General features: G+C 44.2%; 1 long non-coding RNA gene and 1 pseudogene across 1 annotated transcript; one reads left to right on the top strand and one right to left on the bottom strand.

Moving 5' to 3' along the window:
- Positions 1 to 39,901: 39,901 nt before the first annotated feature.
- LOC146171938 (uncharacterized) lies at positions 39,902 to 42,045 on the bottom strand (annotated as a pseudogene).
- A 10,328-nt stretch (positions 42,046 to 52,373) lies between these two features.
- LOC146171937 (uncharacterized) lies at positions 52,374 to 61,343 on the top strand. Its single transcript, XR_014702710.1, has 3 exons — positions 52,374 to 52,409; positions 53,147 to 53,254; positions 61,134 to 61,343. It is a non-coding gene; the product is annotated as an uncharacterized LOC146171937 (long non-coding RNA).
- Positions 61,344 to 72,089: the final 10,746 nt, after the last annotated feature.

Here is a 72,089-nt window from a genome sequence, read left to right as displayed (position 1 = left end):
AAAGCCTCATCGTTTTTCCAAGCTCTAAAGAAAGCCGCGAAATACACAAATTATGAGCCTGTATAGCGCTGAGACTGGGCTGTTGAGTCACGGCCGCAGCTAATTTCTGTCACTCAAACCATGCACGGTTGGGAGCACAACAATATCGTAGCGCATGAATGCGTCAGTCACGTGATTCTTTTTTTATTTCGCGGGCTTTCTATAGAGGTGGGAAAAACTATGCACGTGAGGTTTTCTTTATCGGGAATAAATGAAATAGGGGTTTCAGAAGGTCCTCTCCAACTTTGCAAATCACATTTATTTGAACGCAATACTTAGTAAATTAGAATTGCAAAATGAAGAATTGCCTACACCGTTTTTTTTATCGATATTTATTGTCTTAGGGCATCAGTAGGGTATGATATGAAGGATGAATAAATGATTAAATAAATGTGCCAGCTAGAGATCCAAGGATATACCATGACTACGTACGCGGAATTGAATTTAATTTAATCTGAGCTGTCTGCTTTATTGAGCCAGTGATAGTATTCGAGATCACGCAAACAGTCGAAGCTTTCTTCCCCCGAAGTCTTCCTTTTGTTCAGACCTGGTGAGCCAGGTGGCTGTCAGCAAGTGGTTTCTCTGGCCTATCTTAAATGGTTTATTTTTAACCCTTGGCTGAAGTTAGCTTGGACACGCGGTATAAAATATATCGGCTATCGTTTGGTGCCACAGGCTTAATAGCAAGAATCTGCACTGAGCACAACTCTCTGCAACATCAATATTGCCCACATCCAGCCTTGGCTTCACGGGTTTGACGGTAATATATGCCGGACAACCCGGCAAGAGTGTATAGGCACCGCATCAGGTGCCAGTGATGGCTTTTCACTCGGTATATCCTCACTTCTGCCGTTGATCATATATATGCGTAGTCACGCAGCAAGATGAGATGCGGCTTGAAATGATGCTCACACACTGCCAGTGTTTCTGTGAGAGGCTTTTCCTGCCTTCACAAGCTTCGTTTCCACTTTGTGCGATGTTTATTGTCCCTCGGAGCAGCAAACAAAGGTGACTGGAGCATCCGGATAGCCGCGCTTCGGCATCTCGGAGCAAAACAGTGCGAGTTGGTCTTTTTCCTGGCCATTTCGAACATCGCATGGTGCTTTTGAAGGGCTGAGATGTCTTAGTTGCTGTGATGGAAGGCAGAACTGAAAGTTCGAGGGCAAAATTGCAAGAATGTGCAGACTGCACGGCGCGCCAAGCCTTGACTTCCCTTTGCGGACGCGCACGCGGTCCTAGTAAACGTAACTGCAGCGCCACCAGCGGCGGTCAGTGGCGTCCGGCGTGCAAGAGGCGCCCATTTTCCTTCCGTTCGCGCCACTAGAAAGTATTCTAGTTCACTATTGGCCTCGAGATCGAGCAGAGTCGCCACCTTGCGGCTCAGCGGCAAAACCTACTCAGTGTGGATGCGTTTTCGCGTCGCGTGCCAGCCCGCAGGGATTTACGCGCGCGCATGCGGCGTGTACAGGAGTGTTTTTGTTTGTTTCGCAGTTCCTGTGAGCTTTTGCTTACTTATATGTCTCTTGCAAAATAAATATGAACAGTCTATAACCCCACGCTTCATTAAAAAAAAAAATGCTTGTCCGTATCGAGCATGTCATGCTTGGATAAGGACATCATCCATCGCGGTCTTCGGCGCTTGAGATCCTTTAACATGCAATGTCTCAAACGAAGTGGTACTGTCGTTACCGCTGTTATAGTGTTCTAGAAGATTATTCTAGAGCACTATACCGCCGTGTCAAAGCAAAACAGGTCGTTGCCGTCAATAAAAGTTAATGCAAGCGCTCAGAAATCGCATATATTCCCGTTTCTGTTTGGAATACCGCAGCTACTAAAACATATGCCACCGCAGACTGCTTCATATAGCAGAATGCAGTTTGAACAGATCACTCTATGCCTACTATGCCGTCTGCATGCATGATAGAGTTGTGTGAGTGCTTTTTTTTTTCTTTCTTTTTTTTTTTTTTTAAACCTCTGTCGCGGTGTCTCAAGGGCGCTCGACTGCTGATTTCGAGAACGGGGGATTCAATCACAACTGTTTCGAAAGGCGTTCCTCTGCTGTGGGATTTGACTGCACAATAAACAATCCTACGTGCTAAATGTGGTGTTAATAATGAAAAAAAAAAGACACCAAAACCAGCCTCTGCAATCATCCGTCATAGCTGATGCCGCTTTCATACGTTAAACCTGGGCCAATATGCATTTCTTTTTTTTTTTTTTTTGTTGAAGGCTTCTGTGCATCCGTAAAAGTTTTAGTGAGCACATTTTGCTTTAGAGAAATGCTCGAATGTTTGGGAAACATATTCCCTAAACCTAATTGTTACCCTAAATATTACATAATACACCTAGATCAATGTACTTTACTGGTAGCCTATTATAATCATTATAATCCCTTTTCGTGCTGTCTTCCGAGCAAACTCGTCATTTCTGACAAGGGGAGTAAAACAGCTTCATGCGAGCTTAAATATCAGTGTTTAGTCCGGGAATAAATACATTTTTATAGTCGCATGATAAGATGACCTCCATTTCTTTCGGAATAGTTTTATATCCGGCATCTGTTTTGGAAGCAACCCTAATATTTTACTTCGCATAAGATTTAGTCACTGCTAAATAATTAGTGATAAAGAAATTTTCAGCCTGTAAAATTGCTTCCCAGAACATGACAGTGCCCATGCGCAGTTTATAACGATGTCTTCGCAGCGAGTAATTCGTAGCTTGCACTTTAACGTTACTGAAAATTAATCGCTGATTATTGTAAATTCTGTCAAGTGTGTAAACGTACTCTCACACGGTGAAATTTATTCGCATTGCAAAACTAAATAATAACACTACTAATTTACCGTTATATATTAACATCACACACATCAGAAATCCCTTATACTTTCCTCGGTTTCAGGAAATCATTTACAGTTAGTGGCGCATGCATTAATACACTATCACATTCTATGGCAGTGGCCGTAAAAAGCATCTTGGCAAATTCAATCCACTCGGCGCTGTACACGTGAACAATCAGCTTTCCTGTGCGGTGAGGTTTCCTGTATAGTGTCGGCGTGATCTCATTTTTGGGGAATACTTGTGCGTGGTTGTCTGGGCCAGAGTTGATGTGCGCTCAGTCTAAAGCAACTCGCCATGCAGTGCGCTGCCAATGCTACATTTAACCTGCTTAATCCTCGAGTCAAGTACGATATAATGAACCAGGCTTTCTCGATTCAATCTAAAGTACTGCAGGTCAGAGCACGAACCTTGTATCTGCGTGGGCTTGACACTAAATTCGCCCGTCTCAATTTGCATGAGACACCCGCAAACTTAAAAGTCGATAAGAAAAACAAAGCTACCATTAGGCACGCCCAAGCATTAGGCGCGTGAGCGCGGCACAGCGCAAGAAACGTGCAAAGTAAATCTAGAAGACTGGTGGTTGCGTGCTTTGTTTTCCTAAAATCCGCTCTTCTTCTGCTGCATTGACGAAATTCTTGGATTTTTTCTGCAATATTGCAGAAATACTGCAGAAGACACGTTTTCATCGCCAACAAACCCGCCGTAAGCTCAGAAGCAGACCTACGCAGCGTGCGTTTCTGCGAGCGCCGCCGACTGCCGATCCACACTACCGGAGTGACGATGGCGCCACCTTTAGGTCGATCTCGCGGCGAATAGGCGATAGGCCGATAGCTGGTCGCCAGTGTCGCCGGCTCCATAATCGCTCGCAAGCCGGACTTGGCTGTGGCGATGGTGGCGGACGGGATTCTTGGCATCGTAGTTTGAATATCGTAGCCGAGTGGCCGTGTGTGGCCGTGTTCCTTTCCACTTTTTATAATACTCCTTGAGCTTCGCCCTCGCGTACTGCTGTTCGTCAAGCGGCAAGTAGTTACAGATAGCACCGTCTCCGACCTGTGGACTCTGCGACGCTAGTTCTGCAATGCGTGTCAGCCCGCCCTTGTCGATGGAACATGCCTGCAGTATGTCGCAAGTCAGCATTCTATGTACTTACTTGCATTTCCCGAAGTTTACACGAGTCACTGCCTTTGGATCATCCGGATGTAAGGTGTACTACAGCGCAAGTAGCGCAACACATGGGATACGAAAAACTCGTCTCCGATCGAGTGCGTAGTTGAATGGAATCTCGCTATCATTTTTATTGTTGTCCTCGACTTCGGCACCACTATTTAGTAGCAGTGGTAAACATTATTCACCTCGAAATACCAGTATAAAAAGGCCGGTTGGAGCCTGTAATTTGTACGAAATTGCCTCTCTATCCTCGATTTCAAGAGGTCTGTTAGTGTATCCGCAGGGCAATTGTTTTGCCATTTTCGTTGCCTTTATTGGATGTACAAACAGGAATTCGGTGTCCAATTGATGCAGGCAGCTTGGCACAGCTAATCTATTATGAAGCTCCGGTGCGGTAGCCAGCCCGGGACTAACCGGGAAATAGAACCTCAACAGGAAAGGCCAGCTATTCATCACAGCTCTCAAGCGACTCGCTGCGTGCCTACTGGGCTAGTCATGCAACCGTGGAACCCAGGTATATTTTAAAGTAAACTTCTGTACTTAGGAGTGCCGGGAGGTAGAACGCCAGCGCAAAGAAAAAATGCTCTCCACATCTCCCGACGCAGTCCTGCCTCTAGTTTTGCTCCTCAAGTTGAAGGCTCGAAGCGCAAGGTGTGAAGTTCCTGGTATTTTTGCACAGTATTTATCTTCCAGCTGCTATAGCTCTAGACAGTTCTTGTGTCGAATTCCTGTAGTTCTTTTTTTTTCTTTTTCAGAAAACATCATACGACGTCCTATTCGATTGATGTTATTTCTACTTGCCCTGTTGTGCTTATCATTGTAGACAAGCATGTAGAGTAGTGTGAAAACAATAAATAAACAGTGCTTCGTTCGTGATTCCACTTTTGTCCAGTCATTGCCCTTGCGACTAGTTGCAGCATGCACCAAAAACAAAGTTTGCCAAGTAATTATTTCCTCTGCCTTAGGGAAAAAAGGCCAGCTGTGAAAGCTGCAAAGATATGGACCGATATCCCTTCATATTGTTTCACACAATCATGCTAATGATGTGTTGCATCTTCAAAGATTTAAGCAGTCTGCTTGCCAGCGCAAGACAGAACATTGCGGACTGCATATTGGTTGTGTAGTGTCAAAATACACACATGCATCTCGATTTCAGGACATTCAATACCCTCGGGTGGTCACAAAATACTCCAATTGTCATGATAGCCAACCGCAGCTATGGGATAAAAAAGGTATATGAACATAAATCATTGCAAGAGTAATAAAACTGCATAAATTTGCACTGTTAAAAATATTAAACACTACACAGCGAAAGTAGTTTTGCTAGAACTATTGCTGTGACTGACATGGCAAACAGTGCTTGTTAGTGATGTGTTGAGCACAAGGCCTGCATGGCGATTTTAATCCTGTCAGTTAGGCGGAGTTATGTCCTGTCATACATGCAGGCCAAGGTAATATATGGTCTTTGGTTCCAACGCAGCAATTCTGAAAAAGTGACTGCCAGCACAGGGTCGTCCACTTCTAGCTATAACACGGTCACTGCTTTCAAAGCAACATTGCGCCCGACGTAGGCATATATGCGAGCACAGAAGGACCCGGGCGTGTTGCTTCACATGGCCTGCCACTAAGCTAAATTGCGTGGCCGAGTAGAACGCAGTGACGCTTTGAAAGGAGTGATCGTGTTATAGATAGAAGTGGACGAGGCTGTACACCGTCCTACTGCTGACTGTGTATATTCCTAAGTGATGTCCAAGTCTTGGGTAGACACCAATCGACGCAGCTCACAAAGCAACATTCCTGCCAAGGTGGTTGCCTACCATAAAAACCACATCCCATAGCTGCCATTACTGGCAGCCCAGAAGTAATGAAGTGCTGACGAAACACATTTGAGATGTTCAGTGAGTATACACAAGAGGGAGTTGTTAATATGGTTAATTAGTCATTCAGTGAAATTTACACTGTATTTATTTTGTTAAACAAATCTCCTTTTGTGAAGTAAAACAAGCTCCAAGTAGCCACAGGCAAAAGTGGGCAAATGGCAATAGATATTGAAATACTTATTGTGAATTGTGTTTTATTGTCGGATTCCTTTGAAGAGACACTAAGGATGGAAAGCAGTTTTCCTGTATCGCTAAGATACAGTGTTCTAATCTTAAAGAGACCACACGAGTCGCTTTGGGACGTTAAACCCCACAAACCATTAAAGAGACCACTTAAAATGAAAGCAGAGGTTTTAAAAGGATGGAAAGACCAAGAAGCAGAACAAAGATGCTGCGATTACCGGCCAATTTTGCAAGTAAAATGCATGCTTCCACACAGAATTTTGGTGCAGATTACCGCAAGATATATTGTGCCATGAGCCACTCTAATGTGGCAGTGACACGTCCTTTTCAGCAAGGTCATCATGAATCGACTCATGGGAAGGCTTCCAATTTAACTTTTCTCACCAATAAATACTATATGCCACAATTGCTGCCAGACAACACAGCCATAATGAGAGAAATAATCAAATATTTACTGAGACCAATGACTCAATGGAGTTGTCCTCAGTGTCCCTTTAAAAGGGTGCACTGAAGCATTCAAGCAAAGTATGCACTGATGCATGTGAGAAAATATTCTGAGGTAACACAATCTTTGCTCTAACAGAAGACTGGAAATTTCACCACAAAGAGGGAAAACAGCTGCCTAGGTACACTGGTACAGCACATACAGCAATTGTAATAATTAGCAGACACGCATTGCAATTCACAGAATGTCACGAAATGTGTTCGCTATTTTAAATGTAATGGCATTAAATGTGCATGCATATTTTGCAGATTGCAGAGATTTATTTGTGGCTTCAATTATTTATTTCATATATACGGCCACACCTTCGGTCAACAAAAAAAAGGGCGTGTAGGGGTCGGATTAGATGTGCTAGGTTTCTCTCCAGGAGGAGCAAGGAGAGAATCATTCTCCTGTAACCAGTTGACGGTGGATTTATCCAAATGTGAAGGTCCGATGTTCGATGACCCAAAAGTTACCTAAACGGGCATCACTACCAGCCGCCGACCAGAGCATATGCAAGAGAGGTGGCCATGTGTAGCCTAAGCACGGACATCACACTTTGGGTATCACATCAAAAATATGTGTAAGCCCACTCAGCAACCAAAAATGACGGACATTGTTCATGCATACAACCCATGAATATGTCAGCGCAACTTAACAGTGTTGGCCGTTCATGTCATATCGTAATTATGGTGCAGTGAGGCTTACTGATGAATTAAACAGGCTCTGCTCATCACAAACCTCTCAGCAGCACCTTCCCACAATCAGTGTCCTGACCTTTCAATAAGACAGCTTTCTCCTCCTCACATTGCTAGAATGCATCAGAACGTTCTTGCTCACAGCATATAAATACGATCAATATGATAAAGCTCACCATGAATGTCATTACGGTTTCTCCCCCTCCCCCCTTATCATCTTCCTGTACTGTATGTACAGCTTTTTTGACCTATCCGCATCCAAGGGCGAGCAACTGTTGCTCGCCCAGAGCAAAGCGTCAGAGAGGGCACTAGAAACTTTCCTTTGGTGTATTGTAGGACGCAGCCTAGCTGACAGGTGGTGTTGGCGGTATTCTAGACACTGCCATTTGCAAAACTATCAGGACAAGCAGGAAAACACGGGGCCAAGATGAGAAGACACCAACAGTATAACAGACCACACTAGTAGGACCAGACATTCGATCACGACTAAAGACGGACACAAAGATAACAGGTGAAGGGGGGCTAATTGGTGGTTAGTACTTTAACGCATATTGCAACCGCACGAAGGACAAAGAAGAAAACAGACAATGCGGAGCGCGTGAGTAGGTATGTGCCATCAACTTAGAGAGGAGGAGGAGGAGGTAAACTTTATTTACAGAAGAGGTCGTAGGCGTGGGGTGGGGACGTTCCCGTCCCCGCGGTGGACTCCTCTTCTAGGCCGGACGCCAGGTGGCCGACCGACGATGTCGTTCGGCGACCTCTTCAGCCCGCTCCGTGACTCGGAGTTGAGCCTCCGGGTCGGAGCTGAGCAGCGCGGCCTCCCACTGAGATTGGGTAGAGAGCTGCAGACTCTGTGATGGCTTGTCTTGATTACATGAGTATAGGATGTGTGGTGTGTCTGCCTTTTGATGTCCACAGAGAGAACAGACAGGGCTGAACTGCTCTGGGAACCATATGTTGTACATATGTACGGATTAAAGAAAGTGCCTGTTTGACGCTGCCGCGAGGTGACTTGTTGTGTTTTACTTAGAGATCGATGTGGTTCTGGGAAGATTTGTCTTTCTTTCTTGAAGTGGGTAGTAATTTCTTTGTAGGTTGTCATCCGCGCCCTGGCCGACCTGAGCTCAGGGCAGCGCACCTCCCGGTTAACTACGAATCCTCGGGCAAATTGGTGCGCTGCCTCGTTCCCAGGATGGTCCGAATGGGCAGGGACCCAGATCAATGTGATAAGGCGGGTATGGGAGATTTTTTGTAAGATTTTGATGGCTGCGGAGTGGGCTCTTCCTTTTGCAAAATTTCGAATTGCTGTTTTAGAGTCGCTAAGGGTGTATTTGGCAGTGGTGGAGGTAATGGCTAAAGCTATGGCAGCCTCTTCGGCCTCCTCCGGAAATTTTGTTTTATTGATTGTCGCCGATGCGAGGGGAGAACCTCGATGATCGACAACTGCCAGGGAGAAGGCATCTCTGTCCGCATGTTCTGCCACGTCCACGTACGTGCGCCGTGTCTTTCTGTACTGAAAATCTTTCGTGTAATTTTTGTGCCCTAGCCCTTCTTCTGTCCGTATCGTATTCTGAATGCATGTTTTTAGGCAGAGGACGGACTATTAATTGCTCGCGCACATGTCTTGGAATCGGCAAACAACGACGACAACTGCAATTTTAAATTTCCGCGCCCCTTGCTGTACCATTTCTTTCGGTCCCTTGTCCTTCCGCGCAATAGCTCAAGGCCACAAAGACGAAACCAACAAACGACTACTATATGAACTCATAAACGTACAACTAGGTTGGGACTCGCATTGAGGCGTGTTATCGTCATTTTTAAATCGAAACGGAACAAATAATTACGCCCAGAAGAACCTGGCAGAGGAGGAAAATCACAAACTATCACAATGCATTTAAACAAATCGAGAAATAAAAATTAGAGCGTATTTTCAAAATACTAATCTAATTTCCAACGAACGCCGCGGCACGTTTCCGAACCTGCCCATGATTTCGCCAAAATGCAAAGAAAAAGATAACAGGCAAGAAAAAAGTTGCGATGATGATGATAGCCGGCTCGGAAGGAGGCTGCGACTGGCTCAGGGGCTCAGGCGCGGATTGCGAAAGGGATGCTGTGAGATCGTGAGTACAGACTTTTGCATGACAAGGTAATCGCCCAACGTCAATGTGGACATGGATCGCGATGCAGTGTTGTCGGGCTCCCATTGTGTTCTTGTCACCTGCAGCAGCAACTGTTGTCGTAGAGCCGCGACATTTCTGTGGGTGCAACAGGCAAGGCTCAGAACTATCAGTCACCTGTGCTTGAGCTGCGATAAAAATGGCAGGTACATGTTCACTTGGCTACATTAAAAGTAGTGACTAACGTTCTTCCTGAAGGAACGACTGTTCATGTCAGTTCTAAATCCGGGATCCTAAGACGTGTGTATCGCGGAAGCTGGCCACCTGCCGATAATGCTCAATGTATACATATGGCTGGACCTTGTTTGCAAGATTTCTAAAATTTTTTGTTAGTTGTAAAGTTCTGCATGAAATATATGTGTATAACCTTTCTTGTATTTAAAACAGCATTTCGTGCACCAAAATCATCTACTACAGGTCAGTGCTCCATAGATTCAAAATAACAATTCTCTCACCTTTTAGAACACTGCAGTGCCGTACATTTATGACCTGATTTATCTGCAGCTATGAAAATAACTGCTTTGAAAGCGCTCATGTTATCATATACCATTCGCGTAGGCCTGTGTCACTTTGATTTCACAGTTCCTTGTTGCACATTTTCTTGACGCCTCCTCCAGTTTAAAGCATCTGAAAAGTTAGTGGCGATGTATGTACCTAACCATCGCGACCCGCCAAAGCTTATTAAGACGAATAAATGACTGAACCTCATTTTCAGTGAGTAGGATAAGGGAAAAAATCTACGGCGGTTTTTTTTTTCTTCTGTACATGTCATTAACCATGCAAATCTGGGTAGGAAATGAGGAAATTGTTTTATTTTCTCTCAAATAGTCTGTCAGGTAAAAAAACAAAATAATGCACACCTTATTCTCCACTTACCAGAACCATTTTCCTCAACATTGTTTAGTCACAGTGGCTGTTGGCTACATAAAGAGCTGCTGATTTCCTTTCTGTTGTCTGGCCAGTAACTTAATGACAGCTTCTGTTCTGGTAGTCTTGATGCCATTAGCACTAAAGGAGGTTCTCACACTGCTTCGCTGTTTCATCACATTCCACATGACAGATACGGTAATGCTAGTAATTCTGCATCCGTTGCTGTAGTCAAGGGTGGCACTGATGAATACGCTCAGTGTTAAGATAGATGTCTCCATAGCTCAGTTGGACGATCCATGTCAGCACTTTGGACTTGGATGTAGGACAAACTGTTTCTCAGGCACGAATGCAGTCGGTACACAGGCATACTACCTTTGGCAGCATTGCATGTTGTGTATGAAATGGCATAGTGTGCAGAAGTCCAAAGCATTTTCTGTACAATGTAGCAAATGCTTCACGTTTGAAGGACAGTCTGCTGACTTTTTTTCAACTATATTTTCTTAGTGGCAGTTGAACTTTCCGCGTCCAGATAAAAAAAATTATGCCTAGCTTTAGGGGTAAGAAACACGGCAGGACATTTTAAAATGTAAATTTTCAAAATAGGAATCTTGCTCTGAATATCTTTGAAACTTGACAGTAAAAGATAATGTAACAGCCCGCTGCCTAGATAGCGGACAGTAACGAGCCCACCATTAAAATGAAGGTCAGTGATGCCCAACTTACAACATAAGGGGTATGTACAGCCCCCTTGTTTTTCTAAGTCAGCTCCTTAACAAATTTTTTTTTTTTTTTTGCACACTACTGAGAATTTTCCCCTTCATGGATCACTGCCTTGTCGTGGCGGAGGGGCTTGCGAAACTCGATGAAGTCGTGAGCTCTGCTGTGTAGGGCCACCCAAGATAGACAGGTCACGGCAGAGAGTTCTGACAAAATGTGATTCACTGGAGAAGGTAATGGCAACCCACTCCAGTATTTCCTGCCAAGAAAACCCTATGGCCAGTCACAATACCATTAATGATATGGCGCCGGAAGATGAGCCACCCAGGTTGGAAGGCGTCCCACATGTTACTGGGGATGAACAAAGGGCGATTCCTAGTAGCTCCAGGACGAATGAAGCGGCTGGGCTAAAGCCAAAAGGACGCTCAGTTGTGGATGTGTCGGGAAGCGACCGGAAAGTCCGATGTTGCAAGGAGATATATCACATAGCAGCATGGAATGTAAGATCTATGACGCAAGGTAAACTGGATGTCGTCAAGCGAGAAATGGACAGATTGAACATTGATATCTTGGGTATCAGCGAGCTCAAGTGGACCGGAATGGGAGAATTTAACTCCGGCAACCATTATGTCTTTTATTGTGGGCACGAATCCAAGAGAAGGAATGGGGTCGCTCTCATAGTAAACAGAAGAATGGGCAAAGCAGTGCTAGGGTACAACCCCAAAAACGACCGAATGATTTCACTTCGGATTCAAGGTCACCCTTTCAACATAGCAGTTATCCAAGTCTATGCGCCGACCACTACTGCTGAAGAAGCTGACGTTGAGAGATTTTATGTTGACCTACAATGCCTTTTAGACCGCACCCCATCATCAGGCGTCATTTTTATCATAAGAGACTGGAATGCTAAGGTCGGGAGTGAAGAAATATCCGGAATTATAGGCAAGTTCGGTCTTGGCGAGCCAAATGAAGCTGGACAGAGGCTAGTAGAGTTTTGTCAAGAAAACAACCTGACCATAGCGAATACTCATTTTCAACAGCACAAGAGGCGCCTGTACACATGGACTTCACCGGACGGTCTGTACAGGAATCAGATCGATTATATTCTTTGCCGGCAGAGATGGAGAAGCGCTATACAAGCAGTAAAAACAAGGCCTGGGGCCGATTGTGACACCGATCATCAGCTTCTTGTTGCCAAAATTAAGCTTCGATTGAGGAAAACGCAGAAAACTAGAAGGCCTTTCAGGTATGTTCTGGATCAAATTCCATTAGAATACGCTGTAGAAGTGAGGAATCGATTTCAAGAATTAGATCTAGAAGACAGAGAGCCCGAAGAAATGTGGACTGATGTTTGTGATATAATACAAGAAGTTGCTACTAAGGTAGTTCCAGAGCAAAAGAAATGCAAGAAAGCAAACTGGTTATCTGAAGAGGCTTTGCAAATAGCTGAGGAAAGGAGGATGGCAAAAGTTATGGGGGAAGGAGAAAGATACAAGGTTCTCAATGCGGATTTTCAGAAAATAGCAAGGAGAGATAAGAATGCCTTAATGCGGATTTTCAGAAAATAGCAAGGAGAGATAAGAATGCCTTCCTGAACATACAGTGCCAAGCAGTTGAGGACAACAGCCAATTAAGGAACACAAGAGCTCTGTATAAGAAAATCAAAGATATCAAAGGAAGTTTCTGTGCTAAGCTGGGCGTGATAAAGGACAAACGAGGCAAGGACCGGAATACACAGAAGAACTGTACAAGAAGGACCCGAATGTGCAAACCCAACATAAGACGGTTGTGATTACTGATCTCGAGCCGGGGATCCTGAAGAGTGAAGTTGAATGGGCCTTAGCCAGCCTTGCTAAGAAGAAAGCCAGCGGAAGTGATGGCATTCCAGCTGAGTTGCTTCAAAACCTCAACCATGACGCTGTTAACATTCTGCATACATTATGTCAGAAGATTTGGACAACCCTGCAGTGGCCACAGGATTGGAGGAGGTCAGTTTACATCCCCATTCCAAAGAAAGGCAGTGCCAAAGATTGTTCCAACTACCGCACGATCGCGCTTATTTCGCATACTAGCAAGGTGATGTTGAAAATCCTCCAAGGTAGGCTGCAGCAGTATGTGGATCGGGAGCTTCCGGACGTGCAAGCTGGGTTTCGCAAGGGCAGAGGAACTAGAGACCAAATTGCCAACCTCCGCTGGATCATGGAAAAAGCAAGAGAGTTCCAGAAACCCATCTACTTCTGCTTTATTGATTATGCGAAAGCGTTTGACTGCGTAGATCACAGCAGATTGTGGCAAGCTCTCCAAGAGATGGGAGTTCCAATTCACCTCATCTGTCTCCTCAGGAACCTGTATGAAGGACAAGAGGCCACAGTCAGAACTGGGCATGGTCTTACTGATTGGTTTCCGATTGAGAAAGGAGTGAGGCAAGGCTGCATACTGTCGCCCTGCCTATTTAACCTATATGCAGAGTGCATCATGAGGAAAGCCGGTCTGGACGAGTCTTCAGCTGGAGTGAAGATTGCTGGAAAACGTATCAACAACCTTAGATATGCGGATGATACCACTTTAATGGCAGAAAGTGAAGTGGAACTCAAGAGACTTCTGATGCGCGTACAAGAAGAGAGTGAGAAGTTTGGGCTTAAACTGAACATTAAAAAGACAAAGATCATGGCGTCTTGCCCTATCAAGTCCTGGAGCATCAATGGACAAGACGTGGAAGCTGTGACAGATTTTCTCTTCTTGGGCTCCAAGATTACCTCGGAAGGAGACTGCAGCCATGAAATTAGGAGACACCTGCTTCTGGGAAAGAGAGCAATGGTTAACCTTGACTGCCTAGTAAAGAGCAGAGACATTAGTCTGCCAACCAAGATCCGTATAACTCGTGCTATGGTCTTTCCAGTTATGATGTATGGATGCGAGAGTTGGACTGTGAAAAAGGCTGACCGCCGAAGAATTGACGCGTTTGAATTGTGGTGCTGGCAAAGACTCTTGAGAGTTCCTTGGACTGCCAGAAGATCAAATCAGTCGATATTGTCGACCATAACCCCTGACTGCTCATTGGAGGGTCAAATTCTAAAGTTAAAGCTCAGCTACTTTGGTCATCTGATGAGAAGAGAGGAGTCGCTGGAGAAAGATTTGATGTTGGGAAAGGTTGAGGGTCGTCGGAGAAGGGGTAGGCAGCGAACGCGATGGTTAGATGGCATTCTCGAGGCATTGCAGATGAAGCTATGTGATGTTAAGAAGATAGTGAGAGACCGGAAAGCGTGGCGTGACATGGTCCATAGGGTCACGAAGAGTCGGACACGACTGAACGCCTGAACTGAACTGAACTGAAATAAGAAGCTAACCATCAGACAAAATTACCAGCTGAAGAATACTATCAATTCTTCCTGCTTGTTCGGTGTACTCACACATCAAAACTGATTGTTTACCGTTCAGTGGAGTAACACACATGCCGGGAAACATTCATTGGCCATTGTTAGCAACTGCTGTTTTCTTTAAGTTCTATCCTTCTTATACCATCCATGTCACGCCCCCAAACATAGATATTTAAATGAAGTCACAATAAAACAACGTCTACCACCCATCACAAAAAAAAAAAAATGACAGGCGGCCGACACCAGAGCTCCGAGAACTTCTGCTCGCTAAAGAGGTGACATGCCCACTCCAGGTGGAATCAGACCTCCGTCCATACTTCGTGAATTCCCAGGTTTTGACACCTCTCCTCTCCTCTATGTTAGTGCGTGGGGGAGCCCCTGAAGGTGATTTAAATAAGACGAATAATGTTTCATTACAGCTATAGTTTAAAGCGCTCAGTTACTAATTTACAAATAGCTATTAGTTAAATAAGGCTGGTGATATCTATCACAGCTAAGAAAAATATTTTGCCCATAGCAATGCCGCCACCGTCCCCAGCTTAGAGAAAATATAAATTCCTGCAAAACAGATATTCTGTTCCTATTGTCATCACAGGGAAAGATCTACAGAAATATGCCAGTATTTTTACTCTTCTCCAGCAGCAAACTTCCCCTTGTTGTATGGCTAAGTACTATTAGAAATTTCATATGTTTAGTAAGAAAGCAGACAGAATTACAGAAAACACACCCACAGTTACATTTCTTGAGAAATTGTAATGAAAGGAATGCCTTCACTCAGTGCCTTGGCTAGGCTGTACACAGCTGAGAGATTTTGATGGGCAGTATGTAAAAAAAAAAAAAGAAGGAAAGTAGTAAACTTCGGAGGTTCACTGAAGTACAGATGCCTGTGGGACTAATGTGCAGCAACTCAATTTTTTGTCTAAGTTATCGATTAGATATAGAATAGCTTCTCAGCTTTTACATCCTTCATTTAAGTTTTGCACTGCTGCTTCCCTAAAGGGACACTGCAGACAGCTTCATCCTACTCATCTAAAAAGTCGTTATATGGGTTCTTCCAGGTAGGTTGATATTTTTTTTCCAGCAAGAGGTGCATTTATTACTCCGAAAACAATCAAAATGCAACATTTGATTTGCACCTGTGGTACGTCATGACCAAAACAACTACTTGTAGAGTAAAACCCATTCGCAGCACGAATAAAACAACGACAAGAAGGCAGTAAGCTTTGCTCTCACAGAAATGGCGTAGAACAGTCTGAAAAATTGCTGTGGCCTGTAGCACAGCATGGCTGCCCAAGAAGATAAGAGTTACGGACTCGGCCGATGGAAGCCCCCAGCGTTACCAACTACCCCCTTCCCCTCTGACCTACAAGGAATAAGGGAGTAATTACTCATAAGCATCCACCAAAGCACAGCGATAAGGCTGCAAAGGAAAGCTATGCAGCTTTATCAAAACCTCTTTGGTTGAAAAAGCTGCATATCTTTTCTTGTAGCAATAGGGCTGCCATCGGTTGGATGGCAATGAGTAATCACTTTTTATTGCAAGTCTGCTTAACCTTGGAGGGTTTCCCTAAGGCATATGAAATTAGCATTAGACGATTTTTTTTTTCAATGACCACGTGTTCAAATGTTTTGTGTCTGCATAGTCTTGCTTTGTGACTAAACTATGCACACGTGGAAGTTGATGAAGACAGTGATGCACAGCATGAGAAAGTGGCTGTATAATGCATGCGATGTCAAGGTGAAGCTATAGCTTAGTTGTTTAATGCAGCGCCCAGAAAATCTGACCTGTGTAGCTTGCCATGGGTTCAAATCACATTCGTAGCCGTGTGCCATTTCAGTTCAGTTCAGTCGTGTCCGACTCTTCGTGACCCTATGGACCATATCACGCCACGCTTTCCGGTGTGCCATTTATATGCTTTTTATTATACACCCATCACATGGTGCGTGGCTTCACACTTCGACGAGAAGAGAGTGGCTTTAGTGCCTCGGGGCTTCAGACCAGAAATTTGCTTGCAGGCAATTTTTATTTCTACGCATGCACCATACTGTTGTACATGCACAGACCACAAGGTCACAATTCAGAAAATATAATGTAGGCATCACAAATTTCTCCAGGAGAGCCTCCTTAATCCCTACGAGATGCAGCTCATGCTGCAAAACACACTTATAATCATTCAGTAGTGAACGGCTGTGTAGTCGTGCATTGGAGATCTGCCGGAGTAAACATTAAGTAATATCACCGCGGTTTACTTACAAAAGTGGCCATTGGTGGCTTAGCTGTATTTTAGTTTCCATACTTTTGTAATCTATAAAACTTCTACCATAGAAAAAGCCTGCGTTTCGTTATTCAGTTCAGTTTAGTCATGTCCGACTCTTCGTGACCTTATGGACCATGTCACGCCACACTTTCCCGTCTCTCACTATCTTCCTAACATCACATAACTTCATCTGCAATGCCTCGAGGATGCCATGTAACCATCGCGTTCGCTGCCTACCCCTTCTCCGGCGACCCTAAACCTTTCCCAACATCAAATCTTTCTCCAGCGACTCCTATCTTCTCATCAGATGACCAAAGTAGCTGAGCTTTAACTTTAAAATTTGACCCTCCAATGAGCAGTCAGGGTTTATGGTCGACAATATCGACTGATCTGGTCTTCTGGCAGTCCAAGGAACTCTCAAGAGTCTTCGCCAGCACCACAATTCAAACGCGTCAATTCTTCGGCGGTCAGCCTTGTTCACAGTCCAACTCTCGCATCCATACATCACAACTGGAAATACCATAGCACGAGTTATACGGATCTTGGTTGGCAGACTAATGTCTCTGCTCTTTACTAGGCGGTTAAGGCTAACCATTGCTCTCTTTCCCAGAAGCAGGCGTCTACTAATTTCATGGCTGCAGTCACCTTCCGAGGTAATCTTGGAGCCCAAGAAGAGAAGATCTGTCACAGCTTCCACTTCTTGTCCATTGATGCTCCAGGACTTGATAGGGCAAGACGCCATGATCTTTGTCTTTTTATAGTTTCGTTATTAGAACACAGTAATTTATTGGTATAGACCAAGTTCATTTTGCCCTCACTATTCCCTTAAGTTGTTCTCATTTGGATGTGGATAGGTCAAGAAAGCTGTGCATACAGTACAGGCAGATGATAAGGGGGGAGGGGAAGAAACCGTAATGACATTCATTGTGAGCTTTATCATATTGATCGTATTTATATGCTGTGATCAAGAACGTTCTGATGCATTTTAGCAATGCGAGGAGGAGAAAGCTGTCTTATTGAAAGGTCAGCACATTGATTGTGGGAAGGTGCTGCTGAAAGGTTTGTGATGACCAGAGCCTGTTTAATTCATCAGTAAGCCTCACTGCGCCATAATTACGATATGACATGAACGGCCAACACTGTTAAGTTGCGCTGACATATTCATGCGTTGTATGCATGAAAAATGTCCGTCATTTTTGGTTGCTGAGGGGGCTTACATATATTTTTGATGTGATACCCAAAATGTGAGCTCTTTAATATTTTACACATGACCACTTCTCTTGCATATGCTGTGGTCGACGGCTGGCAGAGATGCCCGTTAAGGTAACTTTTGGGTCGTCGAATATCGGACCTTCACATTTGGATGAATCCACCGTCAACTGGTTACAAGAGAATGATTCTCTCCTTGCTCCTCCAGGAGAGAAGCCTAGCACATCTAATCCGACCCCTTTCCTGGCACTTACACGCCCTTTTTTTTTGTTGACCAAAGGTGTGGCCGTATATATGAAATAAATAATTGAAGCAAGAAATAAATCTTGGCAATCTGCAAAATATGCTTGCACATTTGATGCCAGTACACTTAACCTAGCGATTACATTTCGTGACATTCTGTAAATTGCAATGCATGTCTGCTAATTATTACAATTGCTGTATGTGCTGTACCAGTGTACCTAGGCAGCTGTTTTCCCTCTTTGTGGTGAAGTTTCCAGTCTTCTGTTAGAGCAAAGATTGTGTTACCTCAGAATATTTTCTCACATGCATCAGTGCATACGTTGCTTGAATGCTTCAGTGCACCCTTTTAAAGGGACACGGAGGACAACTCCATTGAGGTCTCAGTAAATATTTGATTATTTCTCTCATTATGGTTGTGTTGTCTGGCAGCAATTGTGGCATATAGTATTTATTGGTGAGAAAAAATTTAAATTGGAAGCCTTCCCATGAGTCGATTCATGATGACCTTGCTGAAAAGGACGTGTCACTGCCACATTAGAGTGGCTCATGGCACAATATATCTTGCGGTAATCTGCACCAAAACTTCTGTGTGGAAGCATGCATTTTACTTGCAAAATTGGCCGGTAATCGCAGCATCTTTGTTCTGTTCTTGGTCTTTCCATCCTTTTAAAACCTCTGCTTTCATTTTAAGTGGTCTCTTCAATGGTTTGTGGGGTTTAACATCCCAAAGCGACTCGTGTGGTCTCTTTAAGATTAGAACACTGTATGTTAGCGATACAGGAAAACTGCTTTCCGTCCTTAATGTCTCTTCAAAGGAATCTGACAATAAAACACAATTCACAATAAGTATTTCAATATCTATTGCCATTTGCCCACTTTTGCCTGTGGCTACTTGGAGCTTGTTTTACTTCACAAAAGGAGCTTTGTTTAACAAAATAAATACAGTGTAAATTTCACTGAATGACTAATTAACCATATTAACAACTCCCTCTTGTGTAAACTCACTGAACATCTCAAATGTGTTTCGTCAGCACTTTACTTCTGGGCTGCCAGGAATGGCAGCTATGGGATGTGGTTTTTATGGCAGGCAACCACCTTGGCAGGAATGTTGCTTTGTGAGCTGCGTCGATTGGTGTCTACTCAAGACTTGGACATCACTTAGGAATATACACAGTCAGCAGTAGGACGGTGTACATCGGACCTGTGTTGGCAGTCATTTTTTTCAGAATTGCAGCGTTGGAACCAAGGACCATATGGCATTACCTTGGCCTGCATGTATGATAACACAACAAAAACAGGACATAACTCCGCCTAACTGACAGGATTAAAATTGCCATGCAGGCCTTGTGCTCAACACATCACTAAAGGCAACAAGCACTGTTTGCCATGTCAGTCACAGCAATGGTTCTAGCAAAACTACTTTCACTGTGTAGTGTTTAATATTTTTAACAGTGCAAATTTATACAGTTTTGGTACTCTTGCAATGATTTATGTCCATATACCTTTTTTATCCCATAGCTGCAGTTGGCTATCATGACATATGGAGTATTTTGTGACCACCCGAGGGTATTGTATGACCTGAAATCGAGATGCATATGTGTATTTTGACACTACACAACCAATATGCAGTCTGCAATAAATGTTTAGTCTTGCGCTGGCAAGCAGACTGCTTAAATCTTTAAAAATGGAACACATCATTGGCATAACTGTGTGAAACAGTATGAAGGGATACCAGTCCATATCTTTGCAGCTTTCACAGCTGGCCTGTTTTCCCTAAGGCAGAGGAAATAATTACTTGGCAAACTTTGTTTTTGGTGCATGCTGCAACTAGTCGCAAGGGCAATGACTGGACAAAGATGGAATCACGAACGCAGCACTGTTTATTTATTGTTTTGACACTAGTCTACATGCTTGTCTATAATGATAAGCACAACAGGGCAGGTAGAAATAACATCGATCGAATAGGACATCGTGGGATGTTTTCTGGGGGTGGGGGGGGGGAATAAAAAAAAAAATCTACAGGAATCCGACACAACAAGAACTGTCTAGAGCTAGAGCAGCTGGATGATAAATACTGTGCAAAAATACCAGGAATTTCACAGCTTGCGCTTCGAGCCTTTAACTTTAAGAGCAAAACTGGAGGCAGCACTGCGTCGGCAGATGTGGAGAGCATTTTTTCTTTGCGCGGGCGTTCTATCTCCCAGCACTCCTAACTACAGAAGTTTACTTTAAAATATACCTGGGTTCCACGGTTGCATGACTAGCCCAGTAGGCCGGCAGCGAGTCGCTTGAGAGCTGTGATGAATAGCTGGCCTTCCCAGTTGAGGTTATTTCCCGGTTAGTCCCGGGCTGGCTATCGCACCGGAGCTTCATAATAGATTAGCTGTGCCAAGCTGCCTGCATCAATTGGACACCGAATTTCTGTTTGTACATCCGATAAAGGCAACGAAAATGGCAAAACAATTGCCCTGCGGATACACTAACCGACCTCTTGCAATCCAGGATAGAGGAGGCAATTTCGTACAAATTACAGGCTCCAACCGGTCTTTTTATACTGGTATTTCGAGGTGATTAAAGTTTACCACTGCTACTAAATAGTGGTGTCGAAGTCGAGGACAACGATAAAAATGACAGCGAGATTCCATTCAACTACGCACTCGATCGGAGATGAGTTTTTCGCATCCCATGTGTTGCGTTGCTTGCGCTGTACACCTCAGTCCGATTGTATACGTAAGTACTTCCGGATGATCCAAAGGCAGTGACTCGTGTGAATTTCGGGAAATGCCAGTACATGGAATGCTGACCACGTCAATTACTTGCGACATACTGCAGGCATGTTCCACCGACAAGGGCGGGCTGATACGCATTGCAGAACTAGCGTCGCAGAGTCCACAGGTCGGAGACGGTGCTATCTGAAGAGAGCGCATGGGAATATCACAGCATGCCGCTTGACGAACAGCAGTACGTGAGGCCGAAGCTCAAGGAGTGTTATAACAAGTGAAAAGGAACACCTGGGAACACGGCCACACACGGCCACTCGGCTATGATATTCAAACTACGATGCCAAGAAACCCGTCCGCCATCATCGCCATAGAGAAAGAGATTGGTCTTTCCATAGCCTCCTCTATTTTTTCTAAAATAGAGGAGGCTATGGTCTTTCTCTATGAACATACTTCCATCGCCACTGTCAAGTCCGGCTTGCGAGCGATCACGAAGCCGGCGACCCATGGCGACACTGGCGACCAGCTATCGGCCTATCGCTAGAAACGGCGAAGAGAAGCGGCAGACATTTTACAAACAAAACATAAAACAAGATTTACGTCACGTCCGGCAAGTTATTCCTCCTCACTTCCTATGTCACTTCTTTCAGCTGGCGTATGCGCAGAAGCGACGGAGCATTCCAATAAAGATGGTCTCGTCACATTCCGCATGCTACGCGTAAAATCTTATCCTCTATGATATCAGCTAGCCGCGACTCTCGATGAGGTGCTACGAAGAGTGCATCCGTTCTAACATAGGTCACGGTCTTCACTCAGGATTGTGTATACGGCAAGCATCGCTGTCACGCACATAGTTGCAGGCGATGCTATTCCTAGCATTTACGCTTATTCACACTTGCGACTAGATGAGGTCGCGCGACTGGTTTCACACTTGCGACTGTCGCCTTCTCGAAAAACGAGTTGGGAGTAGGAAAGCTGCAGGGCGATGACAGCGAACGTCGGTAGCAGCCGCTTGCCAGACATTTCAGCTTTTTCAGGCGAGAACGCCGACGACGAATAGACGGTGTCAATATAAAATGTTGCGCCTGCGTGAAAAACCCATTTCTCAAAAGTTCATCGAAGTGTCTAAAGGTACGTACGACGTATCCATTCGATTCTCGTAAAGATACGGCGGACGTCGATATAGACCCTTTACAGCGCGAGCGCATGGGCGCTGCCATATTTGATCATGTGACCCTTCCGCCATCGCCGGCCTTTGGGCCTTCTGGTTTGACGGCTTCTGGCACGTTGGTAATCGGCTGCACGGTGCGGCGCACCCGCTATCGCTGGGGACAACGAGCTTATAGACAGCCAAAAAACTTCATGTGAATGCCCATAGTGTTTGTAGGTGCTAAACAATATTTAATTTAACCACGTAGTTCATTTATTGCGCCCTCCTAACTATCTGCATTGACTAGAACATGTCGGCAAACCAGCCAGCCGTCGGCTCGTTTTTTTTTTTTTTTTTTTTTTTTTTTTTTTATCCCTCTCTAGCGTTCTTTGTGGGAAACATGGTTTTCTGTAAAACTGAATAGATTGCAAGCTGATCATTTCCTCAAACGTATTTTCTTTAAATTTTCTTGCGCAAAAGGCGAACGCAACTTCAGACCGTGCTGGCTGAGACGCATTATGAATGTTCACGCATTGTACAGAATATTTACTGCTCAATATGGACGCGCGTGTAATGTCCAACAATTTATAAGATATAATGTTTGCCTCCTGTAAACGTCCTGGTTTCAAAAGACTATTACGCTGCTCGAAGGCCGCATCGGGCACTCAGCGGCGTTCACCTGCGCTTGGGCGAAAATGACTGTAAAATGCACCGAAATTCAGAACCCACAGTAGGTAGTCCCAGCAAGCAGGGATATAAAAAATCTTATTATGGTAAATTTCATAATTGACCCGTGAATTATCTTCATAAAATCAGCAGTTATTACATGTATTGCAGCAGTGCTTATCTAATTAAAGTTTGGTTTGGTTTTTAGGGTTTGCCACCCCCTAGGGGGATTTAACGTGTGCTGACATTGCACAGCAAATGGGCGCCTGCCTTTTCGCCTCCATCTAAAAACAGCCGCCGAGGTCGGGATTCTATCCGGCATCCTTGGTAACAGTGCATAATTAAAGTAAGCAGATTCAGTGACAGTTTTACCACCCGTGGGGTTCTTTATCGTGCACTGACATTGCACAACACGCGGGCGTCTAGCTTTTCGCCTCCATCGAAAAGCATGCAGCCGCCAAGCTAGGCCAGGATTCGATCGCGCATTCTTGGGAACAGTACTATAATTAAAGTAAGCAGATTCACTGACATGCCCACACTGACTTTGCCTCTCTGCACAATCAATTCTTATAAATGCGTAGACATTAATAGCCACGTCAAGGTACTTCCTAAAGCCCTGCGAAAATAATGTGGCAGCAATGCAAAGACGCATTATACAACTCCTCAGAAAACGCCAGGGTCGTTTTTGCATTCTCATGGCTACTGCCGGTGCTAAAATGAGCTGGTGTGTGAGGTATAGCCTTTCTCTACAACTCACAGGCGCTTTCTTTACCCAGAAAGAAACATGAACTTGTGATACACCTCCGAGAGGCCATTATGTGCACCTTGTGTAGAAAACAGTCTGTTCTTCCGCAGTAAACAACAGGGTCATTAGCTCTACTTCCTCGCACAATACTTATACAATAAAGATGGCATCTGCATCAAAGAAGCAGTGTTTAAAAGGCTGCCGGCATTCTTACACAAGACGCACAGCGCAGCAGTCCGCACTGCGCGTCGATGCGTTCCGAAGGCCAGCAATGACGGCCGTCCTAGTGGTGCCACCTACTAGGGAGGAGCGGAACTACTCTCTGTAAACGGTCTATACAGGCTCATGGCTATATGCACGTCGAACGCGGCCACATTCCGCTTGCTACGCGTGAATGGATCTCATCCTCTATGATATCAGCTAGCCGCGACTCTCGATGAGGTGCTACGAAGAGTGCATCCGTTCTAACATAGATCACGGTCTTCACTTAGGGTTGTGTACGGCAAACATCGCTGTCAAGCACATAGCTGCAGGCGATATGCTACGTACTGCACCAGCTCCACCAGCTGGCATCGAGATACGCACATTCACGAGCAGCTTTCGCTTCGCACTAAACTATCACCTCGATCTGCCCGTAATGCGAGCGAGCTATTCCTAGCATTTACGCTGTCTTAGGTGCTGCATCGACCTCCGAAGATCTAGCGCCGGCACAACACACACACCTCGCCGTGCAGCTGAACATTCGGCAGTCCAAAGTATTTATGTGAAATGGCATTATGCTCGTTCCTCACATGCAGACCGAGGAAACAGGATGCTTTTAGCTAAATTCTTCGTGTAAATTCTACCTCAGAGCCGTGGCAGAAGACATGCCGAATCTACTAGAGGCCTGCACATCGACTCGTCGAGGCGAAGACCTACTGCACCGCACCGCAAGAGTGCACAACCGGAAAGCCGGAAGCGTGAATGATCCGAATTCCCTGTGAACAGCAATTTTCTTTGGTATATAGGGGAAGACTAGACTAAAGTGCTTAGGCTGCATCTTTTTCTTGTCGTTGAAGTTTGTGTACATGTAGTTTAAACCCCCGCAAGCTCGTGGTTAGCGTGACCCGACTGAACGGCCGCGCAGCTTTGAAACGATCGGGATCGATATGCATGCATCGCCGGACTTAGGTACGCGGTAGAAAATGTGCGCTGCACATTTCGTTGAAGAAGCTGACTCTTGGAATTTTGCAGAGTGTGCCACGCAAGTGATCGTTGCCACAACCACGCATCCATGTTCCCACGGCTGGCCTACCCCGATGCGCATAAATGTTCAACCGTGGACGTATCAATGATCGAAGAGAGGACAGATTTTCACAATACTGGGCGCGAAATCGATAGCTACCAGTGCTCAGTGTTAGAGAAATTCTGCCTTGATCATGCGCAATTCAGTGTTTCAGGTGTGGTCAGTAGCTATATAAGTTTGAACAGTTCGCCTTTCAAGTCAGCGGCGCCAGCGATGGATCGGCGGAGCGATTTTCCACGCTACACCGCTGTCTTGCTAGAAAGCCTATCTAGGCGGCGTTTGACATTCAGCTGCTTTTTGTTGGCCCCGTAATTGAAAGCAACGCCTTCAGAAACGCGTTAAATGTTCAAAATGTATTATCTTCAACAGTTTCACTCCAGGCTGTCAAAGCAGGCGGACGTTGATAAAACAGTTGAGCACTCCAGTCTTTAAAAATCTGTACAATCACCTTCAGTTTGTAAAATTATTGGAATAGGTTACTTTCCGATCGCTGGGACATAGACCCTCATGACAGCGCTGTCACGTGAATAAGGACCACACCAGGCCGAAAGCTTGTCTCATATAACATAGCTAACCAAGGTATACCTTACAGCATTGTGTTGATTTTTATGGTGCCTAAGCGACTAATGCTGCCATGCACCAAGAACAAGGTTTAATGTATTTATTTTGTGTGTAATGACTAAAATGTTCTTTAGGATGTAGCTTGTTTAGGAAGATTTTAGGAAACCAAAAATGCAGGAAATTTGCACGTCTCTCCTAGGATCATGCTGGGATGGAAAGGGATCTGTTGCATATTGTACAAAATGTTTCCTCTTTTCTCGACTCTGGCGCACGTGTAAGATATGGTTTATTGTTAGTTCATCTCCACACTCCTTGCATATTGGTTTGTCCTCTTTCATAAGTATGAAGCTGTGTGTGAGGTTTGGGTATGTGTTTTGTGAAGATGACCTAAAATGTCCTCCATGTTGTGTTTTTGATTACTGCATGATTTCCATTCCTTAATGACAGGTTTGACAAGTATAGTTTGTAGTTTATTTCAATGTTTCAAAAATCCTGCCATGTCACTCTCACTTTTCTTTGTACAAGCTTCTTGGTATCTTCATGCAGCACATTCACCCTCTGTAATTTAGCATTGCGTCAAGGTAGCCTGGTTATTTCTTTTCATCACCTTTCAAGACTACTGTCCCGATTTCATAAAGTTTCTGACGACAGGAACTCCTTGGAAGTCATAGAAATAAATGAGATCCACAATCATGAGCTATCTAGGGTATGCATATACATGTCCATCGCTCAGTGGAATGGCGTCAGTACGCTGTTAGAACAGGTCTTGAGATAACAACAACCATTGTCTGAGGTGGTCCTTTAATGGGCATTGAAATGCTATGTAACTACAGGTACTGATAGAACTCTTGATCATGTTATGTGATGATGCGATCCTTGTATGAATATAGGTATACATTTCAGAATCTGCAGTGCACCACTTGACCATTTGCCACCAGTTTGTGTGAAAATGTATTTTTCATGCATGTTAACCAGTATTTAACAGATGACCCCTGTGCACAAGCCAAAAGTGCCACGAGCCAAATGTCACGAGGCCACACGACATGGCAGGAGCTGTTAAGCCAAGCTTACAAAGTTATATTTGAAATATTTCAGCTTCAACGTTTCAGCTCCAATTAAGAAAGGTTGAGGCTTACAGAGGTCTATGCCAGGTTGTCTATCACCTAACAGGGCAGCCTACGACCGTATGCTAATGAGTATATCTGAGATAACAGAAACATGAATTAAGAAATTAGTAATAATGTTTGTAGCAAAGGGCATGTAAATTAACGAGAATCCACAGTGAGATCTGCAGACAAGACCCATTAACGCTGGCACACCATACCCTTACAGGTGGAGATTAGGAGTCTCCTAATTTTTTGTCTGCTCAAAGCTTGTCATTTCCTTCGTTCTTCCAGATGAGGAAGATGTGAAAATGATAGCATCCAAAATGCCAGAGACCATCGTTAACAAGGATGCTGATCCCAACAGCACAAAAAGGAATTTCAGAAAATATGGGTGACTAGTAATGCTGGCAACAGTTGAAACTAAGTGGAAAGGCATGAAATTGAAATGCAACATATGCAGAGATATGTTGCGAGACGACCAGTCTGTGGTGTGCGACATCTGTCTCCGTTAGTTTCATCAAGTCATTGGCCAAAGCAGATGGGGCTTGTGGTTTTGTGATAAGTGCAGTGTAGTAGCATAGATGCAACCTTGCCCATTAATAATTCGAGTGGAGTAAGTGCATTGTTTTGTTTTGTTCATGGTTTCCATGAAAACATTATGAGAAATTTTTTCCTAGAGAATGTTTGCTGAAATGTGAATATAATGTGCAATAAAACTAGTGTTTTCTTGCTGTTTACTTTTCCTTGTATACATTAGTTCTGTGAAGAAAACCACAGGCTAGAAAGAAATGTAATGGCATGCATTTTGATACTTGGCCCCGTTGTGCTGGCTCAGTAGTTAGAGTGCTTGGCTGCTGAACCCAAAGATGCAGATTTGGTTCCAGCCACAGCAGGGGCATTCAATAGAGGCGAAACAATAGGCCGTCATGCACCGTGCGGTGTCAGTGCATGTAAAAGAACCCCAGATGGTCGAAATTATACCGGAACCCTCAACTATTGTGTTCCTCATAGCCGTAATTATTTTGGGATGCTAAACCAGATATATATCACATCATACTCTGAGTAAGATGCTATTCATGGTCAGTTAATCATACACTAAATGATCAATTTTTTTCTGCATGGTACAGCAGCTGTTGTACAATTTTACTTTAGCCTTTATGAAGAATATCACACTGGCTCCGCATGGCCTTCTGTTGACCCTTGATATGCGTCACAATCACACACCCGAGTATGTATTTGTCTAAAGGCATCTATGCATGCAAGGAGGGGACCGTTACTTTCCACTTGTCAGAACTGAAATGCATGATCCACATCATTTCTGTAATTCAACTGCTTGCTATTTGAACTGTCCAGCATAGATGCAAGTTTCAAAGAACTGCAATTAGCAAATTAATCTAAGCAGCAAACCATGCCAAGAACTGCTTCGGTTCCATCTTTAGCAACTGTTTGGGAACTGAAATTAGCCAAATGTTGCAAAACATAGATGAGAGGTTACAAAATCTAAGAAACAATGCAGCCTACCTGTGGCATGTAGGGTTTCACATCCTAAAGTGACATATGTAGCTATGAAGAATACCGTAGTGGAGAGCTCCAGACTAATTTGACTGCCCGGGCTTTGTACTTTGCATTGACATCTTGCAGAAAACAGAAGCATTTGCATTTCACCTGCACCAAAGTGCGACTGCCATCACTGGTATTAAACATCACGACCTTGGGGCAAGTAGCCTAACGTGCCACTAAGATGACGCAGCATGTACGTACATGCTATACATGTCAACCTTTCTAGCATTAAAGCTGTCACGTGCATGGCAGATATTCATGTTCAGCTTTGGACTGACAAGTTTAAAAGTATACTATTTGTGTTTGTCTAGCATGAAAAACAAAGGAAACTAAGGAAAAACGAAAAAAAAAATGAACATAATATGTTGAAAAAGCACTAGTCATTAACACATAAAGCATATTCGTTCCTTTATTAATGATAAAGTGGCCTTCAACAATAGTACAAAGCCTGAACATTTAGAAAGGTGCTCTGCCAGGCAGCTATTTTACAGAAACCTGAACCGTTTCACCTGTAGTAATGCGCATCCCGGCGGTGTGGGCTGGGCACTTATTTTTCGGTCCACTCCAACATGCGAAAACTGCATCATGTGCATTCCCATTTTCCGAGTTTTGAGCTCTGTAGTACAGGCTAACAAATTGTCGATGACTTATTTTCGTCTGATTGTTGCACAGCGCGTGTAAATAAATTACCACTGCACCTAATAAACACTGACATGCACGTGCAACATCGCCGATCATAAACGGACACACTGATGTCCGTCCGGACATCGGCGCACTCATCACAGCACTCTTCGTAGTCTCACACAGCACTCTAGTAGGACGTAATCCGTAATCACAGCATCTCACGGTAAGCACAAACCACACCTCCAGTTGTACAACAAACACGAATGACGCGATGCTTGGGCTAGAGACACGCCGGTGGTGCCCAGCTTTTCCAGCGCCGCTTGTACTACGTAGAACTTGCAGCACCAAACCTCAATGCGTGCAGAAAGCGATGCGTTACGTGACGCATCTCATCACAGATGGAAGTGAGGAAACTTTGAAGAATCAAAACTACATAATTACATAACGACCGTCGTAGACGTTAATCCACATAATAACGAGGACCAAATGAGCGGGCGTGCGGGCCGCGGGCTGGCCAACACCGCGATTACATGCGCTTGGCCACCCTGCCGCGGTCCAACTTGATTACCAGATTAGGACAAAAAAGCAAAGTAAAATTGCGACAGTTGATTGAACAAACAATAAAGGGTGGTCAAGTACCAAAAGATTGGAAATTAAGCAGGATGAGACTAATATACAAAGGCAAGGGAAGCAGAGATAACATAAAGTCCTATTGGCCAATCACAGCTACATCAGTTATATACAGGGTAGCAATGCAGTTAGTAAAAGTAATGATGGAGGAATGGGCAGAAGGAGGGAATATCCTCGGAGAACTACAAAATGGTTTCCGCAAGGACAGAAGACTAGAGGATAATTTATTTGTGGTTACCCAGTGTATAGAAACAGCAGCTGCAAGTCAGAGACCATTATGGATAGCGTTTTTAGATATTAAAGGGGCATACGACAGTGTAGATCAGAAAAAACTGTGGGACCAGTTGAAGGAATATGGCCTGAATAAAAACCTGGTTCAGTTCATACAAGAAGTGTATGCAGATAATGAGGCAGTGATAGTATGGGAGACGGAAACAACAAAACCAGCAAAAATAAAAAGGGGGCTTAGGCAAGGGTGCCCACTGTCACCGCTGCTTTTCATGATATACATGAGCCAAATGGAAAGGCGCCTGGAGGAAAGTAATAAGGGATTCGATGCAAGCTATATGCAGGGAGGACAGAAAGTAACACAAGTTCTACCAGGATTGATGTACGCGGATGACATTGTACTGCTGGCAGATAAGAGGGATGGGTTGCAGGAGCTGCTGAAGATCTGTGGAGAAGAGGGCGAAAAGCTGGGACTGCAATTTGGCAGTGAAAAATCAGGAATAATGGTATTTAATGATGAAAGGGGGGACGTGCTGGAAATACAAGGCACCAAGGTTGAACATGTGGAGAGCTATAAATACCTGGGCATATGGATCAACGAAGGAAAAAATTACCTAGAAAAGCATGAAGGAATTACGATAGACAAAGGGAAAAGGAGTTCGGATATTATGAAACACAGGGCCCTCTGGAATTATAACAGGTATGAGGTTGTTAGAGGGGTATGGAAGGGTGTTATGGTACCAGGACTCACTTTTGGAAATGCAGTCCTGTGCATGAAATCAGAAGTACAGTCAGGCCTTGAAATCAGACAGAGAAAGGTAGGTAGATTGGCACTGGGAGCACATGGCAACACACCTAATGAAGGAGTCCAGGGAGATATGGGCTGGGCATCATTTGAGGTTAGAGAGGCAATTAGCAAACTAAAATATGATCAGAGACTAACCGAAATGGAGGAATCAAGGTGGGCACGAAAAATGTACAAGCACCTCTTCATGAAAAGCCTGAATACGAAATGGACTAACAGAACCCGAAAGCTCAGATTTGAGTACCTAGAGTTTGGAGATACACCCCAGCAAAACAGCAGCATTGAAAAGCAGGTAAAGGAGGCAGAAAGGAAAATGTGGGAGGAAAGAATGCAAGGAAAATCAGCATTGGGTATGTATAGAACTCGAAAACAGGATATAAAGAAAGAAAGTTTATTCGACAACTCACGAGGGAGCTCATTGCTGTTTGAGGCTAGGACAGGGGCCCTCAGAACAAAAACGTACAGGAAAAAATTTCAGGAAGTAGATATATTATGCGCGGCGTGCGGAACTGAGGAGGAAACAACGGAACATGTTGTTCTAAGGTGCCAAAAACTTCGTCCTGCCCTTCCCGCGGAAAAAGCGGCAGATCTGGAGAGAGCGCTGGGATTTGCTGGGGAAGATGGACGAATGGATGAGGAACGCGTTCTGATAACAAAAGAGAGGTTAGAGGATTGGTGGAAAAAGTCAAGAGAATAAAGAGAGGAAAAAAAGGGAGGGGGGCAGATACGGGCGAATTAGAAGCTAAAAATGGGGAAGAGATAAATATATTTCTTTTAATTTTTTGGCTAGGCGGCGCAAGCTGCCGTCCGATTCAAAGGGCAGAGCCACTATCATCCATCCATCCATCCATCCAGCAAGCCTATCATCATGCCATCACGTAGTATATCACCCATTCTAGGATTCTTGCCACTGTACTATTCTTTGTAATTTCACATTTCACGCGTGCAGTATGTAGTACATACTTCTTGCACCTCGCACGTACACCTCATACCAACTTCGATTTGGCTACATATGGCTACTATGTTGTTGCTACTACAACCACATCTGGGGATCTCGGATCCGTCCGGCTTTCCCGACGGATCCCACGGCCCATATCGGAGAAAAATGCGTTGGGTCCGTCGGAAGAACCCTACCGATCGGGTCCGTCCGCCGTACCTCTGAAAAATATTTCCCGGATCCGTCGGACGGATCCCGAAGAAAAACGCACCGGGTCCGTCCGACGTACCTTTAGCCACAGCCAAAGTTCATAGTACTTACCGGATAGTCCGAATATCTTTCCAATCTCCTCCCAGGCCATATCCTTCTCCCTGCCTTTGAATTCCGGATGCCGTTTGTTGAAAAGGTAGGGGTATTCTTTAATTGCATTGAGAAGGTGCTCGATCTAGTACTCCGGGACCTCGCTGATTGGAGAAATGGTTTGCGACTAGTAGTCGCGCGACTAGAAATTCGAGCAGTGCCCGATCGGCCCGCGGCAGTCGCTTTTCGACCGATGCGACCATTTGCGACTGTCGCTTTTCGACCAAAACGGTCGCGCGACCGCTGCTAGTCGCAAGTGTGAACGGGCCATCGACCTCCGAAGATCTAGCGCCGGCACAACACACACACCTCGCCGTGCAAAACATCGGCAGTTCAAAGTATGTACCTATGTGAAATGGCATTATATGCTCGTTCCTCACATGCAGACCGAGGAAACAGGATGTTTCTAGTTAAATTATTCGTTTAAATTCTACCTCAGAGCCGTGGCAGAAGACATGCCGAATCTACTAGAGGCCTGCGCAGCTACTGCGGCGAGCTGCACATCGACTCGTCGAGGCGAAGACCTACTGCACCGCAACGCAAGAGTGCACAACCGGAAAGCTGGAAGCGCGTCGAATGATCCGAATTCCCTATGAACAGCAGTGTACTTTGGTATTTAGGGGAAGACTAGACTAAAGTGCTCAGCCTGCATCTTTTTCTCGTCGTTGAATTTTGCGCACATGTAGTTTAAACCCCCGCATGCTCGAGGTTAGCATGACCCGCCTGAACGACAGCGCAGCTTTGAAACGAGCAGGAGATATGCGTGCGTCGCCGGACTTAGGTACGTGGTAGAAAATGTGCGCTGCACATTTCTTTGCAAAAGCTGACTATTGGAATTTTCCAAAGTGTGCCATGCAAGTGATCGTTGCTACAACCACGCATCCATGTTCCCAAGGCTGGATTACCCCGAGGCGCATAAATGTTGAACCGTGGACGTATCAATGATCGAAGAGAGGACAGATTTTCACAATATTGGGCGCGAAATCGATAGCTACCAGTGCTCAGTGTTAGAGAAATTCTGCCTTGACCATGCACAATTCAGTGTTTCAGGTGTGGTCAGTAGCTATAAGCCTGAACAGTTCGCCTTTCAAGTCAGCGGCGCCAGCGATGGACCGGCGGAGCTATTTTCCACGCTACACCACTGTCTTGCTAGAAAGCCTACCTAGGCGGCGTTTGACATTCAGCTGCTTTTTGTGGGCCCCGTAATTGAAAGCAACGTCTTCAGAAACGCGCTAAATGTTCAAAAATGTATTTTCTTCAACAGTTTCACTCCAGACTGTCAAAGCAGGCGGACGTTGATAAAACAGTTGAGCCCTCCAGTCTTTAGAGATCTGTAGACTCGCCTTCAGTTTTTAAATTTATTGGAATAGGTCACTTTCCGATCGCTGGGACATAGACCCTCATGACAGCGCTGTTACGTGAATAAGGACCACACCAGACCGAAAGCTTGTCTCATATAACATAGCTAACCAAGGTATACCTTAGGGCATTGTGTTGATTTTTATGGTGCATAAGCAACAAATGCTGCCATGCACCAAGAATAAAGTTTATTGTATTTATTTTGTGTGTAATGACTAAAATGTTCTTTAGGATGTAGCTTGTTTAGGAACATTTTAGGAAACCAAAAATGCAGGAAATTTGCACGTCTCTTTTAGGATCATGCTGGAATAGAAAGGGATCTGTTGCGAAATTGTACAAAACGTTTTCATCTTATTTTTTCGACTCTGGTGCACGTGTAAGATATGGTTTATTGTTAGTTTATCTCCACACTCCTTGCATATTGATTTGTCCTCTTTTATAAGTATGAAGCTGTGTGTGAGGTGTGGGTATGCGTTTTCTGAAGATGACCTTAAATGGCCTCCATGTTGCATTTTTGATTACTGCATGATTTCCATTCCTTAATGACAGGTTTGACAAGTATAGATTGTAGTTTATTTCAATGTTTCAAAAATCGTGCCATTTCACTCTCGCTTTTCTTTGTACAAGCTTCTTGGTATCTTCATGCAGCATATTCACCCTCTGTAATTTAGCATTGCGCCACGTTAACCTGGTTATTTTTTTTCATCACCCTTCAAAACAGTGGCCCTGATTTCATAAAGTGTAGGGTTTCTGACGACAGGAACTCCTTGGAAGTCATAGAAATAAATGAGATCCACAATCATGAGCTATCTAGGGTATGCATATACATGTCCATCGCTCAGTGGAATGGTGTCAGTACACTGTTAGAACAGGTCTTGTGGTAACAACAACCATTGTCTGAGGGGGTCCTTTAATGAGCATTGAAATTCTATGTAACTACAGGTACTGACAGAATTCTTGATCATGTTATGTGATGATGCCATCCTCGCATGCATATAGGTATACATTTCAGAATCTGCAGTGCACCACTTGACCATTTGCCACCAGTTTGTGTGAAAATGTATTTTTCATGCATGTTAACCAGTGTTTAACAGATGAACCCTGTGCACAAGCCAAAAGTGCCACGAGCCAAATGTCACGAGGCCACACGACATGGCAGGAGCTGTTAAGTCAAGCTTACAAAGTTATATTTGAAATATGTTCTGGGACGTTTAAGCTCTGATTAAGAAAGGTTACTCCTAGGCCATGGAGGCATGTTTGTACAGTTTGGTTAACGTGAGGCTTACAGAGGTCTATGCCAGGTTGTCTATCACATAACAGGGCAGCCTACAACCGTATGCTAATGAGTATATCTGAGATAACAGAGGCATGAATTAAGAAATTAGTAATTAAGTTTGTAGCAAAGGGCATGTAAATTAACAGGAATCCACAGTGGGATCTGCAGACAAGAGCCATTAACGCTGGCGCACCATACCCTTACAGGTGGAGATTAGCAGTCTCCCTAATTTTTTGGTCTACTCAAAGCTTGTCATTTTCTTCGTTCTTCCAGGTGCGGAAGATGTGAAAATGATAGCATCGAAAATGCCAGAGACCATCGTTAACAAGGATGCTGATCCCAACAGCGTAAAAAGAAATTTCTGAAAAAATGGGTGACTAGTAATGCTGGCAACAGTTGAAGCTAAGTGGAAAGGCATAAAATTGAAATGCAACATATGCAGAGGGAGACAACCAGTCTGTGGTGTGCGACATCTGTCTCGGTTAGTTTCATCAAGTGATTGGCCAAAGCAGATGGGCTTTGTGGTTTTGTGATAAGTGCAGTGTAGTAGCATAGATGCAACCTTACCCATTAATAATTGGAGTGGAGTAAGTGCATTGTTTTGTTTTTGTAAGATGTTCATGGTTTCCATGCAAACATTATGAGAAATTTCTTCCTAGAGAATGTTTGCTGAAATGTGAACATAATGTGCAATAAAACTAGTGTTTTCTTGCTATTTGCTTTTCCTTGTATACATTAGTTCTGTGAAGGGAACCACAGGCTAGAAGGAAATGTAATGGCATGCATTTTGATACTTGGCCCCGTTGTGCTGGCTCAGTAGTTAGAGTGCTTGGCTGCTGAATCCATAGATGCAGATTTGGTTCCTGCCACAGCAGGGGCATTTCAATAGAGGCAAAACAATAGGCCATCATGCACCGTGCGGGGTCAGTGCATGTAAAGGAACCCCAGGTAGTCGAAATTATACCGGAGCCCTCAACTATTGTGTTCCTCATAGCCGTAGTTATTTTGGGATGCTAAGCCAGATATTATATATCACATCATACTCTGAGTAAGATGCTATTCATGGTCAGTTAATCATACACTAAATGACCAATTTTTTTCGGCATGGTACAACAGCTGTTGTACAATTTTACTTTAGCCTTCATGAAAAATATCACACTGGCTCCACATGGCCTTCTGTCGACCCTTGATATGCGTCACAATCACACACCCGAGTATGTATTTGTCTAAGGGCACCTATGCATGCAAGGAGGGGACTGTTACTTTCCATTTGTCAGAACTGAAATGCATGATCCACATCATTTCTGTAATTCAACTTCCTGCTATTTGAACTGTCCAGCATTGATGCAAGTTTCAAGGAACTGCAATTAGCAAATTAATCCAAGCAGGAAATCATGCCAAGAACTGCTTCAGTTTCATCTTTAACAACTGTTCGAAAACTAAAATTAGCCAAATGTTGCAAAACATAGATGAGAGATTACAAAATCTAAAAAACAATGCATCCTACCTGTGGCATGTAGGGTTTCACATCCTAAAGTGACATATGTAGCTATGAAGAGTACTGTAGTGGAGAGCTCCAGACTAATTTGACTGCCCGGGCTTTGTACTTTGCGTTGCATCTTGCAGGAAACAGAAGCATTTGCATTTCACCTACACTAAAGTGCGACTGCCATCACTGGCATTAAACATCCCGGCCTTGGGGCAAGTAGCCGAATGTGCCGCTAAGATGTCGAAGCGTGTATGTACATGCTATACACGTCAACCTTTCTAGCATTAAAGCTGTCACATGCATGACAGATATTCATGTTCAGCTTTGGACTGACAAGTTTAAAAGTGTACTATTTGTATTTGTCTAGCATGAAAAACAAAGGTCACTAAGGAAAAACGAAAAAAAAAATGAACATATGTTGAAAAAGCACTAGTCATTAACACATAAAGCATATTCGTTCCTTTAATTATGATAAAGTGGCCTTCAACAATAGTACAAAGCCCGAACATTTAGGAAGGTGCTGTGCCAGGCAGCTATTTTACAGAAACCTGAACCATTTCACCTGTAGTAATGCGCATCTCGGTGGTGCGGGCTAGGCACTTATTTTTCGGTCCACTCCAACATGCGAAAACTGCATCATGTGCATTCCCATTTTCCGAGTTTTGAGCTCTGCAGTGCAGTCTAACAAATTGTCGATTACTTATTTTCGTCTGATTGTTGCACAGCGTCTGTAAATAAATTACCACTGCACCTAATAAACACTGACATGCACGTGCAACATCGCCGTCATAAACGGACACACTGATGTCCGCCCGGACATCGGCGCACTGATCACAGCACTCTCCGTAGTCTCACACAGCACTATCGTAGGACGTAATCCGTACATCACAGCATCTCACGGTAAGCACAAACCACACCTCCAGTTGTACAACAAACACAAATGACGCGATGCTTGGGCTAGAGACACACCGGCAGTACCCAGCTTTTTCAGCGCCGTTTGCATATGTACTACGTAGAACTTGCAGCACCAAACCTCAATGCGAGCAGAAAGCGATGCATTACGTGACGCACCTCATCACAGATGGAAGTGAGGACGAGCGCTCGTCCTGTGTGCCTCTCTTGTCCTTGTCTGTTCCGCGGTAAGCCTCCCACTTATCATGTATTACCAACTAGCCCAGAACTCTACTTTGCTGAAGTGAGGAAACTTTGAAGAATCAAAACTACATAACTACACAACAACCGTCTTAGACGTTAATCCACATGATAACGAGGACCAAATGAGCGGGCGTGCGGGCCGCTGGCTGGCCGTCAACACTGCGATTACATGCGCTTGCTCTCTGGTCGTGCTTGCCACCCTGCCGCGGTCCAACTCACGTAAACCTATCATCATGCCATCACGTAGTGTACATCACCCATTCTAGGCACTAGTCTTGCCACTGTACTATTCTTTGTAATTTCAGATTTCACGCATGCAGTATTTCATTTCATTTCATTTTATTACCTTAAAGGCCCCTAAAAAGGGGTGTTACATAAGGGGTGGCAAGAGCAAAAATACATAATCACAATAACAGGAAAGTTTTGACACTATCGATGAACTGTGGTGTGCAAGTGATGAGAGCAATGTTGTCCGGAAGGCCGTTCCAGTCTGCAGCTGTTCGAGGAAAAAAGGAATTTGAAAACGTGGACGGGCAACTTGTAGCTGATGGCTGGTGCGATGAGATATGCGTGTGGGGGGAAGAATATAAGGTGCGATGCGACTGTGGAAAAGTTTGTGAAATAAAGATAGGCTGGCAATGCGACGACGGAGCGATAAGGGGGATAATCCGGATGCTGTTTTTAAGGAGGAAACGCTGATTTCATAAGAATACGATGAATGAATAAAACGAGCGGCGCGATTTTGAACAGATTCGAGGGCACTAATGAGGTAAGCTTGATGAGGATTCCAAATGGGCGATGCAAATTCTAGTTTGGACCTGACGAATGATTTGTAGGCTAATAACTTTACGTGTTCGGGAGCATGATGAAGATGGCGCTTTAAGAAACCTAGCGTCCTGTTAGCTGACGATATTATGTTAGTAACATGCATACTCCAAGAAAGATCGCTACAGATTGTTATGCCTAAATACTTATATGATGGAACTAGCTGTACGGGAACTTCAGAGATTACGTAAGGAAAAACAAGAGGGTTACGGCGACGGTTAATAGACAAAAGATTACACTTACGTGGGTTAAGTTCCATTAGCCACTCGTTACACCAGTCTTGAACAGCACTAAGATCGTTTTGAAGAGAAGATTGGTCAGCGGTGGTGAGAATAGCACGATACAGTACACAGTCGTCAGCAAACATACGTATGCTAGATGTTACGTTTGAGGGCAGATCATTAATGTACATTAGAAAGAGTAGCGGGCCAAGCACAGACCCCTGGGGGACGCCTGACGTTACTAAGAGTGAGTTAGAGTTCACATTGTTAACGGAGACAAACTGAGAACGATTAGTTAAGAACTCTTCAATCCACTTCAATATATCGGGGTGTAAATTTAATCGGGAAAGTTTTATCAGTAGGCGTTTATGAGGTCAAAAGCTTTAGCGAAATCTAAAAATATGACATCAGTTTGTAGGTTAGAATCAAGGTTAACATGCAGGTCATGAATGAATGTAGAAAGTTGGGTCTCGCAGGAGTAACCTCGGCGAAAACCGTGCTGAGCAGGATGGAAAAAGTCGTTGGAATCAAGAAATGCTATGATGTGGGTATAGATGACATGTTCCATGATTTTGCAAGGGATACTAGTTAGCGAGATGGGACGGTAATTTAGCGGTGAGTTCTTGTTACCTGATTTGTAGACTGGAACAACCTTCCCATGTTTCCATTCTTTGGGCAGTTGACCTGTGAGGAGTAACTGAGTGAATAACAAGCACAACAGGGATGAACATATATCTTTGGTGTTAATCAGTATTTTGGCACTGATATTGTCAATTCCAGCCGAGGATGAAAGTTTAATGTTTTCTATTAGTGACAAAATTCCTGTTGAACAAAATTTAAGAGAGGGCATGGTATCCTGGATAATAACCGGGTTTGAAGGAAATATCGGATCTGTTTCATTAGTAAATATGGATGAAAAGGCTGTGTTGAACATATTGGCGCATTCAGTTTCACAGATGGTAGCACCTGATGCGTCGGTGAGGGAAATAGTGCGCGTGTGCTGGGGGTTAATGACCTGCCAGAACCTTCGGGGGTTAGTAGTCAACATTTTGGGCAGATCGGTATGAAAAAACGTGCGTTTAGCTTCTCGAATGTTTAATAAATACGTTTTTTCAGCTGCGTAATATTTGTTCCAAGCGTTTTGACTAGGGCGTGACTTGGCCGAACGGAAAAGACGCTTCTTTTTATTTTCAAGACGTTTGAGTGTGTTTGTGAACCAAGGGTTTTGAGGGTTAGTTCGTATATTTATGTTGGGAATAAACCTGTCGACCAAATCTTCAATTTTCTTCTTAAACATGAACCAGTTTTCGTGGACGGATCTTTGATGAAAGTTAAATTGGAAACCTGGTAAAAATGCACGAAGTTCATTATTTATAGCAATATAGTTCCCTTTATCGTAAAGTCGGATTGTTCGCTTACATGTTGCGCGTGAAGATGGTTTAATCGTGAAGCCGGCATGTATGACTTGGTGATCGCTGATACCTGGTAGATAGGTGATAGAATGAACGCATTCAGGGCTATCCGTTAATATTAGGTCGAGAATGTTAGCGCAGACATCCGTTACACGGGTTGGTTCGGATATTAGTTGAACGAGATTAAAATTAAGGCAAACGTCAAGAAAATCATTAGCATCTCTGTTACCTGTAGCGGTTAGATTATGCCAGTCGATACTGGGAAAATTAAAATCTCCGAATCATCATCATCATCATCATCATCAGCCTGATTATACCCACTGCAGGGCGAAGGCCTCTCCCATATTTCTCCACTTAACCCGGTTCTGTGCTAGCTGCATCCACTTGACCCCTGCGAACTTCTTAATCTCATCCGCCCACCTAACTTTCTGCCGCCCCCTGCTACGCTTTCCTTCCCTTGGAATCCAGTTTGTTACCCTCAGCGACCATCGGTTATCCTCTCTTCGCCCTACATGTCCTGCCCATGTCCATTTCTTCTTCTTAATTTCCACTAGAATGTCGGTAACTTGAGTTATTTCTCTGACCCACTCTGCACGCTTTCTATCTCTTAATGTTACCCCTACCATTTTTCGTTCCATAGCCCTCTGGGTTGTCCTCAACTTAAGTAGAACTCTCTTGGTTAGCCTCCACGTTTCAGCCCCATAGGTGAGTACAGGCAAGATGCAACTGTTGTATACTTTCCTCTTGAGCGATACCGGTAAGCTGCTAGTCATAATCTGCGAGTGCTTGCCAAATGCGCACCATCCCAATCTTATTCTTATAAATCTCCGAATAGGATAGTGCATGTGTTAGGGTGCTTGGTTTTAATTTCATTTAATGCGTGATTAAGTTTTTGAGGAAAGTCTGGGCTGCTAGGAGGCCTGTAGCAAACGCCTATCACAACTGACTTTGGTGAGGCATGACACAAGACCCATAATATTTCAATATCCGATGAAAGGTGAATGGCCGTGCATGATAGCTCCTGTGCAGTTGCAATAAGTATCCCCCCTCCCCTTCTATCTGGACGATCTTTACGGAAAACACGGAATTTGGGCAAGTCGGCAAGGACTTCACTATCAGAAACGTCACTACTCAGCCACGTTTCTGTCAACATTAGTAGGTTGCTGGAGGATGATGTGACGATATTGGAAATAATGTCGCGCTTTGAAATCAAACTTCGGATGTTAGTAAAGATCGCTGACAATGAAAGTGCTTGTTGTGCATGTTTAGAACAGCCTGTCGATTGGTGATGAGGTGGTTGCTATTTTACCTCTTTTACGGTTTGTGAGGATTCATCGAACGTGTATCGTTTGGGACCAATGTGTAAAGTTTTGAAGCGCAAGGAGAACTTGTCGGTTACCGATCTGGCAAAGGCTACAAGATGTTTGCGAGCGTTACGTACAGGAAGGGAAAAATCTTCGCCAATACTGTAGTCAGTGCCTTTTAGTTTGGTGCCTAAGGAAATGATGTTTTCTTTGGTTTTGGATGAGGTGAATTTCACGATAATCGGCCTTTTACGATCAGTGGAGTGGCGTCCAAGGCGGTGAGCACGCTCGATTAGATTAGGTTCGATGGCAAAATCTAGTTGGGTGGAGCAATGGCGAATGACTGTTTCTTCCGAGTCTGCATATGTTTCAGCGGGGTTAGTGTTGGGTATGTTGTAAAATATGAGGTTGTTGCGACGAGAGCGATTTTCAGCATCGTCCATACGTGCTTCCAGCTTGTCAATCTTGCAGGTAAGTTCAGAGTTCAGAGTTTTCAGGGCGTCTATTTCGGAATCGAGAGTGGAAAGTGAAGCGTAGCGTGATTCCAGAGCGTCCATGCGTTTGTTTAAGTCACTTAAGGTTGTTTCAGTAGTCTTCAGTTGTATTTTAATGTCCTGTAGATCGCAGATTACTGCAGCTTGGCCGGCAGATTAGGCTGTCGGTATGGTCGGGGCCGGGGTTAGTTTCAACATCCCCTGACAATAGCAAGAGAAGACGGATAACACGCAAACATTCGGCAACAATACCACAGCAGCACTGAGGGCTCGGCAGCTGCATTAAGAAGTAGTTACTGTTTTTTTTAGCAAATAGAGAAAACTTATTACTAACCTGCATTGTGAAAAGCAGAGGATTAGTAGACTGCGCTGTCGCACAGCTACCGAGCCCACAGAGCGGCGGTGATGACAGCATGCTCTTTATAAAGATCAGGTGTGTTGATGTTCCTGGTGATGGGACTGGCCAATGAAGATCCTCGATGACGTACTCTCGCGGCGGTGAAGGCAGGTGCAACAATGGTGATCGCGCAGGTTGACAAAAAATTTCATCTTCATGGCGCATCAGGGTCACGGGAGAGACGGATGTGCAGGCTGCAGACGGCACAGCGGCGAGAAGCAGGTGAAGTGCGAGGGTAAATACCTGCATTGTGAAAAGCAGAGGATTAGTAGACTGCGCTGTCGCACAGCTACCGAGCCCACAGAGCGGCGGTGATGACAGCATGCTCTTTATAAAGATCAGGTGTGTTGATGTTCCTGGTGATGGGACTGGCCAATGAAGATCCTCGATGACGTACTCTGGCGGCGGTGAAGGCAGGTGCAACAATGGTGATCGCGCAGGTTGACAAAAAATTTCATCTTCATGGCACATCAGGGTCACGGGAGAGACGGACGTGCAGGCTGCAGACGGCACAGCGGCGAGAAGCAGGTGAAGTGCGAGGGTAAATACCTGCATTGTGAAAAGCAGAGGATTAGTAGACTGCGCTGTCGCACAGCTACCGAGCCCAGAAGTATGCAGTACATACTTCTTGCACCTCGCACGTACACCTCATACCAACTTCGATTTGGCTACATATGGCTACCATGTTGTTGCTACAACCACATCTGGGGATCTCGGATCCGTCCGGCTTTCCCGACGGATCCTAAGGTCTATATCGGAGAAAAACGCGTTGGGTCCGTCGGACGAACCCCACCGATCAGGTCTGTCCGCCGTACCTCTAAAAATATTTCCCGGATCCATGCGACGTATCCCGAAGGAAAACGCACCGGGTCCGTCAGACGTACCTCTAAGACCATTGATCGAGTCCGTCCGACATACCTTTAGCCACAGCCTTTCTTGTTTTTTTCCTGTTTGCCTGCCGTTCATTTCATCATGCACCAACTCAGGCTGTTATGCTGAAACATAGAGGCTAACGAGAAGGGTTCTACTTAAGTTGGGAACAATGCAGCGGGCTATGGAACGAAAATGGTAGAGGTAACATTAAGCGATAGGAAGCGTGCAGAGTGGGTCAGAGAAATAACTCAAGCTACTGACATTCTAGTCGAGATTAAGAAGAAACGGGGCACGAGCAGGACATGTACTAGTTCGAAGAGAGGATAACTGATGGTCACTTAGGGTAACAAACTGGATGCAGTAAAACTTCAGAACAAGTCCAAACAATTCCCTACTCAGGCATTACCCTGGACAGTTAAATGAACTGGAAATCAAATTTAAACGTCCTCCATAAAAAGTAATCATATTCATGTTTTGTACTGTCTAAAACAAGAAAATGCTTTGATATGAAAACATTAAGATAATTTACTTCTGTGCTTTTCAATCGCATATCGACCATGGCGGCGGTCAGACCTATGACGCAGCAAAGGGTGCTAATAACCTCTGGCTCCGGACAGGCTGCCACTGGAAACTGACCCTGGTAATGTTTAATGCTAGAACCCTAGCTGGTGAGGCTCGGTTAGCAGTGCTGTTAGAGGAACTAGAGGGTATCAAATGGGATATCATACAGACTGAAGGATGGGCATGTACTGTGCTATCGAGGTATATTGGAGAGGCAAGAACTAGGAGTAGGTTTTCTCGTCAATAAGTATATAGCTGGTAATATAGATGAGTTCTATAGCATTAATCAGAGGCTGACAGGCATTGCAATGAAGCTTAATAAACAGTATAAACTGAAGGCTGTACAAGCATACATGCCTACATGTGGTCATGATGATCAGGCAGTCGAAAGCTTCCACGAAGATGTAGAATTAGAAATGGGGAAAGTAAAGACGCAGTATATTTTACTAGTGGGTTGCAGTGGTGGCGTAGAGGTAGAACATCCACCTCGCGTGCAGGAGGATAGTGGTTCAAATAGCAGTGCCGTGCAATTCCCCACTGGATAAAAAAGATATCCACGTGGCGATCGAATTGCATAAACAGGCTTGGGGTTCAACCTATCCGGCAAACACTTCCAGAAACGCACTCTCTCACAAGAACAGGATTTAGCCACCCTGGTGAAGTAATCGGCCACAACCTCCTATGAATACTCTAACAAACCCCCGGCCCTCAGTCCCCAGCGGCTGCGAAGCAACTGAACACGGCAGCGGTAAGACCTGCAACGCAGCAAGGGGCACTAAGAATCTCTGCCTATGAACGGGCCGCCATTGGAAACTGGCCCTAGCAATGTTTAATGCTAGAACCCTAGCTAGTAAGGCTAGCTTAGCAGTGCCGTTAGAGGAACTAGAGGGCATGAAATGGGATGTGGTAGGGATAGGGGATGAGATAGGATGTGATAGGAGGCCAAATGAGGCATGTACTAAAGGATGGACATGCATTGTGTTATAAAGGTTTATACCAGAGAGACAAGAACTAGGGGTAGGGCTCCTTGTCAATAAGGGCATAGCTGGTAATATAGAGGAAATCTATAGCATTAATGAGGGTAGGAGGTAATCTAATTAAGCTTAATGAGCAGTACAAACTGAATGTTGCACAGACCGATGCCCCTACATGTAGTCATGATGATCAGGCAGTTGAAAGATGTAGAATTGGCAATGGGAAAAGTAAAAACACATTATACTGCACTGATGGGCGACTTCAATGCCAAGGTAGGTAGAAAGAAAGATAGAGACCACGCAGTGGGCAACTATGGAGTTGGAATAAGAAATAGCAGAGGGGTGTACTAGTTGAGCTTGCTGAGCAAATTAACTTACAAATCATGAATACCTTCTTCAGCAAACGGAAGAACCGAAAGTGGACATGGAAAAGCCCTAATGGGGAGAGTAAAAATGAAATTGCCTTCATACTTTCCCAGACATGCAGGATGTAAAGGTAATTGGGAGGTGCGATGCAGTGACCACAGGAGGTAAGGTTGCAAATTAGTCTAGATCTGAAAAGGGAATAGAACAGACTAGTGAGGAAGAAGTCCATCAACAAATTAGCAGTGAGGGGGTGGACAGAAAAACTTAGGAGCTGGCTGTGGAATGGATATTGAGCTTTAACCGAGGATGACGACCTTAGTCTAGAAGCAATGAACAATAATTTCAGAGATATCACTACCAATAGTGAAACTGGCAACTCGCGTCTTGTAGCAGCTTTTGTAGAAGAAATCGCAGCTTGTAGCAGAAATTTCAAGTTTTGTAGCTAGAAAAATGGCATTTTGTAGCAAATATTTGAGCTTTTGTAGCAGAAAAAAACGTTTTGTAGCAGAATTTCAAATCGTGAGACGCTTAAACAAAGAAGGCTTGTTTTAATTCTGGAACCCAATTGCTCAGATGTTTATAATGACCATAGCCATGCAAAAACAACCTTCAAGCTCGAATGCTGCCTAAAGTGCTCTTCTTTCCTTAAAAAGCCCCAAATTAAGCAAGCAGGAGGTTTTGCTGAAAACAAAGCCGTTTTTATTCAGAGGGATGGCATAACGAGATATGCAGCTACACTACAAAACACTGCAACCTTGGAAAGAAGGTATACCTGGCAGTCTTAACATAAAAACTCTCCGCTGAAATTCAGAACTGCCGCTCCTTAAAACTGCAACTTTAACACACTATTTCTTCTCTTGCCTTGATGACTCCAGCTTAGACAGTGCCGCTGCGAGCCTTTCCTCTCCACTTTCAGAAGAGCTTGTCCACTCTCAACGTCTGCAAAATTTTCAGACTTGGTTGAGAAAAGCTGCGCATATTCCTGACCAGCCTGATCTCTTCCTGTACTTTTTCCTGATTCTGACCTTTTTTTCTGGGTGTCCTTATCCTGTACATCAAGGTAATGTCGAGGCACCTTTTTCCTTCAAGACTCGTGCTGATTGGAGGAAAATGGAGAATATTTTTGCAGATCCTGGGTGGAAATTTTTTTTTTCCCCCTGCTGCTGGCGGTGCTCAGTGAAAAGGCGCGATGCGTGGGGATGTAGAGTGAGTGCCGATTCCATGCGTTATTCTTTGCTTCCATTCTTTTTCTTCTGGTGGATTAATCAAAGCGACTCGAAGTAATGAGTCTGCTTCTTATGCTAGTGAAAACATCCAAGGGTACTTAGTGACCGTATGAAGGGCTGCAAATAGGCACCTGCACATGAGTTAAGCTGTGAAATTATACAAGATGTTCCACATAAGGGGTTGAACTTAAGGTACAAAAGCGGCCAACAGAGTCCAGTGCGCACGAACAGAAGCAGTCGCATCCTTAGCGCTCCAACCGCTGCTACTCAGGCCATCGCAGCCCATACCTCACTGGCACTAAAAAAGAAAAAGAAGGAAGCAAGCGTGCATACTGCTCCAGCTGTGGTTTACCGAGGGCAGTTAAACCGTAAATCGTTTGAAACCGCGCCGTATGCGGTGGCCTGCCTGCTTGCACATCCTTTGCACACACACACGCGCATGCATGCAAGCACGCATGCACACAAATTAAGGACCCAGGGCAGCTTGAAGCCATCACGCGTTTGAACGTGCTTCGACTCTTCTATGGCCAGCCCCTCCTTTCATCCTTCCCGCACATTGGACATGAGAGATATCTTTCAGCCCCCTCTCACTCACTCCCATTAGATCGAAAAAAAAAAAAAAACACCAGCAAGATACACAGAAGTGACGTCGACAAACTTCAATTTTGTGTCACGTGATTGTCCACCCAGAATCTCCAAAGTATACTTCACCTTGCACAGTGCTGCCAGCGAGTGTCAGTTTTGATTTCGCAGCAGTTCGATTTCGCTGTTGGTAGATTTAATCAGCGACTTTTGGCGCAGGTGGGGTGCAGAAGTAGGCAAGAAATCAATTTTGTAGCAGCACACAGCAGGATTTATGATTTGGCGCAGTTTGACGCAATTGGCACAGCAGTTCCGCCATTGCATTACTGAATGTGCGATAGAAGTAGGCAGTGGAATTGTTATAGAGGATACCAGTAAACTGCCCGAGGAGACGAAACGCCAAAGTATGAAAGCCTCCAACTTAACAGACAGAGTAGAACTGGCAGAGATATCAAAGCTAATCAATAAGCGCAAAGTGGCTGACATAAGGAAGTATAGGATGGGGAAAACAGAGCATGCTCTAAGGACCAGTTGCAGCCTGAAAGCAGTAAAGAGAAACTTAAGCATAGGCAGAAATCCGATGTATCCACTGAGAGACAAAGCTGGCAATATCATTACAAAAATGAACCAGATAATCAAAGTAGCCGAGGGGTTCTGTACAGACCTCTACAGTAGTCAAAGTAGTCAGGTTGAAAATGAAATTGGCTTCAGTGAAGAGCAATCAGATGTTCCACCAGTAACGAAGGATGAGGTTAAAAAAGCCTTACACTCCAGAATGCGTGTGGTGCGAAGAGGTAGCCACCCTCCACCACTCCACATGGGGCTGTCGGGCGTGCCCGATAGAGCCCAAAATAACAAACCCGTCAGTCGAGCAGTGGGAGGGGCTTCTGTCCAGCTAGAAGCTATGAAAAAAAGGGAAAGCAGCTGAGGACGATGAGGTAACTACAGATCTGTTGAAGGATGAGGGGATATCGTGCTAAGAAATGGAGGAATGCTGACATTATCTTAATTCATAAGAAAGGGGACGCTAAGGACTTGAAAAATTAGACCAATCAGCTTACTATCCATTATGTACAAGGTATTCGCTAATATGATCAGGACAACCTTAGACTTTATTCAACCAAAGAATCAAGCAGGGTCACATTCACACTATAAACCAGATAATAAAAAAGTGCTCAGAATATAACCAGCCCCTATACATAGCATTCATTCACAACGAAAAAGCATTTGACTCGGTCGAAACCTCGGCAATCATGCAGGCACTGTGAGATCAGGGTGTAGACGAGCCGCATGTGAAAGTACTGAAAGATATCTATAGTGGCTACACAGCAACTATAGTTCAGCATAAAGAAAGTGATGAAAGTGATAAAAATCAAATTAAAAAAGGTGTTAGGCAAGGAGACACAATATCCTCAGTACTATTCACAGCTTGCTTAGAGGAAGTATTCCGAGACTTGGAATGGGAGCAGCTAGGGATAAGGGTAGAGGAGAATACCTCAGTAGTCTGCGATTTGCTGATGACATTGCCTTGCTTAGCAACTCGGGGGATGAACTGCAAATAATGATTGATGACCTAGACAGGAAAAGTAGAAAAGTAGGCTTGAAAGTCAATATTCAGAAGACTAAGGTAATGTTCAACAGCCTCGGGAAGGAACAGCAGTTTACAATAAGTAGCGAAGTACTGGAAGTAGTAGGCGAATATGTCTACTTAGGACAGGTAGTGACCGCAGATCCGAACCACAAAAGGGAAATAGCTAGGAGAATAAGGTTGGGATGGAGCGCATTTGGAAGGTACTCAAACATTATGACGAGCAGCTTACCAGTATCACTCAAGAGGAAAGTGTATAACAGTTGCATTCTGCAGGTACTTGCCTAAGGGGTTGAAGCATGGAGGTTAACAAAATGGGACAACCCAGAGGGCTATGGAATGAAAAATGGTAGCGGTAACTATAAGCGATAGGAAGCGTGCTGAGTGGGTCAGAGAAATAACTCAAGTTACCGACATTCTAGTTGAAACTAAAAAGAAAAAATAAGGCACCGAGTAGCATGCTGATCTTGCTGCTTTCTTCTAGGTCCTGCCTTTGCGCATCGCCTGCTGCCCAAGTTCACCATGCCGCCTACCGGCTACTTGCCGGATGATCACGGAGCGAGCAACGGACAACGCACGGCGCAACAACTAAGCCACGTGTTTGGATGTGTCAGCGATAATATTCGTCGCTTGATGTCCAACGTCAGCGGTCATGTCAGGAGCCTGGAAGGAGCTGAAGCCTACAAAACGAAGATGGATAAATTTTTATTTGATTTGAGGACATGTAGAGCGAAAAGAGGTCTCAAGTAACCAATTAGATTCCAAGGGAAGGAAAGTGCAGCAGGGGTGGCAGAAAATTGAGTGGATGAGGTTAAGAGATTCGCAAGGGTTAAGTGGATGCAGCTAGCACAGGACCGGGTTAATTGGAGGAAAATGGGAGAGGCCTGCGTCCAGCAGTGGCTATAATGTGGCTGATGATGATGATGTCATGAAGTGTGCAATCATTTTTTGTTTTCGCATTCATGAGTGCAGTCTTCACTCAATCATATTTATTATGAACATGGATCCGACACTAGCCTTTGGCAACGGATCCGCTAAGCCATGTATTTCGGCAATTAAGAAGTAGTAGTAGTAGTATAAAACTTTATTCCGCAAAATGGGAAGGGGGTTCAGGGGTCAGGGTCTTGAGCTGGTCTTCCTAGGTACACGATCCCATTGGTGCTTGCTGCCTCTTCGGCCCGCTCGACCAGCGCTAGCTGATCTCTTGACTTAAACCAAAACTTTCAACAGGAGTTGATGAAATTCCCAACTTCATAATCAAAGGATGCACGGGCATCTTTGGTCCTGTTGTGCCACATTTGTTCAACCTATCATTGCGCAGAGGTGTTTTCCTTGTCGTTGGAAGCTGTCAGCAGTAGTTCCTGTTTTCAAGTCTGGCGATGCTTGTGATGTCAGTAATTTTTTACCAGTACCACTGATTTGTTCTTTTAGGAGAGTTTTTGAAATGGACTGTACAAATTCATGAGCTCATACTTCAAGCAAAGATCTCAAATCTGCAGCACGGCTTTTTAAAAGGAATTTATGCAACTTTCTTGAGTATACTGGGCCGCATGTGTTTAATTGTGGTCAGGTAGATAGGAATGGTTTCCCACGAGATACTTCTGATGAAGATGGAAAAATACAAACTTTGCCCAACATACCGCAGACGGCTCAAAAGCTACCTTGGCAACTGCCATAACATGGTCCGATTTTCCGGCTGTGTGTCCAACGAATTTTTATCATCTTCAGGAGAACCTCAAGGCTCCAACTTAGAACCGCTGTTGTTTTTAGTGATTGCATGTCATGAACTCGAGAATTTTGCTTTTTGAAGATGATGTTAAATTATTCTGTAAGATTATAAATATCGAGGACTGCCACCAATTGCAAGCAGACATCAGCAATGTTGAGAAATGGTATTTGAGTAATCACTCAAAACTGAATGTTAAGAAGACTTCCGTCTTGTCTCTAACTAGGAAATGCGACACAATTATGTCAACAATTTTAGCTGGTCAGCTTTCTCGTGTTGCACATGTACGTGGCCTTGGCGTTGTTGATTCAAGGCTGAAAGAAACACATCAGCAAGACTACATTTCGAACGCCTACTCATCCAGATGAACAAGAATCAGGGCACACTTGATATCCACAGAAAACGATTACGGAGCATACTGAGCTTTCCTTTCTTCCGTAACAGTCCTATTGTGAACAAGGGTCACGTATGGGACCCAAAACGTCATTTTCATTTTGACTTGATTGACATCCACCCATGCGCAGTCATACGGCTACAAAGGAAAGCTATACAGCTTTCTCAGAAACTTGGTAGTTAAAGAAAAATTCGTTCTGATCCAGGGATCGAACCCGGAACCACCGCCTTTTTGGGAGTCTACCGACTGACCTAACTAGGACGGTCAGCAGAGCAGATGGTAGGGCGAGATCGAATTGGCCATTGTCCTTGAGGGTTATGCACCATGGTATCTGTGGTTGCGATTTTGTGTCCCCGGTTGCAAGTCTAGTGGTGTGCCTCGATTGGTGTACCATCGCATCTGCTCTACAATGGTCAAAGTAGTCTACTGTGTGGAGGATTTCTGCCCCTAGTAAAACAGGCGACAATGTTGTTCTTCACGGCTTTACATCCGAAGAAACTCAACGAACAGCATAGATCAAATTTGTATGCGCCACTGCACGCACGGACTGAACCCCTAAAAAGAACAGCAAAGTTTGCTCACTACATTTCTTTTCGGGCTGGTAGAACTTGAGCCCAACGCTTATGACGGAGTTTGGTTTGTCAGTGAAGCAGACTTGCCCCTGAAACCTGGTGCGGTGCCGAGCATATACTGTGTGGTGTTGTGAAGGAGACGACGCTCAGGCTAAGCTGGGTTCGTTCTGGTGGTGTGTGCGTCTAACAGTGAACTAGCCTTTACCGCTGTGTACTTTTCCTTAACATTTGGTGGAGGATTGCAGGGAGTGCGTAAGTAGCCAAACATGGATCTCCATAGTGGCCGCCAGATTGGTACTATCACTATGCCATCCGACGCGACACCTTCAGCGGCACCACCAGCTCCCACCGTTGTTATGATGCAGCCTCGTGATCCAGGTACTTTTTGCGGCACCGACCACGTCGATGTAGAAGACTGGCTCACTATGTACAAACGAGTCAGCAAGCACGACCGTTGGGACGCGACCCTCATGCTAGCCAACGTCATCTTCTATGCCGATCGAAGTGTGGCTGCCGTCGTGGGACTGTGCACTGCGCGCCTCTTTCCGGTTGCACTACCGCTATTCTCTTCACTGTCATCGACCACAGCCCTCACGACGTGATCTTTGGCATCGACATTTTAATGGCCCATTCTGCCCTGATTAATTGTTCAACTGGACTTCTTTGCTTAGACCTGCTCTTCTGCTCCGAAAACCCCGATGTCAAGCCCCACCTCTGATCTGTTGAATTTGATCGTCTACTGCCTGAAGCTGCTATTTATATTCCTCTAGCCCTGTTCCTCGCAGTTCCTGACGGCACATACGTCACCTGCCCAATTACCGATGCTGTTCTCCGTCGCAACGTCATACTCCCTCATACCGTAGTGACTGTCACCGCTAACCGCACCTACCTTCCCGCCCTTAACTTCAGCCCCTCGATACAAATTTTACCCCATGGCATAGCACTCGCTGACCTGTTTTCTTTGGCAGACTGCGAAGTTGCTGCTCTAACGCCTCAGCATCTGTTGGAGCAGCATATACCGGCTTCTTCCCATTCGAACCTCTTTTCAGGCATGATATCCGCGGATCTGCCCGATGACTAAGCCAGAGCTATCTCAGACCTTTTGCTGTTGAAAATAGATATTTTTGCCTTCGAGAACCGACAATTGGGCCAAACATCCGTTGTGACCCATCGAATCAATACGGGTGGCGCCGGCCTCATCCACAGACGGCCTTATCGTGTTTCGCTTACTGAACGGCATGTTATACAGAAAGATGTTGACAAGATGCTAGCGCAAAACATTACTGAGACTTCCTGCAGTCCCTGGACATCCAAAGTCAGAGATTGTGTGTCGACTATCGCCACCTTAATCAAATAACAAAGATGTTTATCCTCTTCCACGAATTGACAATGCGCTTGACTGCTTGCATGGTGACACCTATTTTTCTTCCATTGACATGCATTCAGGCTACTGGCAAATTGCTGTCGACGAACAGGAGAAAACCGCATTTGTCACCCTTAGCGGACTCTATCAATTCAAAGTGATGCCATTTGGTCTCTGTAACGCTCCTGCGACATTACAGCACATGACGGACTCGCTCCTCCGTGGCTTCAAACGGACAACATGTTGTGCTACTTAGATGACGTCGTCGTTTTCTCCCCCACGTTCGCAACCCACCTTGATTGACTTTCTACTGTCCTGGCCGTTTAGCCCGTTATACCTAGTGGCACGGGCAGAGGCACATTAATTTATGTTTTTTTTGGTAGCCTCACCTCCTGGCCGCTTATCGCCGTGCCAGTCTTCAATTGAACACCAAAAAATGCAGCTTCGACCGGTGCGAAACCGAAGTCCTGGGTCATTTGGCATAACTAAAGTGACATGGGAAGCTTCCTTGGGCGCCGTCTGCTGCGACCCGGTTGCAGCAGCGAAATGCTTCCAGCAACCGGGTTGCAGGAACAAAATGCTTGCTGCAACCCATGACGTCTTATCCGGTTTAAGAAATAACGTCACGTCCGGCTATTGTTTTGTGGGTAGGTGGTTTGTTTTTAGTAGCAGAATGGCTGGTCGTCGGAGCCGTGGGCGCTGCGTTGCCGTGCCAGCCGTGCGCTCTCGTGTTGTACGGTACGTAAGCAATTTTTTCTATTTTTTAGATATTTCAGTATGCATGTATTGAGTCATTGCCCGTTGTCTGGAACTCTACATTTAGTTTTCAACTTCCCTGCGCTCGAATGTTCTGTTGACGACCATTGAGCCTGCTTGGCCGGCAGTGGGCCCGAACGGCCCAAAGGTTTATTGTAGAAAGTTTCAATCGAAAGCTCAACGTAGTTCGACACCAAGGAACATACGGTTAAATACCGTTTATTAGGCCAACCTCACGAAAGTCTCAGTCATATAAAACACGCCTGACTGCCAGTCTTGTGTGCGCCTGAAAACGGCGGGAAACTTGGGTAAGCTTTCCTCAGCGGTCTGGATGAATAGTTAATGATTGTAACGTCTTTGAGCTGATGGAGGGACTTAAGGAGATACTAGGACATGACAAAACAACGCGTATAAGCAGGAAAGGCGAGGATCACACAGGCCTGTGTGGGAAGCTTTTGTTTCGGTGCACCACGACGTACTAACCATTTGTGCGACGTGACCCTTTGTGTGACCCTCATTGCTATGACGCGGTGTAGAATAATGATTTCATACCTCATTTTATGACTGCGCACTGTCAAGTGTATGCAGGGCCCCTTTATAATTACGGTGAGGTAAGCGATTTCGCCTTGTGTTTAAAGTGCATCAACATGTACTTGTCTTAATTTCTTTTGTGTGTGTAAACATCGCTTATAAGCTGACGTCTAATATTTGGTACGCAGGGACCTTCCTGATATGTGTTTTGGAGTCTATCATGGGCTTGCTGGTTGCTGAGGCTGAACAAATGGGACTATGAAAGGCGGAGGCAGCCTATGCTCCAACGCCACAAGGTGAGCCCTGTACTTAATTTCAAAACAATTGCTGTGCCACCGGGACTGGTCATTTGTTTTAACTTTTACATGGGGAACATGGCGCAGGTCACCAGTTTGCATAGAGTGCATGAATGAATCGAACAAGCAAGCATCCCTGCAGCTTCCTGCAGCTGTGGTGTCCAGCTTGTAGTTTGCAGCCTTTCTTTCTCAGCTGCAATTAATGCATCGCAAACAGTGTGCAATGTAATAGTTGATTCAGACTAAGAAAACCAGACTAGCTCCAAAAGCAAACAAATGTTTGCACGAGATGGAAAATCAAACCACGCTATATTGTCTTCTCAATTCGCTGTGAGAAACTAGCAAAGCTGCCTTCTTTAACGAATAGTATTCCTGCACAGATTGGTTGTGTCGCTTTTTTGTGCGTGTGACAAAGTTGCTGCAAGAACTTTATTTATTTGGTAACTATCAGGGCCGTTGAGCAGCTAAAAACAGTGACAGCTTCTCCGGGCACCGATATGCCTACTAGCCGATTGTGGCAGGGTTGCTTCACATTAATCAAAGCAACCTAGCAAATGAGGCTCACTGTAGCAGCAAGAATTGTGAGCACGCCCTCGCACTCACTTGCTTTGTCATCTCCTGCATCTTCTGGCGCAGCAGCGCCGGGCAGTCTCTTTCCGCTCATCAGAGATTATCCTTTTATGCCAGGGGTCTTGGAGCACGGCCAGCGAAGCTGCATGATGCAGTCTGCCCAGCTCAATTTTCAGCCGACGTTTTGGAAGCATTACCACCAGCCCTAATTTCGAACTAAAATAAGCTCAGACTTAGTACCCAGTTAGTACGCATTCATTTTTGATAAGGCGTTGACCACTTAATCTGCATGAACTTTCATTTGACATCACTATGCCTTCAAAAGCAAGAAGCCAGACATCCTGCCTTTTCTTTTATTTCCAAGTGTGCTTTTTTTTTTCTTGCTGAGGATTATAAGTGTGGTATTTATTAACAGGTATGTCCTTTCAGTACCTCTCTCCGAGCGATCCTGAAGCTGCTTTTGTCCGGCATTCAAGCGAAAAGGAGCGCACGTTGCTTTTCTTTTGCAATAATGGAAGGGCTTGGTCTGGAAAAAAGAAGTTTTGCTTATTTTTGTTCATTTTATCGTTATTTATTGTACTTTGTTTCCTGTTGTTTTGTTATTTTCTGGCTCCTGGGTCATGAGAGAAAAGGCTTTGTCAATGCGGCCCACGTAGCAATATGAGTTTGAGACCGCTGCTCTATGCCAAATAATGGCGTGGCTATCAATGGATATTTCATAATGAGTTTGTCTGAGGTAATTGTCAAGCAAAAAACTGCCATATGCCACTGGTTGGCCCGGACCTACAACCTCCGCATCATGGTGTTAGTATAGAAGTGCGTGAGCGGGCTGCTCCGCACCGAACAGTAAATGGCGATACCGATGCGCTGACTTCTGTAGGCTGCAGAGAGACTGCATTGACTGTTGGTGGCCGCGGGTTCACTGGTTGCCGCAAGGAATGACAGTCAGTTCTCAATTTTCGCTGACGCCCCCGCTCCACGCCTTTCTTCGATCATGGTATATTCTAAGTTGTAATGTAATGTGGAAAAAAGTGCATTGTTCTCCACTGCGATACAGGCTACGTATTCTGAAATGAAAAATGTCAGCTTTTATTCGGTGCGAAAAGATGTCGAACAGCTTCAGCTATGGCGGCCGGCATACCAAGATAGGACTGAGCTATACAGTCACTGTTTGTGAGGGGAATTTGGAGCCCAGGTTTGTGTCCAAAACATGAATGACAGAGTTAAATGGGCATGTGCTGCAAAGCGTTGCGCGTTGCTAGCAAAGGAAGCGGTCCCCACGATATTCTCTGCCGGCCTTGCCTACCTTTCAGACTTCGAAAAGTAGAAAGCAACCCACTGAAAGGCAGCCCCAGGAACCGAAAAAATAGAAGATCGTCAAACCTTCTGTAGAAGTGTCAGGTGAAGGTAGCACGTGCTTCACACGACACTGCGTGGGCATGGGCCGGCCCAAAAGCCAGGTGCGGCTCAGCCCACGGGCCGTCTGGGCCGACTCATGAACATTTTTGCTGGACCCGGGGTGGGCTTAAGCGTGCGGGCCCAATCCGGATTCGGGCTTGTACACAGAGAGCCGATGTCCGATTTATAGTCACTTTGTCAGAGTAAAATACACATCCGTGGCGTCGCAGCAACGAAACGGATGAAATAACCATGGTACGCTCCGAGAAAAAGGTTTAGTCTTCATAGCTTATTTATTTACTTATTACGACACCGCGGTGGCTTAGTCATTCAAGCTCTCGAGTACTGAGCTGGGATACCCTAGTCTGATCCTAATTGGGAGACAGCATTTCGGTCGGAGCTGAAAGCATGGCAGGCATATGCTTATAGATGACAGTTTCATTGAAGAACCCCATGTGGCCGAAGTGATCCGCACGCCTGTGCTACGGCGTCCTCATACCTTGAGCCGGTTTGGGACCATTACTCCAGACATAGCTCTCTCTTTTTTTTTCTCTCTCTCTCTTCTTTTTCTTTTTTTTTTTTTTTTTTCCGTTGTGAGAAAATTCAAAACCAAACGTAGGTATGGTTTTCATTTTGAGCTGTTGATTGGAACGTCTCAACAGAAATAGCCGCAAAGGCTTGATAGAGTTTAGAAATCTCCTTGACGTTGAAATAAGATAAATCTTGAATGAGCAATGTTTAAATTAGTCAATTAATGTCGTAAACAATTAGACATGTGCCGGCCACATTAAACGATTCAAACGAATATATGAAATTACTCCCCTCTGTGACTGAAGAGCAGCAGTCAGACACCGCTCTTGCATGTTTTAAAGCGTAACATGCCATGTGCGGGTTACTCTAGTGTGGTGCAGCGTGGCGTTCGCCTAATAAATTAGAGTAGCGCTGGATGAGGCTGTTTCAGCTATCAGCGAGCACAGACAGTCTGGTCTGCGATAAGGTGCTTCCGCATATGATCAGTTTTGTATACCACTGGCGACTAGGAACTGGAAACCTCATACAAACCACTGGGAAGGGCCAACGTCTGAACGCTTTATGAGGTGTGGCCTTTTCCAAGGTTGCTGTTCAACACTCGGGACGCCTCAGCCACAGATACAGTCTTGCTGCCGCAATGGCGCCATCTTTCTCGAAAGGGGAAATTGGAGGCGGGGGGGACCTTCTACATGCAGAATCAGCGAAGAGCATTGCAGCCAGAACACATGCCGACCCTGGCGGCGGTGCGATAAATATAGCTATGATATAACAGCACCTCTCGCACACCACAGGTCGGGCACGCCGCCTGAGCTTCTTGTCTTTCTTCTACCACCGTCGCCTCCAGTTCACAGATACATTAATTCGAGAAGAATATTGGCTTTCTCTTTCTTTGACGGAGGTGATACCTACGCTTGACGAACGGCCATTTTGGCATGACGTGAAGACTACATACGCATGCAATTGGCTACTTCGCGTTTCCTAAAGATTTTAATCAGTTATATTTTGCTGCACGCGGTGTCTAAATATTAAAGCCTCCTCACAAGAAGTCCGATTACTTTTTTTTTTTTCGAGGCCCCCTCGAAAGTTTAGACTTGGTGTGGAAGGAAGAAGCCGCTGTGGCAGTGTAAAGGGCAGCACACGAGGAGCTCACTGACTGCCGGCGTCTCACAGTCTGGCACACACCTGCGTCGATCGGCTTCTGTCTGCGTCGAACCATGTCGAACGCGCCAGTGCGCGCCATCAGCAAGACGAATTGGAAAAGCGTAGTGTAGATGGCTAGCGAGGAGCTCTGCGCCTTTTGGTCTGGGCCACACCGTCTGCGTCGCAAGGGCCGTTGCGCGCTGTCGGCCAGACGAAGGGGATGACCGCGTAGCCGGCTTGAGGGTACTGACCCAGGCGGGAAGACGCCGGGATTCGCTTGAACCTTTTTGTTTCCCGATGGCCTGACTTGGGCTGCTGTCGCCGTCTGGCCAAACACCCCGCGTTCCTTTCTGGTGGGGAATTCTTGTCACAATAGTTGAAAGCGGCAACTCTCGCGCTCGTCTCGTCGCCATCCTTAACAGGGGACATGGCTCTTAAAGCTATTTTTCCTGCGTTTTTCAACAAATTTGATGAAGCCTGGTATTCTGATTTAGTTTCTTGCACTGATTTCAAATATATAATTATGTTTCCAATTGGCCAATTAGTTCAAAAGATAAAATGAAATTGTTCATAATTTGCGGGAACAATGAAAAAATAACCGCACCACAAAAAATTCACATGAACACTTTGCTAGGTACTAGAAAGCAGAACGAATACAATGTTACGCGCACTTTTGTATAACAAATATTAGCGATGTTATAGCAGTTCAAAATTGACTGCTCCAAATGTGAGTGCCTTCCTGTCTGATTTAGAGCAAAATTGAAAACTTTGAACTGCTATAACATCATATTTGTTAAAAAAACAAATGCTCCTAACATTGTATTCATTACGCTTTCTAGTACCTAGCAAAGTGTCCATGTGAATTTTTTTGTAGTGCTGTTATTTTTCATTGTTTCTGCAAATTATGAACAATTAATTTCATTATTTCTTGAACTAATTGGCCAGTTGGAAAAATGGTTGCATGTTTGAAATCAGTGCAAGAAACTGAATCAGAATGCCAGGTTTTATCAAATTTGGTCAAAAATTGAAAAATAACTTTAAGAGCCATGTCCCCCCCTTAAGCAGAAGCGAAATGCAATACAGCTGACATATTTCGTGGTGTGTTTAGAGACTGTAAACAGCCTAAACTAATACATTCTTTTTCAGCGAATTTCTAACAGTCTAGAGTTATAATGGGGAGACGAAAGAGTCACACTGGCCGTACTGCCCGAATCTGTGAGTCTCGCTGCCTGTCGGAGGTTGGGCACACTACGAGCAGTGGCATGCCGCACCGGCGCGGCTCATTCATACACAACCCTTCAGACACCACGCGCCACATCATGTTCTACTTCGCACTTGCTGAATTTCATTTTAAACCAGCCAAAAGACGAGACAGAGAACAGAAGCGAACAAGATGAGGCTGGCTTCTGTGTCTCGTCTTTTGGCTGGTTTAAAATGAATGATTACCAACTCGCCCAGTCGTTAACCTTGTTGCTGTATTTACAGGGCATTCCCACGTCTGCTGCTGTGGTTTAGTTTAGCACTGGTGAACGCTGTCTATGTTGGGATACATGCAACATAAATAGCTTGAAAGTAAAAGATTGCACAGCCATTATTGTAGCTAGTTTGTAAAGCATGGGATGCATAATGTGGAGGTCTCTGACCTCGATGGTGGCATGTTTCTTGTTTTTGTTTTGTTTTCCTAGTTTGCAATGAGTTATTTCTCATTTGAGTGTAGATACACTGCTAATTGCCATTCATCACCAATGCAGGTTTTGTTTTTATTAGTTAATCACCACAATTTCATTCTGTTGATTTGCATACCTGTGTCGTAACAAGGCCTTTATATATTTTTCCTTTTCTGCTAAATAGAAGAGCATGAGCCTCTCACAGCCTGTGTTGCTTTGGGACATTAAATCCCTTAAGCCAGACCAGCATGAGCCTCGTTTCTGGCAGTCATAGATCTATTTCATTGAACCTCTTTGTTAATAATAAGCTTGTCAAACATAGGTACGTCAGACAAAAACATACAGTATTATGGGTGTGACACCATGAAGGTGTCAATCATTAGAAATGTCACAAGTGTTGGGCAGGCATGGAGGGCCTATCATTAACATGTTAAAATTAAGGAAGCTCCGGTGCCACTCAAGCGAAAACATGAGAAGCCACTGACAGAAAGCCATGGAGTAGGGCATCTGAAGGAGGAAAGGGCCATCCTTGAGTGCAGTCTATCCTCACTGAAGTTATTACTGACCAGTGCCTTGGAAATTTTATCAGAACAGGCATGGATAAAAAAAAAATTATATGCACAAGATAGAGAGTGGAAATGTGCTGCTTATTGATGTGAACTCCGAACTAGTCTAGTGGTGCTTGAGCACATCATAGTGGTATAGTCCACATTTCTCAAGCTAAAAGAGTCATGTTTTTAGTCAAACTTATCGTTCGGGCATCAAGTATAGAAACAAGCATTGCATTTTCTGCTAGTTTGTTCCAAATTGTTGCTAAGGTCATTTGTGTTATTTTAAACATCTGTACATGTTTTGGCTGTTAGTCTTGTATTTTCAGCAATGCATTGATCTTTGAATAAAAAGTAATGAAATAGGTTATTTTGGTATGTCAGGTATAAAAAATTCAGCTAATAAAATCTTTTGACTTTAGAAACGTGCTCCAAAACAATTTGAATGCTTCAAAACTCCCGTTTTATAGCTTCAAAGTGCTCGAGCCTGCTTCCACCTCTCCAAGTTGGTTTGTGGTTCAGGTCATTATTGACAATTCTACATGACTGAATTGATGTCTTCAATTTGGAGTTTTGGGGAATGTTGCATCCATTGGGAAGAGCGAAAAATGCTGGCCGAAGATAAAGAACGCTGCATTATGAAAATTCCGATTGCTATTGGGCAACCATCTCGTGGATGATGGCACTTGAAAGCGTTTTGACTGGAGGTACTCGCACTGCTTGGGCTAGGCCAGTGCAGCACTTCATCTTACAGGAGCATATGCACCTAATTTTGGTCACATTTTGCTTGTCAACGACATGCAAAACATTACTCTGTACAGATCATCACCTGGTTTTTATCTTCAACCGCTAAATAATTTATAATTAATTTTTTGTCTTATCTGTTTCAGGGTGTTTATACTCCATTAGCATATTGAATGTTAGCAGTGCTGCTACTGCACTTAAAATCAAGTGTTGGTCTCTGTTTGCAATATTTTTTAGCTGCTTTAAGAAGTATGATGCTCATGGACAGCCTCCTAAACAACATGAACTGGTGTATTTGTGATGAGGACCATATATCAAAGACAGCCAGAGGTTTTATGATGCTAGCATTGTAGCAACTGTTGTGGTGCTGTAGTTCGGTGAGGGATTTGGCCATCTTGTGGTTGTTGCCTGTTTGCTGTGGCCACCCTCAAAGTAAATAGCTATGGTCCTGTCACATAGTTTGAGAACTTCTTGTTACTTGTATGGAAATTACTGTTTGGCACAAAATGACTTATGGCTGCCATCATGTGCATTAGAGGGCGAGCGACTACATTTCGGTGGAACAGTTCCTCATTCTTTTTCACAGCCCATAGGAAGGATTTCGCAAGTTTAGAAAAATGAAATGTTCACAGCTGTGTCAGTCGCAATTCTGGAATCATGCTGTGTAGTCGACAAACGCTACAATTCGAGAAGAACACATGTCGTCTAATGAACAGTGCAAGCGAAACTTCTTGGATACAGCAGCAAATGAAAATGTGCACACGTGGTTTTCAAGATGTCTCAACGTTTATTTATATGCTTCACAACCTACCAAAGCCCGCACGCTTGCGTTATACCAAAGCACAATCAGCTGTCTGTTCTGATGTCTGCGGCCAGTGTTGATAACTTCATATCAGTTCTTTACCACCCATGGTGTCCATTTCTGCTGTGCATGTGCACTGCAGTGATACATTGTCACATGCATGCAGAGAGCACTAGTACTGGCCTTACTTAGGGTAACCTTTTCGCTGTTTCGGCTTTTCTCATTCTTGAGCTATGCTACAGGGTGCACACTTTTCTATTTGTCTGGTTCCTTTGACGAGTCATGAATTCGGCATTTGTGCTTCTTTCCTTTTTGAGGGTGTAGTGAACATATGCAAATCCACTATTAGAATATATGAGCTGCTGCATAGTCTGCAGTCCTGTTATCTTTTTATTTAAATTTGGTACGTCTCTGAGTTTCTCTGGGTGTTTTGTTATTGTTCTGAGCTTGCATTCTTTTGTTTTTTCTCCCCATGACAGCCGATCCTGCACGTGACTGATACTAGTCGAGAGATCACAACAGCTGCCCACCTTTCAAAGCATGGCATTCCCTGGCCCAAGTTGACTGCTCCCTGTGCTACTGGCTCAACAGTGTACTCACAAGTCTACACTTCACTTACGAGCGTAATGGCAACACACACACGTTGGCCATAGCTTCCCATAGCTTCTGTGTCAAAATAAAGTATTCCTACTTATGTGCCTTTTCATTCATTATTAACGCACATGATTGGAGTAATAAACACTCCGGTGCCAAAACACCATGTTGGCACACTCATTTATGTTTAGACTGCCTACCTTCTGCATTACTTCCCTTTTGTAACCTACCTAGAAAGGCAAGTATTTACTGTATGTGTCATAGAACCACATGTATTTGTTATTCCTTTTGAGACTGGAAATAATCCGCAAAACCAGTGAAGTAAGAAAAGTTCACAGATATGTTTCGTAGACAATTTTTAGAGGTAAGCCCAATGAAGAGGTTTCGAACTGCAGACAGGGACTGATGATAAAATGACAAAGTGGGCGGTGTTTGTTGAATTGCATAAGATAGTTTAATTCAGTATTTTGCAGATGAGCAGCAACTTTATTAATTGCAATGCTTACTTACACCCATACTGTCACCTCATGTAATGCTCAAACATTTGGCAGTGCTAATCACTTTAATAAAATATTGAACTCTTTGCCCTTCAAAGCGAGGTGACATGCTTGTAGCAATGAGATTAGATCTAACCTTGGATACCCGCTTAATACACTATTGGTGTGCCTCTATGCTACTGGGATGGTGAGGCAGCATACTAAAAGGGCATAAAAAAAAGCGTGTGCAGTAATTCTTTACATGTAACAATAGTTGAAGCCCTCGCCTAATTTAATGTGACTGCATTAAAAGGCCATATTTACCAAAAAAGGCAATTTGAGCGATAAGGATGAGTGGCAGATAGTATGACCGGATGGATTGGTCTGTGTGATGTGAGGACCATGGTATGGTCCAGCTGCCTACCCAAGCAGCTCCTTTGAAATGAGAAAAACTCATTGCCTTTCAGAATTCCAAGTCAGATGTGTGAGTTGGGAGTTCATTTACATAATGTGGTAATTACTAATTTTACAAATTGGTATGTGTGATAAAAGTGCAAACTAAGATTGGTGAGTCAACAAGTAGCCAACTAAATGTACAGGGATGAGGATACAGGAGTCGTAAATGCTGTGGCATGTTTTCCTTAACGGCGGTGCTGAAGTGCCCCCGAAATATTTGTTGCATTTGCTCAATTTATGTGTATTTCAGTTTCTGGTATAACCTTTCCCACACCTTTAACCTTTAGGCACAGTAATTGTAAATAAAATCGGCAGTTAAAAAAGTGGCATTGTCAAGATGACAGCGTTCCAAAAAATTGAGAAATAGTAATTAAGGTACGTATAGCAGCAAAAGTTGCTACACTGTACCATCAGCATACACGTGTGATCCCAGCCATTTTTGGAACCATAAATGCAGTATTAACATCAGTAGTTTATCAATTCAGTTTCGGACTATCCTCATGTTTGACAAGATTTTAATGATGAAACTTTCAGCTTAATGCCTCCAGTAGCCTGAGTATTCTGAAGCATAGCATTGTTGCCTTACTTAATTACTTGGCACACTTTCCAATTTTGCAATGAGAAATTTTCTTAGCTTAAAACTGAAAAATTTGGCAGTACTTTGTCAGGGACGAAGCAAGCTTTTGGAAAAGGAAAATAGAGTAAATGTTTCCGAGTGGACACCTCATATGTGCACTGTGAATGAAACTAATGAGCAAAAAAAAAAAAAAAAGCATATGCTTTCAAGCTAAGTATTGCAATGCTTGATATTACATAGAATTCCTCCTGGCACACATAGATTTCATATTTCAAGCTGCCAGTTTCCATCATGCAAGGACGACATCTGCTAGTTTCTATACAGCACCTTCGTGCTTTCGCACTGGCAAGCCATGTTTTGCGAGAGGGTACCTTTCTACGTGGACTCAGCTGGGCGTAACCTGATTTACATGAAATATATATGGAAGGGTGCTTAAACCAGATGCTATCAGGCTTTAAGTATACCTGCAGGTAAGGGCCCTGCCAACTACTATTTTCAATAAAGAAAATTTGATATATCTAGTCGTCACTTAGTGTTTGTCATATATACTCCCTCAAGCACAATTAATAGTGGTCTAATCGAGCTGCTTGGTTGATACTAAAAATGAAAACGCAGCACTGACACCAAACATGGACGGGCTACTGCTCAATTAAAACGCCTGGAGAGAGTGCAACGTAAGTCAACTTAATCGCTTTCACTTCTTTCTTTTCGACTGCGACATAAAGTATCGGCAGCACTTGTGCAGTGGTCACCTTTACAAACCAAGCATGCTATGCGTCTGGTCATCGACTGGCAGCTGTCGGCCGGCGCATCGTCGCCGTCGATTCTACTAGCGACGCCACGCCCTCCGCGGCACGGATTCAACCCTCTTTCCAGTTTGGTTGCTAATGGCCATCAATTTTCGCTGATTATTGCACTATACGCAGGTAAGCCATCTCTACTAATTGAGCACATAAATAAAATATTTTATCGAGTTTAGTTTACAGCGCAGCCCTATGGCAGTCGCGTAACCGGCGAAGCGAATAAAGAGCACATCAGAGGATGAAAGTTCGGCGATGCACTCTGCTGCATATCTTACGCACTGGATTTGTTAGAGACCAACATGAAATAATTTGAACAAATTGTTCTATATAAACGGTCATTTGGCTGCTGGATATACCATTGCTTGTAAATCCGGCCGCGCAAAATATATAGTAAAAAAATTTACTTCTTTTTCCATATTTTATGTTCACAACAAACATATGCATAACCACGCACTGAGATCAAGCGCCACATGAAAATTCGCGCTTCCACTTCAGTTCGAATAATAGCTCTCGAGGTCAAATGTTCGAATGAGTCGCGTTACATATGCTGTGTATGCGAGGTGGGTATGGGGGACGAATTAAACTGCACTGCAAAAGATGGTTTGGTTTGGTTTATGAGGTCCCGAAGCAACTCGATCAGTCTATGAGATACGCCGTATATAGTGGAAGGCTCCGAGAATTTCGACCATCTAGCTGGGTTTTTACCGTACCGCGCAGTACACGCGGGCGCCTTGTTAGTATTCGCTCCCATCGAAAAGCAGTCACCCCAGTCAGGATTGAATCCCACACCCTTGGACACAGAAGTCGAGTACGCCAACTGCACCAGCACAGCGGGGGGAGGGGGGGGGGGGGCTGCAGAAGACACTGTTGCGTTGTTGGGTGCTTGGTTTTGCCCGCGGCTGCTACGTTTTTGTGACATGGCCATGCAGTCCCGTTCCACCTAGCTTCCACTGGGCCATCGCAATTCAATCTCGACTTCCTATAAAATCGCAACCATGCAATTCCTGGCCCGAAGTCGCCTCCTGGTCGAATTAGCATGGCTTACCCTGCTCGAGTCGCCAGACAGTTCGTTTATACACGCTGGCCAACAAAGACGTACGGGATCTGCTGGCTCTTAAATGATCACAACGGTGCACTGCAATGCCGATCGACGCCACGTACACGCTTACGGGCGGCATGCAATTCGGCATAGTTTCTTTTTTCACGACTCGCTGCGGGTGCGAGTCGTGAAAAAAGAAACTATGCCGGGACTACGGGCATTGCAGAATTAACATGCAGTTTCACGGGTTGGTTCGGCTGGAGGCTTTTAATTGTGCCCGTGTATGCGGTGCGATAACAATTAATTAAGCAGGCGCTGGTATATAACTGATAATACTTGTTAACTAGTCATGCGCACTAGCGCCTCATTTACTAGCAGCTATAGGTTTGCTGAGGTCACAATTATAATATCTATATCAGTTTTTTTAAATTTTGGAAACACCATTATCGTCCCCGCTTTTAGCACATGAATTTAGGCCGCGCATGGCAGAAACCGAAACCTCTCGGTCGAGGATAATTTAGTGCGCGCGGCATATATATGTACGGGTGTACGTTGTACGATCACTTCGCTAGCCATTCCTCCCGGGCGCTCCCGAACATTATGAAAGGAGTGACACCCGCGGCGGTGCGTGGCGCGTATTGAATCGTAAAGATCAGCATGCATGACTAGCGTGGCGATTTGCGCTCACCCGCTGTATAGTTTCGGTTTCGCCTGTGTGCGGCCGAAACTACCCGAGCAGGTAGCGTAGATGGCAGCGTACTGCTCCGAAGTTGTCACTTGCTCCTTCGTAGCGCACAGGAGGGGCGGCAAGCTTCGAGAGCAAGGTATACCCGCACATATGAAACGGGCTCATAAGAGAGCCAGGTCGAAAAAATAGAGGAGGTTATGGCCAGGTACGCGCTCGATCATCACAGTTGTTTCAATTTCGCCCGCGCATAAAAATTTATTGCGCTAAATACGCGAACAGAATTATGTTTTGGGAAAGTTTACACTGATATAGATACTGACATGGGCATCGGTATGACCCCCTGCATGGTGCCAACAGATTCTTATTCACTGAAACTGCATTGTCAGAACACTTAGCGACATAATTTGTTCATTCTAGGACAAACTTGTGGAAGTTTAAATTTTGGGGCTTGTGTTATTAAATTAAGGAAAAAAGTATGGGAGATGGAATAAACCCCACCCTTTACAACCCCCTTTACTGATACATTATCACCAGGTTTGATTTGGTTGTTTAATCTGATGCAAAAATTCATAATAGCAATAAATGGACAGCAGAAGACAATTAAGTAGGTCAGTTTGGTAGTTAAAATCTTAAGGGTCACTGTATCAAATGCTTTTTGAAGATTAAGAAAAGGTAGCTAATTTTATTTGAGTTGAACATGCCCATGCTTCTCATTTAGTGAATCAGTATATACAAAGCATTCATCACCTGATGGGCCAGCTCGTCAAGACACTTACAGTAATTGCTTAACTGTGGCTGCTTCCTCTTTGTATGATATAAAAAACTAACTTGAATTTGAGGCAAAAATTTCTAAGAAAGGAAAAGGTGCGAGTACTGAGTCATCAAAAGTGCCTTAAAATTGAGATGCTTAAAATCAAGAGACAGCTGCAGTATATGCAGCCAAAGAAGAAACAGAAAAAGGCTTTTGAAATGTCAAAACAAGTGATTTTAATAGCACCCCCAAAATTCAGCAAGAGTACTGGGCAATTTTAGAGTGTATGGTTAAAGCAGAATTCATTTTACCCAAATTTAATACTCAACATGGCTGTTCTGTTAATGCCAAATTTTTCTAAAAAATTGCAACACTTAGAAGCACAAAAAAAGCCTAGCCCTGGAGGCTTTTGCTTTCTTTTCTAGAATGCATACCTTCAGTTAGAAATGTTAAGGTATAGAAGCACGATCAAAAGCGACCATTCAGAGCTTCATTGGAACTATCCAAAATATAAGTTATGAACTGCAAAATAAAACGACCCACGTTTAAGGTCTAATTGTGTTTTTTAAGTTTCGCTCTCAGCTATGCTGGTCCCTGTAGACCTTTCCTCAACTCTTTAAACTGTATTTCAAGACCTAGTAGAAGTAGTAGTAATAAACTTTATTTGGCTACAAAAATGAGTGCCAAAGAGGCTTGCAACTTGTAGAACCAGGGCCATCTGTCACTTCGACATGGAGGAATCCAGCCAGGTACACCAATTAAAAAGAGGAGAGTCAAGATGAATGGGGGACTGAATGGCAATGGTGCAAAGGAAAAGCAGTGTTCTAGGTTAATGCAAATGAGAGATATAGTTGGGACAAGATGCTTTAGGTGGAAACGGTAAAGAAAGAAATGCACTGGGAGAAGGAGGAAGAAACTTTAATGACACGGAGTATTAGGCACCAAGAATGTCCTGAGTACGGGTCACCAAGGCCAACCAGTCCGTCAGCTGGTACAAGACTAGCCAAGCCCACCAGGTCGGGAAACAAAAGTGAGGAAAATGAAATGTGCCGGGATGGTGAGAAAATTTGTTCCCATTTTACGTTTGCCATGAGATTTAGTGACAGAAGAAAGGAAGAGGTGTCAAAAGAAGAATGAGATAATCTGGAATATCCCTGGAAAGCAGCTTCATTCATCAAATTGACAGGTTGAAAGAAGCCGGCTATCCGGAACATGGTGTCATCTCAGTTGCTGAAGGAACCTATAAAAAAATGAAAACAAACAGCAAGGAAGCTATGCCTAACACAGTGGACAGAATACAACAACAAAATCTGGTTGCAATACCCTATCTGCACAGCATATCGCGTGATTTGAAACGAATAGGCAAAAAAGTAAATATCGAAGTGGTTTTGCAGCTTCGGAAAAGTTATCGAAGCTTTGTAGGATCACTCAAACTTGTGGTGTGCAGTGACGCGCATGTAGCATAAAACACCAGACTTTATTTGTACCCTGCAGCACAGGTGTGGTGTATGAGATCCCATTAAGCTGTGGGAAACGTTACATTGGACAAACGGGTAGATGCCTCAATGAACGGCTCTGAGAACACAATTATACCTATGAAAAACTTGCAAAAAAGAAACAACTGCGAAGGAAACGTTGCTTTGCACTGCAGCAGGTGCACAGGTTGTATGCCCTGGCTTCTACAGGGCTTAAAGCCAGGGGGTGTGTCAGAGACCCCCCCCCCCCCCCCCCCCATAATATTTAAGAGAGGTCCGAGATCCCCACAAGCTTGAATTCAAGCATGAGGACTGTAAGAATACAAACCAGGTAACCATTGTTTTGTTCTTGTCAGTGGTGTAATTGGAAGATTTTTTCTCTGCCGTTTCAACAGTTTCACATTGAGTATTAATAAAAACCAGAGATGGAGAAAAATAATGATTTCTCCTCTTTGTATAAAATGATTTGCAAAACAGGCAACCAGCCACTTTCTCTCTTTATTTCCCTTTCCACCAATGCTCGAATCACTACCAGACCCCCTCCGATTGAGCCAGACTTTAAGCACTGGGCTTCACAAAACAAAGATTATTGGTAGAAGCAACAAGCAGATTACAAGAGAGATTCTGGAGGCAAGAGTCATCAAACAGAAAAAGGGCTTGTGCGTCAGTGCACCTTCGATAATGCTGTGAAAAAGAACTTGAGATCCTGTAAGTCGCGTAGGCTTACTCAAAACGCTTAGTATGTTATATCTTTTCTTGTATGGCAGCTTTCGGTTCTATATCTGGTGGTTTTTAAGGCTAACGACACGACTTAATCCTGCTTATTCATACTTTACATTTTGACAACAGAAGCCCATATACAGCTCAACCTGGCTTTTTCATTTGTCTTCATCGAATGTTTAGCGGTGAGGCATGTGCTTGCTCATGGTGTATACTACTTCACTTCCGTTTTGGATTTTTGTGATTTCTTGTTTATTGTTACTTTTTTTTTTGTCAATGCTTTGTTAGGAGAGAAAACTGGTATACGTGTATATGACGTTTTGACTTCGGCTGAGTCACATGTTATGAAAATGTGCATAAATTCCTCCGTTTTCCAATAAACCTCAGTTGACAGTCAGTGCTGTGTTCATCTCCCTACCTCTGACCACATCTATCTCAATCTCAAAGACCTCATTCCAAAAGTAACATGCACAAGTATTGATACAGCCATAAATTTATTACAATGAATAAAACTTTGCTGTCAACCATGATGAACTTGACTTTCTGCAACATCTAATGTCAAAGTGAAAGTGATCGCTCCTACTGCTTATATGCTTCGCTTATTATTAAGTTGGTTTAGACCTTAAGGCAGAATATTAGTTTAAATAGTTCAGTCACACAAACAAAAAACACGGAAAAGAAATTATAACCGAGCTTTTTCTTGGTTGAAGCGCCGTACCGAGGAAGAAAGAAATAATATTTACACAGGTGGAAGCAGGCTCAAGCATTTTAGAACAGCTCAGGGAGCAGTAATAAAGTAACTTCGGAGCAGCTTTGAAGCAATAAAACTAGAGTTTTGGAGCAATCACATTACGTCTTGGAGCAAGATTCTAGACTCGCTTTTAATAATAGAATTCTAGCTTCCTCACTTAACTCTTTGACTGTCGAATATTCCGAAAAAAAAAAAAAAACCACCTCCAGTGTCGAACTATTTCAAACGCTATGCGTTTAGCGAAATACCCGTACTGCAAAAACGCCGCGGGACGGCATGCAGCCGCAGCACCTGTACGGCAAAACCAGTCAAAGGGTTAAATAGCAGCAAATGGAATGCTGCCTTCTACACTTCATAATTGAAGATCGTTTAATTAAGAGATTTATACTGTTGTGTAAGATTGAGATTTATACTGTTTTGTAAGATTCAAAGGTGGACTTCACCACTTTGATGCACTCAAGTATTGCCACTAGTTTGAAGTTCACATCCATGAACAGTACATTTCTGCTTTCTATCTTGTGCAGATTCTTTTTGATCCTGCGCCTGTGCCGATAAATTTCTGGGTACTGGCCAGTAACGCTTTCAGGGAAGATAAGTGGCACTTTAAGTATAGCCTTTTTCCCCTTCAAATTCATTACTTTATGGCACTCTGTGGCTGCTCAAATTATTGCTTGAGCTATCTTAGTTTCAACACACTGGCGATAGGCCCTGTATGACTTTCCAACACTTTTGAAAACACATTTAGTGACTGGCACCTAAGTGGCATCCCCTCCATAAGAGTTCCAAGTGTGCTTTTGTCTGTCGTAGGCATGACAGGCTAGATGGTGAAGCACCTGCTTGTATTCACAGCAGAATCGCTACAAACAAACCGTGTAGTTCGTTGCAGCTGGACAAGTTTCCAATGGCTCGTAGTCATCATCGGCCAGACTATACCAACTGCAGGGTGAAGGCCTCTCCCATACTCCTCTACCTGTGCTAGCTGCTTCCACTTTACTCCTGCAAACTTTTTAATCTCATCCGCTCACCTATCTTTCTGCTGTCCCCTGCGACGATTTGCTTCCCTTGGAATCATTACCATAAGCGAACATCGGTTGTCCTCTCTACGCATTACATGCCCTGCCCATGCCCATTTCATCTTCTTGATTTCCACTAGAATGTAATTAACTCAAGTTATTTCTCTAACTCACTCTATGTGCTTCCTATTTTTTAACGTTACACCTATCATTTTTCATTCCATAGTCATCTTCGTTGTCCTCAACTTAAATAGAACCCTTTTTGTTAGCCTCCATGTTTCAGCTCCATAGCTGAGTAAGTGTAAGATGTAACTGCTGTATACCTTCCTCTTGAGCAATACCGGTAAGATACTAGTCATAATCTGAGAATACTTACCAAATCCACTCCATCCCAATCTTATTCTTCTAGTTATTTCCCTTTCATGATCTAGATCTGCGGTTACTACCTGTCCTAAGTAAACATATTCGTCTACTTCCAGTGCTTCGCTACCTCGTAGTAGTTTGGTGCGCCTGCTTCACTCGCTGATCTCATTTCCCTCACCACAGGCGATTCAGAAGGCCAGGAGTAGGTGCTATATCAAATGCACAGAACATTTTCCGTAACGAATTCCTCAAATTTGCTTATAAGGAAACATTATGCTGCATACTAAAAGTAATATTAAAATTTTATATGTATTAGGCTCGGGTGAGATGCATTACACCTCTGCTACCGGTGTGCTGCCATCGTTTTGACTACACCAGCCACATACCCTGTATACAGAACTCATAACAGACCATTGCCCAGCTGCGCTTCTCATAGTCGCTTAACTTAATTGTCTCGGATTGCGGTTCTTGCTGTCAATTCCAGTAATGGCCCACTGTGCGGCAAAACCATGCTCCACTAAATTTAATGTCAGAGCATTGATGCAGTCGAGTTGGAGCAATTTTGGAGCAGGGAAAGCGGGCTGGAGCAGAATGAAGCAGCACTTCCACCCCTGCATTTAGAATGAATGCAAAGAAAAGAATACTGCAATCAAATTCTAAATTCATTCTAAGTTCAAAAGGCAAGCCACCATGTCAGTGTTATCACTCAGTATCCTAATTTCTAAGTTCAATATCACAGGAAGACAATTGTGCCAAGCTCAAGCTTAACACCATTCAACATGATCCAGTTACATATATATATATTCCTGCCGAACGTAATCACGGTTCCCATACTGTAAGGAATCTTTATCAACCATGCTTTTATTTATGTGTTTATTGATACCTCAGAGGTCCTAATGCAAGACTTTACAGAAGGAATGGGCTTGTGCACAGTGATAAATGGCGACAGGCTAGTGGTATACATGGCTATGATTAGACAGATTCTTCGATGGCAGTATTGAAGCTTGCAGGATCACTGATAAGGGATAATTCCAGTTGTGAACAGTGCTTGCGAAGAATGACTGATAAAATGTAGTTGTGCGGGCATGCGGTGAAACGCCACTTTTACGATGACCTGTGCGAAGTGTTCTATACACAGGTTAGCCGAGACGACTGCCATGAGGTCTTGTATGAAAAGCTTGTGATAAAGGCAGGGGCATGAAGTACAGTGACGAGAACAGAGACTGTAACAGAGATTTCATGGCAGAGATGCTGAAGGAGTATTCGAGGGAATGAAACTGGTGGTATGGTTTTGAACAGGCTTATAAGGTTCAGTAAAGTTACAGTAGTGTGGATCAACTATTTGACTGGCATATTAAAGTTGTGATCACACAAGGATTTTGTAATCTAGTAATTTTACACAAGAAGGTGCCAGCCATGGGTAGGTTACGATAGAGGTATCCAACAGTTCTATTAGAGTAATTAGTTACATGGCTTACAAGGCAAGACAATGTTAAGCCATTAGTGAGGTGAACACCAAGGTACTTAAACGAATTCTTTGAAAAAGTAGTACTAGTGTTAATTTTGTAAGTAGGATGTGTTGTTTTGGCAGTGGTGAGAAGAAATCAACAGTTTAAAGCTTCTCAGGGACGGAGGCCACATAGCACATCACTATTGTATGCGAATTAGATATAGATACAAGGCAGAAGCGTCGGACGAGTTGGTTACAGAGCAGCGAAGTATACAGTCA

This window comes from Amblyomma maculatum, unplaced genomic scaffold, assembly GCF_055883805.1.
Source record: "Amblyomma maculatum isolate TAMU_Amacu unplaced genomic scaffold, ASM5588380v1 scaffold_15, whole genome shotgun sequence".
Taxonomy (NCBI): Eukaryota; Metazoa; Arthropoda; class Arachnida; order Ixodida; family Ixodidae; genus Amblyomma; species Amblyomma maculatum.
This window is presented reverse-complemented; position numbering and strand designations above follow the sequence as displayed.